Here is a 72,089-nt window from a genome sequence, read left to right as displayed (position 1 = left end):
TTAAAATAGTCTGTCAGGTTTTGGACTTGATATACCAACAGGTGGACTTGCATTTGATCCACACAACTCTTAGCTGGGAGGTAGGTTGTTTATTTTTTTGGCTGAGCAGTTGTAGCACAGGTCATCATACTGTTTATAATGGACCTTTTTTTGCAAAGAGTGCAATATTCTGGTAATGTCTCAAACTCCAAGATCCTCAGAAACCTTTCAGGGGAGGTACCTGTCTGTTTTGCCCTATTACCTCTTTTAATCTTTCTTAAATAAAACTGTCTTAGTTGACATAACCCGCCAGTACTTGGGTAGGAAAGATGGAAATTTCTGATACCACAAACAGACCTGGAAGAAGATGGACTTCCACAGCTTCAGCTGAGGAGCAAGGGTGGTCAACACTGGCCAAGAACAGAGTATCAGTGCTAGTTTATTCTGACAGGTCAAAAAACTTTGATTTTATGGCTGCTTTTCAAGAAATCTAGCTCTTTGTGCAGTGGACTTAGTAAACATGAAAGAGAGGAGAAAGCTGGACCAAAATAGTTGGCCGGGAGCAGGAAAGATTACAGTCATGTCAGCTTAAGTCAGTCTTTCTCCTGAGTCAGAGTTCTATGTGAGCCTAAGTCAAATCCCCTGATTGTGGCAGTGCTACCACATAAGATTTCTAGCTACAGCACCTTACTGGATCTGCTAAGCAAAGGCTAAAATAAAGAAAAAAGCCTGTAGTTAGAAATTAAACAGAAGCGTACTTTTACAAATCAAAGGTAAATCAGTTTAACATCTGAAATGTTCAGGTCTGCTTCAGTGAGAAATGCTCCCTGAACATGTGCTTAAAAACAGTCACTACCTCATATGTAACTTTTCTGCTTCCCTGTGCTTCATGCTGCTGGAAGTTCTTAAAAAAAAAAAAAAAAATGCTTCAGAAAGTTCATGGATATTGGCTTGTCACTCAATTATTCCAGACATATGCAGAGAATTGCATGTATAAAACCTGCTCAAGCTGGCGAGGTGAGAAGGAAACTGAAAAAGAGGTGTGAAAAGTGGGACATAAGGATTGTAGTGACTTTAGTAAGCACTCACTCACTATCAATTTTCTATGAAGTACAAAGGGATAATGAGCTGTTTTTTGGTGGCTAGGGGTCACCTAAACTTCAGTGAGTTTCCCATATTCACGTGATTCTGTATTCCATATGCAAAACTGAGAGATCTTGAAATATTTGTAAATAAGTGTTATTTACAAAGACAGTCTGGCTGTAGACATGATGAATCCAAGCAGATTTAGCCTTAGCTCAGTGCAGTGTTATTTTCCAAGCTCCTCTCTTCACATGCAAGAATCATGCATTTAGAGCAGGCTGCCTGAGGTCATAGACAGGATTTAACAAGTGCAAGCCTGCTTAAGGAGGCCGATTTGAACTGAGTGGATACAGAGCCTTATTTATGACACAAACATAATCTGAATGAAATTGGTTTATGTCTTGTTCATGTTTAAGAGTACTGTGCTACCCTTATGCAATATTTGCATTGGAAAATAAGAGATTTGCATGGGAGTGAATCACTAAAATTATTCACAAGGCATTACGAGGCTTTACAGAGGATCTTTCATAAGCGAATCAGGGATGGGTACTGTCACTGATTTCCAAATAAAATTTTGGTACTCTATGTGAAATATTCCTTTTAGTAAAAAGGCCGTGGTGTTGGACTAAATATATACAATATCTTGGCCTTTACATAATAACTTTTGCTCTAGAAATCTTGCAACCTATCTCTCTACATCACAGCGTCAGTGCAGGCGTTGAACGTGGGGAGACGATTTAAGCAGAATGAGAAAGCAGCATTCGGAGCACATAAGGTCATCTCCTGAATAGTAGGATTTTCTGCAAGCAGCTGGCACTGCTGAATCTGACCAGTGACTGGAAGGCACTGTGCCAGGAGCTGGGACTTGAAAAGATCTTCAGGCTGGAGAGCACAAAACTGAAATGGAGAGGAGACGATCGGCTTTTTTCCTAGTTTTAAAGATAGGTCAGGGAGGCAAGTAAGGCAGCTTGATGGAGCTGGCACTTCTGTATTTGTCTATGGGGGAAAGCTACACTGGGGTAAATTTAATTAGTTTTGATGCCAGTATAGTCACCATAACACTTGTCTGTATTTTGTACCTTCCTGGTATAAGATGGCATTTATCATTTTTAACTTGTCAGTAATATCTTCGAGATCAATGAGGAAAATCATTGTTACACTTTCATAGATGTACTTATCAGATAGTGTGCCGTGGTTAAAAATTAGAGCCAAATACATGTCAAGAAGGATTTGCCAGTATAGTCTGTCTGGTGAGTGAATGCCCTTATAAGATACAGACAGCCTGTATGAGTGAGAAAAGCACTTCACCTATGCAATCTACAGAACAAAAGTGCAAAACAGCCTGTAAACATCCGTGCCATAATAAGTGCGTTTTCCCTTAGGCTAGTATGGAAAAGATACAAGAGAAAGCACCTCAGAGATCACTTGTGTAACTGCTAGAGTTGCTTGTTGCTCTAGCCTCTGTCTCTTCAAAGTCACAATTTGTACTGCTACTGTAAAGAGCAGTCCTATGTACAGCCACCAGCAGCCACACCACTGCCGTGTTATGTCCATACCGTGGCTACTAATCATATTCTAATGCATAGTTAGCACAAAGAAGAGCACAGGTAACATATGATTTTGCAGAGATACCCTAGTGAAACAGGGTCTGTTGATATGAACTTTCATTCATCACTGAAAAGATTAACTAATTTCTTTTTTTTTCTTAACATCAGAGAAACCAATGTGCGTCAGCCCTCCTGTGGTAAAACCACAGTCCAGATAAGGTGCTTTAATTTTGCACTGAGGTGAAGTTTCCAAGGTCAGTCCCAGGCCAGAGGACAGGGCTGACCTTGCTGAGCAAACCTGTGGTAAAATTAAAGTATCCAGCACTTGGTTGTGTCACTAGTTTGTCATATCTGACATCCATTTGTGACTTTAATATGAAAATATCATGTACTTTTTAGCAGCAAAGACTTAGCCTTTATCATCTGCTTTTACTCTTCAGAAGCAATTCTGCCATCCCCACTCACCACAGAATACAGAGCGCACAATTTATCAAAAGGACCTAAATTCTACATGCAGTTGAAATTAACCCTGGACATCTGTATCTATGATAAGTCATGTGAAACAGGCAGCAATGTGTCCAGAGGGTTTCATTATCCTTGGTGATGCAATCTGTGTTTGGACTGATCATGTCTATACCAGGTTTTGGAATCACTGTGTCTTCACCACTATTACTAAACTGCTGCTTTGCATTCTTGGTTGATTCTACCACTTATTACTTTGCCTTTCTGTTGTTTTTGTGTTTTGCTTTGTTTTGTTTTTTTCAGTGCTGACTGTGAAAGATGCCACCAAAAGATAGTGGAGAATATCCCACATTTTCTTTCATTACATCGTAATGATAGAAGGCATCTACATTTGCAAAGGAATGATGGCTACCAGGCAGAAACCACCAGGAACTACTAGGCTGTTCCTAGTGCTGTTTGTATATCTTTAGGGACAGGGACACGTATGTGGATGAAACTGAGCAGAGACATCTGACTAAACTAAAGCATGAAATGGTAACATTCAATAGTGATGCAGAGCAGGGACAGCCAGCAGAGCTTGGGGGTATTAACTTTCAGGAGCCTTAAATGGAGAAATTGCCTTACAACTGTAAGAGTGGAACATGTCATAAAAATTTCTCTTGGCACAGTGAAATATAATCATCCATTTCCATTTGAAGTCTCACCATTCTCATTTGGTAACCATTTCTGAAGAGAAAAATTCACAGAAAAAGAAATGGTCTGGATTATTGTGAAGGAGTGCAACAACTAAGAAACTGTTTGCCTTGTAAGTTGGCAATGCACAGGCATTTATTGATGGATCTAAATGTTTGGAGGTAGCTCATTATGTTTAGGTAATTAATGTGATCAGTATGGCTATTCTCACTTCATATCATACCTAACAGAAGGCAGGATTCTTCTACAGTGTAGTGAAGACAGATGATCGCCACAGAAGACTTGCTAATATTAGAATGATGTGATAGATAGGTACAAGAAACCTACATTTTTAGAAACGCTAGGGTACTTAATGCTTCTTTTCTTTTTTTCCTTTAAGGGGAAATACATAAATTGATAGTGCTGTGATTATTCTTGTCCATCTGAAAGATTTAGTACACATATAGTCCCATCTCTCCCCCGTTAACGAAGCCTTTCACTGGATTCACTTTCAACTGAAGAAAGGGTCAATTAATCCCCATCTACTACAGTCTGTGTATTAACAACACTGAAAAACTTGATCCTGGGTTGGCACTGTTTGCCTCATATGAGAATTATTTTTTCTGTGTTATGCAGATTTTTTTTAGAGCAAAGTGAACAGGAGAACTCTGAGACATTTTGAGTAGTAGAGAAAGTAGCAATGGTGCACTTCTGCGGTCAGAAGCACAACAGCCAGAGATGCACTACAACTGAAATATTAAATGAGAGCAGATTTTTGAACAAAATGAATCGCCTGTTAGGGCAGGAGACAGACAAATTGTATACAGAAAAGGTTTTAATAAATCACACAGGGAATTTATTGAATTCTGTAAAGTTATTTATATAGTAATGTTACAAAAATAATTGCAGAAATTATAAGGTAGTTAGGGCAAGAAAGCAGGGATAAATATTCTATGGAACTATAGAAATAATCTATCTCTGTGGGTAAAAGAATGAGCTTATGTAGTCTCACACAAAATATATTTTATTTGTTGCTTTGCAACATGGAATGAGAAAGGACAAACTTGTACCTGCAAATTGGTGCAAAAAGCTGCTACACAGACTTATGGGCTGCCTGGGTCCACAGCCAGGCAGCTTCTGCAGATCCCCTAGGAGGAGACCCTTTGAGCAGTCTGTGCTGGTGCTCCATCACTCAACAGTGCAGAACTTTGGGTGTTCAGAGGGAGCCTCTGTGTTACAGTTTGCCTCTTGTCCTGACACTGAGCACCACTGAGAAGAGACTGACTCCATCTTCTTTGCAGTTTCCATTTGGGTATTTACAGACATTTATGAGATTCTTCTCACTAGAGAAGTGCTCCAGTCCCAGACCATCTTGGTTATTCTTCTTTGGACCATTTCCATTACATCCATGTCTCTCCCATACTGGGGATGCAGGGCTGGACACATTGCTCCAGCCTTACAGGGGAAGGATTGCCTCTCTTGACCTGCTGGCACTTCTTTGCCTAATGCAGCTCAGAATAACATTGGCCTTCTTAGAAGCAAGGGCATGCTACTTACTCATGTCCAAAGTGGTGTCCCCACCTGGTGCCCCATGTCCTCTTCTGCAAAGCTGCTTTTTAGCTGGGTGGCCCCAGCGTGTTCTGGTGCCTGGGCTTTTTTCTCCCTAAGTGTGCTTCCTCTTGTTGAACTCTGTAAGGTTTCTGTCAGCTCACTGTAGTAGATGCATTATTATAGAAAGGCTGACAGTCACAGAAAGTGGTGTTCTGCCTTTGAGAAAGAAATGTGTTTATATTTACCTTCTCCCCATCTCCTGCAAAAGCTGTTTCTGAAGGTCACAGCCATTTTCTTCTACTCTCTCTTCTTAACCGTGCTAAATTTAACTTTCTTTCCATTTCTCCTTTTTATCACTCTCCTGAGTTGTGTACACAAAACCAGTGAGAACGACATCCCTTGATTTCCTTTCCTTCTTGCGTAGATTGGGCAGGTGTTCATCCAGTGTAGGCACCTGCGGCCACATTTGCTGCAATATGGCATGGGTGGGAAAGATAAAAAGAAGCAGGTAGCCATTGCCCAAGAAATAGCCTCTGTGCCAAGAATGATAAAACACTGTTCTTTCCTTAATTGCTCAATATCCATTCCAAAATCGAGCATTATCTTTGCCTGAAGATTTCTTTTCTAATACCCTTAGGTCAGTTTAACGTCAACTGTTAAATAAACATGAATTCACAGTCACCAAAGGTAAAAATATGCTAAAAATCTCTGCAGTTATTTAAATGCTTGTGTAGTCAAGAGTTGGGTGATTTACCTTTTGAATTTCAGTCCAAAGCTGAAGCGTAATGAAAATGATCCAGGAAAATCTTTTTTTTTTTTTTTTTTTCTTTTTTTTTCTTTTTTGTACTTGCCATTAAAATAAACTTGTGCTCTATTCATGAGGCTGTGCAGGAGTTGCCACACTGGATAAGTATGAATCTGAAGTAAATGGTAGAATGGGAGACAGAGATGACAGTGATGAAGAGCAGTTTGACAGGCTTCATATGAGGGTTATTTTACATTTACAGGAAGTGAGACTGTGGTATTGCCCATTGAAATATGGTAGTTTTTGTATCTGAGACTACAGGTGCTAGTGATGTTAGACACTAGCCATTCGAGGAAGATGATATTTGTATGAAGGCAATATGTTTAACAGAATCAGAGATGGATGGGCATCTTGACATCCATCGATAGGATACATAAATAGAAGAGCTGCTTTTAATTTGTGGTGAAGGCTACACACAGCCAACTCAGAAATATGTTATTTGGGTCAAAGAACCAGAATTGACCAGAAAACCATACTGCTTATGATAACCCCTGAACTGTTCCTAAAGAAGGTAGGAACACCAAGGCAAATCCTGATAATCACATAGCTGTGCAAATGTCTTTCCGAAGACTGCATGTAAAATGGACATACACATGTATTTGGAAACCTTTGAGAAAAAAAAAAAAAAATCTATTGTGGTAGAAATGCTGTGTATTAAATATAGGGAAACGTCTTTATAAGACATATTCTTGCATTAAGTCTAAAATTAATTCTTGCCATACTCAGTAAAAGAGGCAGTGTGGCCATAACCAAGAGAGGACAAGAAGGCTGCAGTTTATCTAATATTAAGAGTACTGTGAGTCAGCAGCTAGCCATATAAATGGAAGAATCTGTATCCTATAACTGCACCAACAAATTCAATTCTTTTTGGGATCTACAGGGCTCAGACAGGTGGGGAGCTCTTAGCATAATACTATGTGCTTCAGAGGTGCTCAAGCATTTGGCACAGTTGCATAATTTGTAGCAAATCATACATATCTCATGGACTGCTGTTTCCTTCAAGTCCCTTGTTGGTAGGGACACACATGCAACAAGAACCTCTGATGTTGTGCATGATAAAGTCTTTGGGGGATTTGCTTAAAGGCCCGCATGACAGGTTTTCCCATCCACAGTGATAGGCAGTGAGAAAGTATTAGCTAGTCCACAGGCTTTGTTGTCGTAGCTTATGTAAGCAGAGGGGAACTGGTCAACACTGCAAATGCCTTTGATTAGCAAAGGAAACAAATAAACAACATCAACAATAGGAAAGGCATTTTCTAACACTGGATTTTATTTGCAATGTATTGTTATTTCTAGAGTTCTTCTACCTAATGATCCAGTAACTTTGTTCAAATTACAAACTTTATGAATATATTGATGATTATCAAAATCATGTTGGTGAGCCCAGGAGTGAATTTTAAAACCTGGGTTACAAAATAAATGAAATCCAACAGTTTATTCCAAGGATTTCCTGCCTCTTCATCACTAGAACAGAATTGTCAGATGCTAAAGAAATTCTTCACCCGTTGGCCAAAGCCATTTGAAGTGATCTGTGCACCCATCTCACTATTTATACTTACTCAGCATGCTGAAATCTTTTGCTAAATTGATTGATAGGCTAATACAATAAATATTTGAAACCAGGTTCAACATGAGCCTTCAGATAGATCTTCAACAAGTTAGACATTCCCTTATCATTTACTCGTAAATGGGAAAAAAACAACGAACCACCTTAAACTTTAAATTTTAAATAATTTTTAGAGCCTTAGAAACTTAAAAAATAAAAATAAAAAATTCAAGTGTAGTAAAAGTAATGTTTGGGTAAAGCAAAGAAAATAGAACAAATTAATTTAATTCATAGTTACTGGAATTTGAGAATGCTTTATTGACTGAATTAATATGATCCATTTGACAGACAGTAACCTTAAAGTTTGGTAATATCTACTTCTATAATTATTACTTATTGCAAAGCTGTTTATTTATGAATTTTAAGCTTTTTCATTTAACTTAACTAAAAATAATTAAGTACTCTTAGAATCATGGTCTAGATTGTTATTTTTGTTAAGAAAAGCAATAGCTTTTCTTTTTTTCTTTTTAAATCTTTAAGATTCTCAGGCTCAGATGCTTCTTTGCTTTTGCCTCATAATTGTATAACCAGCATTTTTGGTTCAGTAGTATGAATTGACCAGACATAGAATGCTGCAGTGCAAAGAACTGGATTGGGACTAATCACTCTGGTCCCCTTTTATTTTCTATGGGAAAAAAAAAAAAAAAAGGCACTGTAAGGCATGATTCATTCCATTATAATGTAAGCATCTAAAATAGTTCAGATTCAAGGAGCTCTAAAATGTCTGGTTTTCACTATGGACAGAGGCATGGTCACCCTAGGGAATGACGAGCTTAGATCTTGATATCTGTGTTACCAAGTAAGGTGAGATCATTTCCACTCCATGTATTTTCTGTAAGCAAGATATCTATAAAGAAAGAAATACTGTCTCTAAAAAGTTTCTAATACAATAATACCTGCTCATGCTCTTGTTCCATGCTACCTACAGTGCCCTAGATCCTCTAAAACATACAGGCTGAAATTTGGCACAAAGAAAATCAGGTAATATTGCATTGTGCTCCATTCTGAGTCATGAAAGCAACTGACTTAAAACTAGCACTCGTCAAGAAGTACATGACAGTGATCTGACTAAAGGTGTGTATACAGAATTGTTGATACAGTTGATACAATGTTGATTGGAACATGTATTACAATAAGTGTACAGAAGAGTATATTAGTATTATTGTATAGAAGCATGCACATGCGATAACATGATTGAAATGAAATTATGGATAGAAACTCTCATTAACAAAGCAACTGAAAGCCCATGAACACTTAGAAAAATTAACAAATTTCATAGATTAATAAAGCAGTATAGTGGTATGTAAACTACATCTATGCAAAAGTAGAGAGGAAAAATAATAAGAACATTTCTTTGCTTTATTTTTCATTTGTGAAGGACTATTTAGGGCAAAAGAAATCCCAGTGATGACACAGCTCCATTGCTATCTATGGGAAAAGAAAAAAGCATTCAGTGAATATTTATGTTTTGCATTTAGAAATGAAAACAAGAGTCTGTATTGCTGAAATACCATCTATTTTGATATATTTTTAGAGGATGGTAAAGAGCATCTATTAAATTCTTTAATTGGCAGGAGTGGATAACTTATTTAAAGCTTCTAAAAGGAAGCTTGCACTGGTGCTTTCTGGCAAAAAGCCTGGGCATTCTGTGGAAATCAAAGGGGCCCGGAAATATCCAATGCTGCACTGATATTTCAAAAGCGTAAACAGGGTAATTGTAGATGAGCTAACTTGACCTTGGTTCTGTGCAGAAGAATGGAACAGCTGATACGGGACTCTGTTCATAAGGAAATAAGAAATGGAAACATAATTACTGTCAGTCAACATGATTTTATGCAAAACAGGTTAAGTTAAACAAATTGCATAGTTTTTTTATGAGATCAGAATTTCCATTGTTTGGTCTATTTAATAAAGTTAAGTATGTTGATAAAATCATGGCTTTCACGCACCTGTGCAACACTGATACTGCATTACATTCTGATTAATTTATTAACATCAGAAGAAAATCAAGAAAATATTTATTAAACGAGATCAAACTGTATAACTTGGAAATTTAATATGTAATTGTTAACTAAAACCTACCAAGTTTCACCAGTGCAGTGTTAAGAGAACCTTTCTTGTCCAAGATCGTATCCAACGACTTTACCTATGGTATGGAGAAAAAGAAATATATATTAATAAACAAACAAAATACAAACTAACTCTAGAAATATTTCTGAATAAGGCAAACAACAAAAAGGAACAGAGAAATGTTGAGGATAGATGACGAGCAGGAAGTGATTCAGATGATTTCTGGCTAAGCAGAAACAATGTGGATGATAGTATTGCCAATTGAAGGCTGTATATTTTGGGAGAAGGATATATAGATGACACTTGCAGGCCTGAGGAGTGTAACTGCTCTAAGAAAATGGGAGGACAATAGTTGATAGTTTTGTGGGGTTTTTTTAGTAAAAAATGACACTAAGTTGGCTGATGTGATCCACTGCATTACTCTGGATGGGGTCAGAGGTGGCCTTCTCATGGGATGGCAGAAACAAATTAAGGTCTCCATAGAGATAGGCATAAACAATGAAAGGCATATACAATAGAAGCTACCACTTAGCAAACACATTTTTCTTCACTTTGTAATATACAGATGGAGTAATTTATTTAGTATATATTGTGATGTGAACACAGCAGATGAAGAAATGGTTAGCGGGAGAAAGGAAACCGAATCATAGAATCACAGAACATAGAATAGCTTGGGTTGAAAAGGAACACAATGATCATCAATTTTCAACCCCCCTGCCATGAGCAAGGTCACCAACCACCAAACCAGGCTGCCCAGAGCCACATCCAGCCTTACCTTGAATGCCTCCAGGGATGGGGAATCCACAGCCCCTCTGGGCAAACTGATCCAGTGAGAAAGGAGGGAGTATTCATATGCTGTGTCTAAAGAAATATGATTTTGACTACTTTATTTGTAAATAAGATTGAACAACTTTGCTAGCTTTTGTGATGTTGTGGTTTTGTTTTTTGTTTGTTTGCTTGCTTGTTGGCTTACTTGTCTGTTTTTTATTTTTGTAAGCATAAAGCAAGTCTCAGAGGGAATCAAGAAGCAACAGAGAGTGGTGAAAGTCTGGAGATGTTGTGTGAGAGAATCATCAAGCACAAGAGGTAGAATGGTCCCCTGGTCCCCTTCAGGGGAGTCATCATCACTAGGAGGGGAAACAGTCATCTGTCTGCGTGTAAAGACACTTAGCTGGACAGCTGGTCTTGTCACCTCCTGGGAGGATAACTCCTTAATTCCTTTGAATTACCATTAGATTTGCTGTTGGCTTCATCATCACAAGATGTAGCAGGTTGCAGACACTCACTAAGATCTTGCTTCTCTAGCTTAGCTATACTATCCCACAATGTCATGGGCAGGCTCTGTATCACCTTATTCTCCCTTCAAACCTAGTTTAAGGTCCCATCAATGAGCCCAGACAGATCCTGAACCAGAATTATTTTCCCCCTGTAACTGGTGGCATCAGCCTCTCAGCCATGTCTTTATCAGATAAGTTTTCCTTGTCCTCTCAGTATCCCTCCCTTCCACTGAAGGAACAGAGGAAAATACCACCTGTATTCCCTCCTGCTCCATTCACCTACTGCCCCAGTCCCCTGAAGCCCCTCAGGCTTCTCTCGGTAACTTAATTTCTGCAAGCCAGTGCCAGTGGATAAGAGAGGAGTAATGTCAGCTAACATGATAGAAAAGCAGAGTGAGGCATCAGGTCATGGTATGAGGCAATGATCCTCATGCTGACCTGCAATGGGAGCATATACCCCATATACCTGTGAATGCAAGGTATCTGGTCAGTCATTGCAATAAGGTTCTGCAGTTTTTCCTCTGTGAATTGACAAGTGATCCTATCTCTATCTGATCAGTAAAATAAGGTGTGGGTTTTGTTTTGTTTTATTTTGTTTTTTCCAATCAGATGTATCTAGTACATCAGCTCATGGAGCAGGGGAGCCTGCAGCAAAAATACTTGAGATGTGAACCAAATGGAGAGAAAGGTCAGGCGGGAGCAAGTGGATACCAGTGCTGGGAGACAGCATGAGTTAAAAATCACCTTAGCTAAAAACCACTGATATTTGTATGGAATATGAAGATCCATATAGATGAAAATGGATAAAAAAGGACAGAGTGTCTCTGATTTAAGTGCCAATGAGCAGTAGCAGGAATACCATCCCTGCCCCTCAGCATCTTCACCACCATACTAACGATACTTTGGGCCTCTGTTTTTAATCCCCCATCCAAATAGCCTGTAATTCTGCCCTTTCTAAAAACAAAACAAAACAAAACAAAACAAAACAAAACAAAAAACAATGATCTAACAGCTGGTGTCTTCCTTCTCTCTCTACCATCAACAACAGACAGTCTGTGAGGGAGGAAAGGAAAAAAATCAGATGTCTTCATTTGGCTCCCCTCTGACTTCCCTTGCTGGCTAAACATCTGCCCTACAGCTGACACACAGCACTCCAAGAGCAATGAGCAACTTTAAAGCACAGATGTCTTCCAGTTCTCAGATTCTCAGTGAAATTATTAAGATTTGTCCCCATAGTGTCTAAAACATTTCCTGAAGTTTTTAGTTTTGTTTCCGATAAATTCTAAAGTGGTCATATTGTATCCAGACAGGCAAGGAAATAAACACATATATTCATCTTAGCCACTGAAAATATCTGGGACATTAGTTCTCTAGAGTTCCTTTACAGAAAGTAGAGAGAGTTCTAACATCACTTCTGGAAACACAGAGTACAGCTGCAGCATTTGTGTTAAATACCCTTGGTCTTTGTAGCACTAAAAATTGTATTTTCCTGTGCTTATTTGTGATGAGGAGCAGATATTAATTTTCTGAAACTAACTTGAGAGAAAATATTGTCAGTTCAGTGGGCTTGTTTTCAAAAAGAAGGGAATCATAGAATCGTTAAGGTTGGAAAAGACCTCTCAGATCACCCAGTCCAACCACCAGTCCATTCCTATCGTGCCCACTGACCACGTCCCTCAGTGCCACATCCACACGGTTCTTGAACACCTCCAAGGATGGCAACCACACCACCTCCCTGAGCAGCCTGTGCCACTGCAGCAGCACCACCCCTTCTGAGAAGAAATTGTTCCTAATATCCAGACTGAACCTCCTCTGAAGCAACTGTTGAGTATTCCTGAGACTCACGGAAACAGTTCACAGTGAATGCTCTGTAATATTTTTTAAATTATTGAGGTCGGACTGGAGAAAATAACTTTGTTTAAAGTAATAGGTTAATTTGATATATGTGTGCAGAATGGTTACAAAGTTGAACCTGAGCATGGAAAGAGCAAATCAAAATTAACTATAGACAGACGTCAGAAGTGCGAAAATCAAGAAAGCCTTTTTACCCAGCTGAAAGTTAAAAAGTAGCTAAAATCATCAAGCTATCAAATTGGGTTATTTCATTATTATCATTCTAAAGGATTAGTAATGTAACGACGATTGAGTGTGAATGTTTTGAGCTTCCTGATATTCCTTTAAATACATCCAAGGCAGAATGGTGGCAGACAAATGTTGTTTTAAAATTCCATTATCCTGCAGCAATATCTAGATCTCTTGCCATAGGCATTTTTCAGCAAATGTTCAATTAACAACCTGACAGCCATTCACTGACTTTAAAACTATCTGATCTTTGCACAATCAATACCATATATCTGTGTAATTTATACCACTGTGATACAGTTACATGTTTTGCACATTTACTGTTCTTAGGTGTTTCTAAGCAAAGTGAAAAAAAAAAAAAGAAAAAAAAAAAAAAAGAAAAAAAAAAAAAGAAAAAAAAAAAAAAAAAAGGTCATATTGTTACAAAGGGGGACACCATCCCAGGGAAGAGTTGCAGAGACTGTGGGGCAGATACGTTTGCTGGGAAAGATAAAAGAAAGGCTGAGCAGGAGAGTCATCCAAGGATCTTTCGTCAGATTTGAGTCAGCTGGGACAAAAGCAGTTTTTGTTAGCAAACAACCCCAGAACACTTTGTACCAGAAAAGAAAGGCTCTTTCAGACCGCTAGAAGGTGTAAGAAAAAGATACATAGGGGGCTGCACATCCGAAGGTTCTGCCAGGTCTTTGCAATGCTCCAGCTGCAGGAAGAGATTCCTTTGATTTGCTAGCACTGAGCCTTTGCTACCTGATCCACATCCACTGCAGCTGCAGTTTATGCAACATCTGTGTTTGAAGTCATTCACCTTTTAACAATCTACTTTCATAGCCTGAAAAGGTTTTACAAGTCAACAAATCCTTAATCAAAAATGGCTGCAGTTTCCTTCAGAAAGAAGTGAATTTTTGAGCTCAGACGTGTCCTGATCTTCCAATATGCAGCCTACTTCTCCTTTTGAGATGATCTGAATGGACTAAAGTATGGCCCAGTGGACATTTCCTATTCCTTGTGGGTTTGGAGGGAAAAACGTCTTCTCTACATATCGGTGAGACAACAGGGAGAAAAACTGCTTGACTAACCTGATCGATCTCCTTCTATGATCTAGTGACTTGTCTGGTGGATGAGGGAAAAGCTGTTGATGTAGTCTACCTAGACTTCAGCAAAGCCTTTGACACTGTCTCCCACAGTGTCTCCCCACTTCTCTTGCAGAAGCTGGCAGCCCGTGGCTTGGACAGGTTCACCCTTGGCTGGGTAAGGAACTGGCTGGAGGGCCAGGCTCAGAGAGTGGTGGTGAATGGAGCTAAAACCAACTGGCGACCAGTCATGAGTGGTGTCCCCAGGGGTCGGTGCTGGGGCCTGTCCTCTTCAATACCTTTACTGATGACCTGGATGAGGGCATTGAGTGCACCCTCAGTAAGTTCTGGGAGTAAGCTGAGAGTGTGGATATGCCTGGGGGTAGCGAGGCCCTGCAGAGGGATCTGGAGAGGCTGGAGAGCTGGTCTGAAGCTAATGGGATGAGGTTCAACAAGACCAAATGCTGGGTGCTGCACTTTGACTTCAGTGACCCCAGACAATGCCGCAGGCTTGGGGCAGACTGACTGTGTAGAGGAAATGGACCTAGGGGTACTGATCAGTGATCAGCAGAACATGAGCCAGCAGTGTGCCCAGGTAGCCAAAAAGGCCAATGGCATCCTGGCTTGTATCAGAAAGTGTTGCCAGCAGGAACAGGGAGGTGACTGTCCCCCTGTACTCAGCACTGGTGAGGCCGCACCTTGAGTACTGTGTCCAGTTTTGAGACATTGAGGCCCTGGAGCTCATTCAAAGAAGGGCAACAAAGCTGGTGAGGGGTCTGGAGCACAGGCCTTATGAGGAGAGGCTGAGGAAGCTGGGATTGTTAAGTTTGGAGAAGGCTCAGGGGAGACCTCATTGCTCTCTATAACTTCCTGAAGGGAGATTGTTGTGAGCTGAGGGTCAGCCTCTTCTCTAGTATAACTGATGATAGGACTAGAGGGAATGGCTTCAAGCTGTGCCAGGGGAGGTTCAGGTTGGATGTTAGGAAATGCTACTTCTCTGGAAGAGAGGTCAGGCAGTGGAATGGGCTTCCCAGGGAGGTGGTGGAGTCACTGACCCTGGAGATGTTCAAGGAAGATTTGGATGTTGTGCTGAGGGACATGGTTTAGTGAGCACTATTGGTGATGGACGGATGGTTGGACTGGATGATCTTGTAGGTCTTTTCCAACCTTGGTGATTCTGTGATTCTGTGATTCATATTTGTGAAAATAACAAAGTGGGGAACAAGGCAAGAAAGAAACAGAAGTGAATGGGAATGGAGTATCTAGAAATATTCTCTTGTAGTATGATTAAATACAAGACATGAAATTAAAAACACGTCCATTTGCCATGATTACCTCATGCTCTACTGTTATTAATGCTGTCTAACATTCCTTTGCAAAATCAGCAGTTTAACTGAAAGCACACTCTTTGCTTGTATTTGATTTTGTGGTCTCCCACATCAGTAATGAAAATGTAATGTTCACATGAATATTTTATTATCATTAAGTGACCGTTTTGTTCTGTGTCTATGAGCACTCAGCAGACCACATGTGGCATCCTTTTTTTCCTATTTTTTTTTTTTCCTTTTTGTCTTTTTGTGGAAATTACTCGATCATAATTATCCTGGCAAGTCGCTATTATTTAGATACATGAACATGGTGGTGCTTGTTAAGAGCGATCCTGGCAATGCGCCCTCCACTTCTTCTGCCCCACCATCTAGTCCATAGCAGTGAGTGTAGCAGCCATACCACCAAGCCCACTGACTGTGGGAAGGCTTTATTCAGCTTCTAGTATAGATGCAGGAAGCTGGATAAATACCAAACGTCACCAGTTCTCTATTTCTTTTGTCTGTATGCTTTATCGTTCTGAAATGAATAGCTACATCTAAACTGCACAGCTGAAAAAATACGGAACAGTATGTTAAAGAAGACATTCCGCCTCTTCCTTCAGCATACGTACTGCCTTGCCTGTCTTCCCCATGTGGCCAAAAATGTGTGAAGCTGGCATTTTTGGGTTCTTCTTTAAACCCTGAACATACATGCAGTGTCCACCAGTGAGGCCATTGTCAGGCTGAAGCCTCTCTGCCAGCCAGACTGTGTACAAGGCTGCAGAACTGCCTTTCCCATTTAACTCCCCACATCGGCAACCTTCCTCAACTCATTGTATACGTACAATATATACATTAAGCAAAACAGAAGGAGGCCCACCATTAATTACTCATCTACACAACGTCTAACACAATGGGAGCCTGAGGCTCCAGCAAGTTTCCCAGACACTGTCTAAATAATGCAGATAGATGATAACCCTCTCTGAAAGCAATCAGTCCATTCTGAGAGCAAGCTTTCCTCATATTATTCACATAAAACTCCCACTGAATGAGCACACTAAAAAAAGTGCCAAGGTTTTCCTCTGTAATGCCTGTATTTCTGCAGCTTGTAAGTGCACAGGTTGAGTGAATGTTTTGCATGGGTAAGAATTGCACTGATGGCATATTCCAAACACTAAGGGACAATTAATAATTATGATAATTAACAGTTTTACATTCCTTGTTATGGTCTATCAAATAGGTAGTCAGAACAAGTAGAGACACACACACAAAAAAAGAGTGAAGGTTGTTTTTCCCCTTTCATCAGTAACAATCCCGGGGCTATTTATAAGGTGTATATATCAGAGAAATCCAATAAAACAGGACTGGAAGTAAACATGAGATCATGCAGGTATCACACTGCCCTGAGTCAGGATGACTGTACTTGTGTCACTCCTGATAAATATTTGCCTAGCTTCAAATGCCTCAGTGATGGGACCTCTATAAAAATCCCTTGACACTCTGCCCCAGGACTGCATAACCCCTGCTGTTAGAATTATCCCAGCATCAAGATAAAAAACTGAGGCTGCTGGGCTCCCTTCTGAAGTTCAAACAAACAAGCAAATAAGAAAATATGTTTTTTATAAAGAGAGGGAAGAAAAATAAAAGAGGAAAAAAGAATTACTACCTAAAGCAGAGCTGAAACAAAGAGAGACGGTCAATGGAGCAGTAGGGTAGAGGGAAACGCTGAATGCTGGGGATTGTTTGGCTGAGGAACAGCCTCCAAAGGCAGTAAGAGGCAAACAGATGGATGCTGGAGGGATCTGCTGGGGAAGGGGGCAAGCAAATGGGCTCTCACACAGGAGCCGCTTGGGAAGAAATAGCCTGAAAAAGCAGACCATAATAATAATAATAATAATAATGAAAAGATAAAGAAAAAACAATAAAAGAGAGAAATAAAACAAACCCCTGACTTCTGTTGGAATCCTGTTGTGCTTGGGCAAAAAGGCCTCGGTGAATTTTCTGTAAATATTGCATCAAAGAAATACTGAATTCTAACATCAGCCTCTTTTTGAAGAGAAAGGCCCTGGAAGACCCTAGACCTCGGCTATCCCTGCAGCTCAGAGCAGGACGGAACAAAATCTCTTCAAAAATGAAAATTTAAAAGGGCACCGTTTCCAAGGAGAGCTACGTATTTGTTTACGTGCTCCCTCGTGTAATAGCAGCACAGGCTCCAACCACCGCCGGATGGGGGCAGCACCGGAGCGCCACCGTAGGGAGCACGCTTGGGGAAGCGGGAGCGCGCCTCACCCCTTCTTCTCGCATGCGCGCTGCCGGGCAGCGGGGCCGCGCCCGAGGCCCCGTCCTGCTCCGGGATGCGCAGCCGCCCCAGGTGCGTTCCCGCAGCAGCGTGTCTTGTGTACCTGCGTGCACCACCTCCGTGTGCAGGTTGCATGGGCTTTACCTGCTGCTGTCCCCAGAACGCTCTCTCGCCACGGGTCCCGGAGTGTTGTGTTCTGAACACCCCACTGGGAGCATAAATTGTGAGCTAGATAGGAAAATACCCAACTCTGCGATTGCAGAAAACGATGAACTGGAAACTGAGCGTGTGCCAGATTTCCCTGTGTATCATCCCATGTTAAAACGTCCGAGCAAACATCACTTTTGTTGTGTTTGTGGCAGTCTGGGGAATGAGAAGATCATAACCCTTTGAGCTGCTCCCGCTCAGAGGCATAACACACACCTGCAGCTGACACTAGCCAAGAAGCAGTATCAACAAGCAGGTCCCTAAAACTATCGGAAGGATAGCCGCTCCTCCCTCCCCCCCCCACCCCCCGGTACCATGGACCCCGCTCCTAGGCAGGAGCTGTCACGGCCCATTAGCGCTCAAAGGAGCTGAGAAAGGTTAGGGAGGAAGACGCTGCCGAGAGTTCATGTCCTCATACAGTAAGGTTATGAAATGTATAACCAGAATGACACTGTATCGCAAGTATGCAAACAAATGTACAAGGGAATAAACTGACTTCACCTGTTTATGTGGAAGTTCAAGGACATCAAAATATAAATCACTCTATTTTGTTGGAACAGATAAGTGTACTCCTGATAGTACAAGAAAGTGTTGCTGACGCACATAATCTTTCTCTGTGCTTTTCCCATGGCTTGACTACCATCAGCTCTGTGATCCTGGCAGCAGGTACAAGGCAACGGCCAAGCCAAACATCAGGCACATCCCTTTCAACTCTTACTCCTTATCCTCAGATTGAAACAGCATTTCAAAATTAGATTTAGGCTAAGAACAAACAAAAGTGTATTTCTGAAGCACATGACAAATCCTGAAATCCAGCTGACTCATGCACTCAGCCTCTCCGATCGCTTCGGATAACCTGCCTGTGATTTGGGGCAATACCTGTGACATATTCATAGCACCTGGAGCTCCAATCCCCCCCAGCGTGAGAAAAAATTAAAGATGGAACCTGAGTGTGCTGGGCTTGTAGGTTCAAGCTTCCACATGCACCTGAAAACAGTTGCATGTCCCCAGAGGTGATATTTTTATCTGACCAGGTGCAGGTAATGCTGAACATTTTGGCAGTCTTCCCAAGCAAGACTCATTTGAGAGGTTCATGGCTTGCAGATCACGCCGTTGCTGATCACTGTTTGTTATCCATCCATATAGTTCAGTAACACGAGTCTAAGTACATTTGTAAATATATGAAAGGATCACATGCATTCTTTTGGCATGTAGGACCTCCGAATAGTTGAAGAGTGGCAGCACAAAATCAGTAAGGCTCTGTGCTGGCAAAACTCTGTTTGCTGTATCTAAACTGAACTTCAGCCTTTCCACATGCAAAGGCTGCTCTTCCCTTCCTGTATCTGTGCCAGCTTAGGGTGAAAGGAGGCAACACTTGATGGCTGATGTAACTGTAGGCAAAGGCCCCTATCATGGATAGTCTGTTCTGATGTCTGACCATTACCCAGCACAGCTTATTTTTCTTGGACGAAAAAGGAGATGGCTGGAACACGGTATGCTGGCAAAAGCAAAGTTTAGCAGTTGAAAGATGTGAATCTGAGCACTATTTTGTTGGTGTACTTCTTATATTGGCAAAGCATTCCCAGCAGAGACCTCAAGCTACAAGATAAATGTGGTGAAATAGAGATGGGGCAGGGAGATATGACAGGCAAAAAGGAATGGGAGAGGTAAAACGATCTTTTTCTTTTTTCTTTGATCATGATGGAATTATCCCTTGGAGATGATTTGAGCAAATATCCTCTGGCAAAATCTATTGCAATTACTTGAAGATGCTACAGTCCCTATTTGTCCACCCCTGTGTTCTGCCCATCTTAGTGGCACAGGAGAACATGTGGTAATCTTTGGCCATTCAGACTCTCAGCCTGCCTTGCTGAAAGCCCACAGAAATCAAAGCCGGTCTGCTAGCACTGCAATAGAGGAAGCATAAGACATGCCAGCTTGTAGAAACAGTGAACTGCAGCAGAGAGGTGGGGTGGAGTAGTGGCGTTAGTCCATCTATTTTAATTAAAGATGCCGTAATTACACTGAAAGGACTGGGTAATTTTTCCAGAAGGCATACAGTTGGAATGTAGATCAAGTGTGTAAACTAGGGGTACTCATTCTAGGGAGCCGGTCATGAAACAATAGGTGTGTGTTTTTTGACCTGAAGTTTATGCAAACCTCAGCATCAATTGTTGTGTTCTGTACAAAATGTTACATGCTAAAAAAAAATTAATTTAAAATAAAATAGTGAAAAATACTGGTTTGTTACGCATCAGCCACTACTAAAAATTAAATGCTACAGATACTCTTTATACCAATGTCAATATAGAAATCTTCAATTCGAGTGCCTTAATGCCCGTCGTACAAATGGCGCGCTTAGTTCTGCTGCGAATCACCGTATCAAAATGCTTATTGATTGTATAGTAACAAACGACACGTATGAAAATATCACTTAGGCGAATGAATATTCATCTTCTCTAATATGTCAGATCCAGGAATGTGTGCTCAAGGTCACTGAACGTATTTCATAAACTCCTGGGGAAATCGTTCCATATTTGCGAGGGGTTTCCAGACAGATGACTCTTGTCAGTGTGTGCGCCCGCATTGCTCGGAGGGGCAGCAGTTGCTCACCTAACTTCACTCCCCTTTAGTCTTCAATAGACCGAATGCAGCTGTAGGTAGAAAAGCGACAATTCCCGATTTTTCTCTTTTTTTTCATGCGGAACTTGAGATCTGTTATGCAATCGGAACGTATCACCCGCGTTTATTCCTTATTCCTCGCGTTTTCCCAACGCTGAGCCCAGCGAGGGCTGGCGAGGACAGCAGAGGGGCAAGCAGGGCCGGCACCGGGGAGCTGCCCCACGGGTACCCCTCCTCGTTCCGAGGGACAGCTCACAGCCTCGGCTTTCCACCGGTTGCTTTTTTTTCTCCCTTTCCCTTTCTTAAAGAAAAACAACAATAGAAGCAGGTGACTACCATCTCATACGTAAATGCCAACGCTCCCCATATGACGAAGGCAGAGGTCCTCCTCCCGGAGCCGCTTACCCTCAGCTTGCCGGTACTGCGGTCGCAGCGGTCTTCCCCAACCGCCCCCTCTTCCTCCCTCCCCGTTCTGCTGTTGATTTCTAACCGGGTTACGATGACCCGGGCAGCGAGCGGGAGGGAACGCGGGGAGCACCTCCCAAGCAGCACTTTCTTCTTTTATTCTTATTTCCCTTTATTTTCATCTTTTTTCTCGCTTCCCGGCAGCCGCGACCCCCATTCACGTCCCTTCTCCCTCCGGCCATGTGTAGCAAGTAGGCAGCCCCCGCAGGGCCCCACCACACCGGGAGGAGAAAGGAGCCCATTGATCCCGGCACACCAACGGGAGGCCCCAGGGGGCCGCGTGGAGTCGGGGAGGTGGTGGTGGTGGGGTTAGAACTGATTTGTGCATCTGCCCGGCGCACGCAGATCGCAGATAGCGGTGGGGGTGTGATGCGCACCCGCCAGGTGGAAGGGCTGCGAGTGTGGGCGCTGCGTGCGTGCGTGGGGAGGGCTGACGCACGCACACACGCCCGCGTGTGATGGGGGACCGCGCGCACACGCCCGGAAGCTCCCCTGCTGGAAGGGAGGGGGGGAACCTGGTGGCGGCAGAGGGCTGCGCCGAGAGAGGCTCAGCCTCCCTCCAACCTCAGCATCTGCCCGCCGCAGCCGCCCCTACCGGCCCGACCCTCGCAGGCCCTACAAGCCGCCGCCGCCCCAAAAACGGCCCCAACCACCGCCTCACGCGCGAGCTCGCCGGGCGCGTTTGTTCTCGCGCCGCAGGCACGCTCCGAGGAGGCGGGGCGGGGCGGGGCGGTGCCTGAGGGGAGCCGGGGGGCCGTGGGCGGGGGTAGGCGAGGCGCCGAGCGGCCAATGGCGGCTCGCCGCCTCGCGCTTTAGGGCCCGCCCCGCCGTCCGATTGGCGAGTCGAGCCGTCCTTCGGACGGGGCGGCGGCCAATGCGGGGCGAGAGCGGCGGCGGCGTTGTCCCGCCCCGTCTCGGTGTGCGAGCGCCTCGGTAACTCGGCGGTCACGTGTTGTTTTGCTCTTTAGTTGGGGCACTCGGTGCGCGATGCGTTACTCACTGCCACGCTCCCGCCGGCACAGGCAGCAGCCGCCGCGGCAGCAGCAGCACCGGCCGGGCGCCGCCGCCGGGAGCCGAGGCGGGCAGGACGTCGGGCGGCCGCCGGCAGCACCCGCAGCAGCCGCCGCTTAGAGCCGGCCCCGGCGCGGCTGAGGAGCCCGGGCGGCCGCGCTCTCCCCGCGGCGGAGCCGCTCGGCCCCGGCCCCGCTCGGCGTCGGCAGCGCACGGCCGGAGGATGGCGAGCCCCGCCGCGCCGGGGCTGCCGCCCGGCCCCAACCTGAACAACAACAACAACCGCGGCGTGAGGAAGTGCGGCTACCTGCGCAAGCAGAAGCACGGCCATAAGCGCTTCTTCGTACTGCGCGGCCCGGGCGGCGGCGGGGAGGAGGCGGGGGGCGCCCGGCTGGAGTACTACGAGAGCGAGAAGAAATGGAGGAACAAGTCCGGGGCGCCCAAGCGGGTGATCGCGCTGGACTCGTGCCTCAACATCAACAAGCGGGCGGACGCCAAGCACAAGTACCTCATCGCCCTCTACACCAAGGACGAGTACTTCGCCGTGGCGGCCGAGAACGAGCAGGAGCAAGAGGGCTGGTACCGCGCCCTCACCGACCTGCTGAGCGAGGGCAAGGCGGCCGCCGGCTCCCCGCACCGCCCCCTGCCCTCGCCCTTCGCCGCGCTGGCCGCCGGCGAGGAGCCCGACTACGGGCTGGTGACGCCGGCCACCGCCGCCTACCGGGAGGTCTGGCAGGTGACGCTGAAGCCCAAGGGCTTGGGGCAGAGCAAGAACCTCACCGGCGTGCACCGCCTCTGCCTGTCGGCCCGCACCATCGGCTTCGTGCGCCTCAACTGCGAGCTGCCCTCGGTCACGCTGCAGCTGATGAACATCCGCCGCTGCGGTCACTCGGACAGCTTCTTCTTCATAGAGGTGGGCCGTTCGGCCGCCACCGGGCCCGGCGAGCTGTGGATGCAGGCGGACGACTCGGTGGTGGCACAGAACATCCACGAGACGATCCTGGAGGCTATGAAGGCTCTAAAGGAGCTGTCCGAGTTCCGGCCCCGCAGCAAGAGCCAGTCGTCGTCCTCCTCTTCCTCCGGGGGGGCGGCCGGAGGCGGCGGCCCCTCGGCTACGCACCCCATCACCGTGCCGGGCCGCCGGCACCACCACCTGGTCAACTTGCCGCCCAGCCAGACCGGCCTGCTCCGCCGCTCCCGCACCGACAGCCTGGCCGCCGGCAGCAGGGCCGCGCCGTGCCGGGTGCGGACGGCCAGCGAGGGCGACGGCTGCCGGGTGGGCTCGGCCGCCGGCAGCCCCATGAGCCCCGGCCCCGTGAGGACCCCGCTCAGCCGCTCGCACACGCTGAGCGGCGGTGGAGGGCGGCCGGCGGGGAAGCTGCTGCCGGTGCTGGCCGGGGGCGGGCTGCAAAGCAGCCGCTCCATGTCCATGCCCGCCTCCCACTCGCCCCCCTCCGCCACTAGTCCCGTCAGTCTCTCCTCCAGCAGCGGTTTGGGCTCCGAGCCGGCCCACCCGCATCACCCGCAGCGCCCGTCCAGCGGCAGCGCCTCGGTGTCCGGCTCGCCCAGCGACGCGGGCTTCATGTCCTTCGACGAGTACGGTTCTAGCCCGGGCGGCGACCCGCGGCCCTTCTCCTCCTCCTCCACCGCCAGCAACCGCAGCAACACGCCCGAATCGGTGGCCGAGACCCCCCCGGTGCGGGACTCCGGAGGCGGCACCGATCTGTATGGCTACATGGCGATGGAGCGGCCCCCGAGCGGTCGTCTCTGCTACCGGCCTTGCCCCGAGGCTGACCGGGGCCACCGCAAGCGGACCTACTCGCTGACCACCCCGTGCCGACAACGGCCCGCCCCGCCGCAGGTCTCCTCCGCCTCCCTGGACGAATACACTCTAATGCGGGCCACCTTTGCCGGCAGCGCCGGCCGCCTCTTCCCCTCCTGCCCGGCCGGGGCTTCCCCCAAAGTCACCTACACCCCCTACCCCGAGGACTACGGGGACATCGAGATCGGCTCTCACCGCAGCTCCGGCAGCAGCAGCACCAACCTGGGGCCGCCGGCAGGGGGGGGAGGCGGAGGCGGGGGCGGAGATGATGATGGCTACATGCCTATGACCCCCGGCGTGGCCGCAGCCCTGGGTCGGGGGGGGCGTGGTGGCGATGACTACATGCCCATGAGCCCCACCAGCGTGTCGGCCCCCAAGCAGATCCTGCAGCCCCGGGCCGAGGTGGGAGGCGGCTCCCCCTGCAACGGGAGCAGCTACAAGACCAGCTCGCCAGGGGAAAGCTCCCCCGACGACAGCGGCTACATGAGGATGTGGTGCGGCTCCAAGCTGTCCGTGGAGAGTTCGGACGGGAGGTTGAGCAACGGCGACTACATCAACATGTCCCCTCGGGACCCCCAGCACGGGTCCCAGGCTCCCTCCCTCACCCCCCCGGACTTCTTCTTCGCCCCCGTAGGGCACGGGGCTGGCGAGCCCCTCAAACCCGGCTGCTACTCTTACAGCTCCTTGCCCCGCTCCTACAAGAGCCAGGGCCCGGCTAAGGACAGCGATCAGTACGTGTTCATGAACTCTCCGGGCAGGATGATCCCGGAGGAGGCGGTGTGCGGAGCGGCTCCGTCCCCGGCCGGCACCTTCGCCCCCTCTAGCCACACGGTGCCTTCGCCCCTGCGGCACAGCCGGACCGAGGGCTTCCTCAGCCAGCGGTGCCAGCGGGCCATCCGGCCCAGCCGTCTCTCTCTGGAGACCTTGCGGACGATGCTGCCCAGCATGAACGAACACCCCTTGCCTCCCGAGCCCAAGAGCCCCGGGGAATACATCAACATTGACTTTGGGGACACTGCTGTCTATTCTCCCCCCTCACTGCCCACCGACAGCCCGGCCTCCTCCCTGGGCTCGGGCACGGGGCAGAGGCGCTCCCCTCTCTCCGACTACATGAACATCGACTTCAGCTCACAGTCACCCTCCCAGTCAGGCACGGTCTCGGTGGGCTCTTTGGAAGCGCTCTCGCCTGGCTCCTCCTCCAGCACCAGCCAGCCCGATGGGCGCTACATGAAGGCAGCTGGAGGGGTGGCATGTCTGTCCAGCCCGTCTGACAGCGGGGATTACACTGAGATGACCTTCGGCATGGCCACTACCCCACCCCAACCCATCGTTCAGAAGCCAGAAAGTGCCCGGGTCACCAGCCCCACGGCCGGGGTGAAGAGGCTCACCCTCTCTGGGGTGGAGGCCTTTATCCTTTCTAGCCCACCCCCAGACCCCAACCGCGGGGCCAAGGTCATTCGGGCTGACCCCCAGGGGCGCAGGAGGCACAGCTCGGAAACTTTCTCCTCCACCACCACTGTGACCCCCGTGTCCCCCTCCTTTGCACACAACCCCAAAAGGCACAACTCAGCCTCAGTGGAGAACGTGTCCCTCAGGAAAAGCGAAGGCCTGGAGGAGGAGCAGGGCAGCAGCCCCATGTGCCGGGAGACTTCAGCTGGCTTCCAGAATGGCCTCAACTACATCGCCATCGACTTGGTGGACGGCAGTCTGGCAGGCTGTGACAAAGCCAGGTCGAAAGCTAGGCATGTCCTGAACGGAGGTGTCAACGGAGTGGAGATGAGCGCCTACGCCAGCATAGACTTTCTGTCTCACAACTTGAAAGAAGCAAGCGCTGTGAAAGGTGAGTAGCCACACTGAATGGTGCTTGGCTGGAGTGGGTTTGTTCCTCACGGGTGGGACTGGGTTTTGTTGCAGGGAGCGCTCTCCCATCGCTCTTTCTTCAAAATCTCCTTTCCTAAACACATGCTGTAATCGCCAGTCTTGAAAGAGCTTGCTGCCTCTTTGTATGAGGGAAAAGTTTACTTTGGGGATATTCCTTTGTGTTTAAATTCTTCTGGGCTGCTATGAGTGTTTACTTCGGGATACCCCAAAGAAGCCGATGTTTACGTTGTTGCCATGGTTGGGTTATACTTCAGAGTTTTCTCATGTAAGATTTCAGAAAGTGTTTGGAAAACGTGGCCAAAATAATTCATGTTAATACAGCTTCTAAATATTATTTAACAACGTGAAACGATTGAGTTGGGGTGAGGACATGAGATTACAGGAAAAAAAAATCCCTGGCACTCAAGCTAAGAAGGTCAACCGTAACAAAATTAGAAGGGTTATTTCAATATCTCAATTTTGAAATCTCTTATCTCTTGCAAAAGTTTAACAGTAAATCATGGCGAGCGTGGAATGTGAAATTAAAAAACAAACAAACAAAAAAACCTCCCCCCGTATGTCCAGCAGTTGCTGTGCACCCGGGCTGCCCCATGTGGCACTGCGCATCTTGCTTGGAGCGCAACCCCATGGCAGCTGGGCTCGTATCCGGGGGGTGACGGGAGGGTGTTGGGGCACCAACACTCTGTGTTCAATGACAAAAGCAAGCCAATGAAATCTGAAACAAGGACTGAGGGAGAATGTATGTTTTAATTCTGTAGCTGTTCCTTTGTTGAGGTGCTGGTTTTCCTGTTCTTTTTTTTTTAAAAGGGGAAGAACAAAGAATACCCTTCCCCCCAGCCCTTCTCCCTCCCCCCCCCCCCCAAATAGCAACCCGCCTCTTCCTAACAAGCGGGAATTTGTACACAAGTGAATGCTGGCTGGGGAGGGCCCAGAACAGCCAATCTGTCAAGGATTAAAAGTTAATGATGAGGCACCGTAGGGATCCTCTTTGCTGTTGCATTTATGCAAGACACGGTACTTTAAACCTGTATGCATATAGAGCTGTAATAGATGTTTATGGGGCTGGCTGGGTGAAACAACATAGCGCACAGAAGCGGTTGCTTGGAGGTAAATACGTGTTGCTTCTGCATCCATGCTGTTGATAGAGGTTGTCAATTATGTGCAAAAAGTGGCTGTCTGTAAGAGCCACGCTCGCAATGTTTTTCCTTCTATTTTCTTCCTAGCCAGTCGATTTTGAAGAAGAAAATATTTTCTCTTTTGATAGGGAGTAAAGGAAGATGGAAAAGATGAGAGCTCCAGCGTTGGCAGAGCAAGCTTTGAACCTAATTAACGCGAGAGGATTGTTGAATGAGATGGCAAAGTTTTAAAGGATGCACGCTTATTCTGAGTGACTTGAAGGGCCGAGGGCAGAGTGTTATTTGGTGGTTGCTTTTGTTTTCGCTGGGGTCATTTTTGGGATTCGTATGTCGTGACCTGAAGCGGTGCAGATGCTGTGTGTATGGGTTGTGTTGCCCTATACAAGGCCAGCTTTGAATTTACAGCCTAGGCCACTAGCAAGCTATTGTGTGTGTTTCTTTGCAAACTGATTTTTCACAGAAATAACAGGTTTTCTAGAGCCACCTATGGCCCTAAGTGCAAACCAAGCTGTTGTTGGGAAAGAAGTATTTCCACAACAGTCTCCAAACTGCTGACCCCAAGGCAGAGGGGGAAAGCAGGGGGAGGGCAGTGGGAGGCAGTGACAGAGAAAACTTGGCATGTATGGCAGCGCTCCCATCAGCCAGGCTGGGAGCAGGAGTGGGGCAGCTGAGCTGGGGACTGACTGCTGTCCTCCTGCAAAGTAAACAAAGGGGTAACGCCAGAAACGTGGCCACGTTAATTTGGTACATAACGTACTGAGGAGAGGATTTAATTCTGTTGTATATTTATCAAAGCGTGGTTTATAGACAGATTTTAATGTTTAATCTGTATGTGTATTTATTTTCCCTATTTCCTTTAAGCTCATAAACGTAGACCTCATCCAGAAGTGCTCTGGGTAAACTCACTGAGGTTTAATCTCCACGTAGGAGGCAAAGCTCTCCTTCCACCCTCCTGTTTCCCTGGAAAATGTGTCTGCCTGCTGCGCAGTTGCTCTACTCGGGGATTGCTGTAGCCAATATGAAGCGAGGGCGGTAAGAAAAAAGCTGCACAAGCATCAGTCGAAGTGCTCTGGGTTGTATGTCAAACTCAGGGCTTCACGTGAGCTGTGTTTGTGGCAGGCAATCAGGAAAAGCTGTAGCAAGGGATAGCAGAAATACATCAGGAAGGAACCTGTCAGAATGTGTGGGATGCACTTGTGCAAATTTCCAGGTTTCTCTTTTGGTTTTCATTAGGATTCCACACTGTTAAAATGATCACTTAGCATTGTGTATTTGAATTCCGAAAGCTGTGGCTTGGGAGATCGTTAAGACTTATATATTCTTCAGAGAAATATAGAGACAATTTAAAGGAAATTATATGTGAGCAAAAGCAAGTTATTTTAACTCGCTGTTATTTTAACACAGCGGTATTTCAGGTAGATTTGAGAGAGTCTGTTTTAGTAAAATAATGGTTTGCATGAGAGATCTCTTACATCACGTGTAATCAGCATTGTTTACTGAGCTGTTTGCACTATTTTCAAATCTTGTTTTTGTGTATATATCAAAGTGGCAGGCTTTGCTTCTTCCAACAGAAGAGGGCTTTTTCTGTGGAGTTCATAGGACAATGGAAGATCCATGTGCGCTTAATAATTGGAGCAGGAGAACAAGTCAGATACAGGATATACAAACAAGCTCCTTGTAATTGCTTTAATAGTAAATTAGTGTAAAATACATGGAAAAAAATCAATTTGAATTCTTCCTTAAGCTCTGTAGCAATCAATGTATTTTCACGTGGATAAATGCTTTGCAGGAAATTATCTGTGTCATTTAAAGGTGGTTGGTTTTCACATGTAGCTTTTTTCTGCTGCCGGTACCTGTCCTCTGCTGTAGCAGTGCTGTATTTGTGGGATCTTCTTCCATGTTGTCATCTCAAGACAAGAGCGAGCTTGTGCCACCACAATGGCTGTGACAACAGAGAAGTCAAAAGGTTGCTTGAAATCATCAGCTCTTTTGGTTTTACTGTACTCTGAAAGCGCGCACATACTGAAGAATCTGAGAAATCCTTGCTTCCATCTAATCTGTAAATAAAAGAATGGTTTTACTGGTCAATTAAAGCTCTTATTGGATGCGGATAATTAGCTAGCTTTTTGTTCTGACATTCTGACCACTTTTTGGTTTTTTTTTTTTTTTTTTGCTTAAAGAAATGTATGCCGTGTGTATGGTTTTATTATTTATAGAGGCATTTGCAGATTTTTCTCATGTAGTGTCAGTTATTTATTCCAGTGTATTTATGACAGGTAACGCTCAACAGTGAGGTGACTTTTTATGGTGAATCTTAACTCTGTTGAAGTAAAGTGGGGGTTTTGTCTCAGTTTCACTGGGGTAAAGGTTTTACCTTTTGTATGTAATCCTGGAATTCGTAAGTAAAATTCCCATTAAGGTTAGTGTCTGTGTAATTGGGAGTTCTGCTTAATTGAAAACACCAGGCTTGGGTGTGTTATCATTTGGTTTGTCTTCTCTTAACGTCATGCTCTGTAACTTTTCAGTGCTTATAGTAGTTGGTCTAATTTTCCAAAGCTGAACAGATATTATGTATAGTGGTGCAAAAAAAACCAAGAAAAAAAACAAGAAAAACAAAACCACCACCAACAACTGAGGATTGTGTTCTTCCTGTGTTAGTTTTGTTGTCTTTATTTAAAGTAATCATCTGTAACGCATCTACTGAAGATCGTAATAATGTGATTTTTGATAGTAATAAACCTCCCCCTTGTTAATTAGTTCTTACTTTTGTGAGGGTTTTGTGAATGTGCCTAAAACGAATAAAAAGCCTATCTTAAGAACTCTCTCCCTGTGTCTTTCTGATGGCATTACAGATTATTTCAAACACAACCCTTGTTTCCTTTTTCATTCGGATTGCTTTGCACAATGAATTATTAAAATTCTTTCCATTCTAGTATGCCAACAGCCCTAAAGTTTTGATTCTGAGAGCAGCGTGAGAATGCTTAATCGTCTCATTCCAAAACTTATATTCATTTTTTAAGTGACTTCTTAAAAGGATTGAAAGAACTGTACGTTGTATTAGAAGTCATTTTAAAGTCATCTTTGAGTAAGCTAGTTGTAAGCGTAGTATATTCCCTTGCTGATCAGCTCCTTAAGAACATCATAATTAACACCTGAAAGAACTGAACTGCTTTTAACAACTCGCATAGTTGGATTTTACCTCTTAGAATTAAACATATGAGGTTGTCTTTGATTGCCTCTATGAAAGCACTTTTTGTCTCTCAGATTGCATTTTACAGGTAACCACACCAAAATGGCTAAGCCTGAACCCAGCAGCGCCATTTGTGGAACAAAATGTAAACTGAAACTATCTGAGATTAAATGGAGCCTTTGATATTTTAAATTCTGTTGATTATATGGATGCCAGCTTTTTACAAGCAAATAGAATATTAAAACTTGTAACTTGTATGAGACTTCTATTTTGCTTTATATTCTAAATTACGGTTAGCTATACTGTTCTTGTTAGGAATGTCATGGTTGCTTTGAGTCATTTAAGATAAATTGTTATAGACAGAGTTGAATGGTGGGTTTGTTCTAAAATGCACCGGTACAGTCATTGCTCAAGGCAGAGGAAATGCTTATGTTGATGATTGCTTCTGATTACTTGATTTCTTTCAAGATAGCTACAGAGACTAACGTTCCCTTGTAACTAAAATGTGTAAAGGAGTGTTTGAACAGAAAGAGCATTAGGACTTGTTTTATAATGGTGGTCTTTGATTTGGTTGTTGTTGTTGTTGTGTGTTGGTTGTTTTTTTCTCTAATAAGGAGGGAATAACATGGGATTCTTTACACTTGATTTACTGTCATTTTTAAATAGCAGTAATTATACCGGAATGCTGAAGGGGTTTGAAAGTTGAAACACAGCAAGCATCTACACACACACAAAAATGCTATCATTAGTGTATATAACGTAACTTTCCTGCCTATTCATCAGTTCAATGGCAACATAGATGCATTCAGGCATTCTTCTCTCTCTATCAGATTTTCAGTAAAGCGCTTAGAAATCACAGTAAATATGTTTATTTTCAAAGTAATAAATATAAATAGCCATGGCTTGTTTTTTTTTGTTTTTTGTTTTTTTGTTTTTTTGTTTGTTTTTGTTATTTTTTTGTTGTTTTTTTTTTTTGTTGTTTTAAACTTGTTGAGGGTGTAGTATGCTGTTACAGCGGTTGTCTGCTTGTTTTCTTTGTGTCTACGTGCTATGTATTAGTTGTGTTGTACTGTAGCAGTTTGTGGGAGTTTTAACACGACGTTAGCAAAGTGTGTGTATAGTAACAGTAAAACGTGCACATTGTGACTAATTTGATCAATAAGGTTGTGTAGCGTTGAGAGTTTCACAGTTCTTTTTGTTATTTCGTTGAATGTTTGCTTAAAAGTGAGCTGCATGCATGTGGGAATGAGTAGCATCCATTCATTTTTAGAGATAGTGCACTGACCCCAAAGTTCAGATGCATTTTGCTTGTGTGCGTGTTGTCTGGAATGCAGCTGTTTTTAAAGTTTCCATGTGTATGCATGGAAGGGGTCAAGAGTGGCAGTCCTGAAAAGCCAAGTTCAGCTGAGTAGTTCCTTGCTGCCAATTGCTGAAAAGACTGCTTTTCCTCCTGGAGCTTGTCCAAAGGACAACTTCTTTTTGTTTTCACCCTGGTGTTTGTCTCTGCAGCCTGACTGTGTGTGTATCCTGGTAATCCTCTAGAATCAGCAGAAGTAAACAGCTCCTCTAGAGGAGCTCATCCTCCCACCTAATGTTGACACCTACTAGAAAGCAGGGTGAATTTTCCCTCCACTTGGCTGCACCTCTGTGAGCTGTAGAAGCCTGGGTTATTGGTTTAGATCACATCTATTGTTTCCACACTCCTTTACATTGGATGAATCCCATAATTTCAGGGTTGTATTTATATTTGAGGGTTAGGCATTGTTAGCTGGACTGAAAACTCAGATGAAAACTAGAAGAAGCACCATAGAGGTTACTTGCACCTTTACAGAGGGTAACTTAAAACAGTGCACTTCAGTGTTAGAGCGCTAAGACAGACAGTAACACCTGAAGCTCCATAAAGTAAAACAGTGGAGTGTCATCTCTGTTAGGCACTATGGGCAGCTCTCCTGAGGAACAGGCGTTGTTGCTGGGACTCCTCTGGTAAGTGGTGTGCCTTGGAAGTGTGCTGCTGTCTGGCAGCTGCAGTGAAGCACAGACCTCCAACACCAGTCAAAGCAAAACTAGCACTCTTCAGCATAAATATTTGCTCTAAAATGTGAGGGATTCAGTTGAAAGTCTATTTAAAAAAAAAAACAAAAAAAAACAAAGACAGTATTTCAAGTTCTGCTATCTACGCAGTTTTCATTATTTACAGATTGTGTTTTTCTTTTCAAATAATTATTTATCAGCAGTGACAGCCCCAAGTTATGCATAGGTATAGGAAAATAATAACAAAAAGCAATGTTTTGCTCACAGTGGAGGGCAATGTGTTTTGTGAAGAAACACACTAGAAGTTGCGAGTGGAGAAGTAATGCATCTTTTTGGCACTGAGTTTTGTTTTCTGTCAAACCTGGATTTGCTTGTCTTGGTTAAACTCAAAATTAAATAGATAAAAATTCTAGAGTGCATTATAATCTGAACTGTTTCTGTCATTGGTTTGCTGACAGAAAAAGCCAAGCACCAGACCTAAGCCCCTCCTCCTAATCATAACATGTACGTTGCAGAAGAGGGACGTAGTAGCCTGATTCCATAGATTAGTAGTGATTCAGTGTTTTGTTTACATTTTGTCAATCTCTTCAGCATCCTAGAGGAGAACACTTCCTTCCTGGCAGATGGCAGCCCCAGGGCCATGCACCTGCCACGACAGGCTCTGCGCTCGTAATCTACCCCAGCATCGCTGTTGACAAAAGGCTAATGACGGGAGACTGTCTGCCTGACAGCCTCAACAAAACAGGAGCACATTTGTCCTTCAGCCAGGCTCTGAAAGATCTTAGGAAGGACATTTGGGTGTATATGCCGGAATTATCATGGCATTTAATTTAGCCTTCTTCTAAAGCTCTTGTGGTGTGAGATGCTTCTGAGATAATTACGTTGTAGGTGGTAGGGTAGAGTGTCTCAAAAAAGGGATTTTCTGTTTCTCTGCTGGAGTGACACCCGACTTCCTATTTTGCAGCTCAGTGCAGATGGTAGGAGCACGTGTGTGATTTAGCATCAGGGCTGTGGGGTGCTGGCGAGGGGCACAGCCCTGCGCTGCTCAGAGGGTCCACGGCTGCTGTTAGCTGTTTATGAATGGCGTGTGCCGCTGTTGCATAATGCATTCATTTTTTCCATTGTCTGCCTTCTAGTGTTAAATGTTGTTATTATGTCACTAGGCCAGGATCTCTCCATTTGTCTTTCTTTCACTTGTGTGTTTACGTTCGGTTGCCGTTCTGATTTGAAATTCACATGGGTGACGTCCCTCGCGGATGCTACCCAAGGCGAGGGTGTCTTTGAAGTAGGCCAGGATGTTCTTTGCTAAATTTAAAAACTACCCAAATATTACCCAGAGTTTGTAGAGTATTAAGCGGGATTACATGACGCACGGATTAGACATTGTTGAGCAGCTTGTTTTTGTTTGAAGGGGTCAGAAATGGAGGCACTGGGGCTTGAGTGCAATGCCAGGCCAGGGAACTTACCAATACCACAAACAGCAGAAGTTTATTAGAAACAACAGAACACGGTGGAAAGTCTTCTAAGCTTTTTTAAGTGATGCTTTGAAAAACGTGTTTGAAACGTGCTCTGGTGATGAGTGCAAGGTATGAAACTCGCTGTTCAGTTTGGCTCAGTTTCACAGGCAGTTTCAAGTAGATGAAGAATAATGCTGTAAGCAAGACTTGAGGTGAGGACTCGGCTTCTCTGAAGTCAAAGACAAATCACTAAGTCTTTCCAGTAGCAGTGGGAAAATCCTGTCAGTGAAATTAGATCTAAGCAGTGTTAGATTTACCTATTGTCTTGTGTCTTCCCTGGCAGCATGTTATTTAAAAATGATGTTAAAGAGGGTTCTCTATGTCCAGTTTAGCCCCTCATTAAATTGGTAAACACTGTCAAGCTAATGTATGGAATGAGGAATTGGAAGATTTTTTTGTTGGATCTGGGCTTTAGCTCCCTGCAAGTTACAAACTTGATCAAACAAGACATTCCTGTGAACATCTTTTGGGATAAATTTAGTCTTGGCTTTTGCGTGGGAGGTGAGATACGGGGCACAGCAGGAAAAGTCCCTGAGGAAGGGAAAGTAGTAGTGAGGCTGGCTTAGTTCGCCTTCAGGGATGGAGTAACTGACACTATACAAAGTTATTCCTACCAACTACAAGTGCTACATTTTAGCATTGTATGTAAGAAGTAGGAGTAGAATTGATACAAACCTCCATGGTTCGTACCAGGAAAGGATTTATTTGCAAGGATTTTCTGCGATTTGGATCTGAAAGGTGGAAGTGAAATTCATCTGTATGGTAGTTTCTCCTAACTGTGTTATCATATCATTTGGAAATGTTTATGAGAGGCTGGACTTGCATCCTCTACAGTAAAGTTTTAATTCCTGAGCAATCATTTCTGCCAAAATCAATGAAGCATTAATTGTAATAATATCGTCTCTTTAATATAACAAGAAGAAAAGTTATGCTTCTGTTGTAATAACCAAGAGCTATTCATTAAAAACTCATGATGATGATAAATATTCAAATTGTTTGTGAACTGCAAAAATTGCTTTATTATGAGCATTATTTACAGCTAATTTGTCTTGATCTAATAAAACTCAGAACGTTTTTATTTAGAATTAGAATCAAACTTGTAAAGCAGTGTAGGGGTATGTAATTCACTCCATAGTGGTCACAGAATTAATGTTCATGACTTTAACAGTATTTACAGGAAATGAGTACGTGAAGAGGCATAAGGGATAAGTGTATGATCCTGAAGCACATAACGCTTCAGGGAGTTGGCTGTAAACATAAAATGGGAGTGCTAATGACCTTATAAACCCAATATTCCAGCAGTTCCACTCACAACTATCAGAGAGATATTCTTGCTTGCACAAATAACTGCTAGGATGGTGTTGCTTTCTTTTGAGGTTCTACAAAAATATAATTCATCATACTTCTCTGTTTTAATCTGTAAATGTCAAACAAACATCTTGTCAAGATAAACCTTTAACAGTAACTGGTGTAATCTAAATAACTAGTAGATTGTATGGGTTTTAAATAAATATTTTGGTATTAATCAGTTGTTGAATGTTAGCCAATAGGATGATTTCCAGATGTAAATGCACCAGTGTGTTTCAGCACTGTAAATGATTTCTAGACCAGGTCCTCTATAGGTGTTTCCTCCCCCCCCAATTAATGTAAACATCCAAGTGACAGTGAACTTAATGCAGTGTAAGAGCTGGTAACATTAGAATAGTGTATCTGTTGTTTTTTGTTGTTTGTTTATTATCAGGGCTACAAGGATGATGATGGAGCTGGAATATCTTCTTAATGAAGAGTGGCTGAGAGACCTAGGGCTGTTCAGCCTGGAGAAGAGAAGGCTGAGGAGAGGGGAGATCTTATCAATGTTTTAAAATATCTAAAGAGCAGGTGGCAAGTGGGTAGGTCCAGGCTGTTTTTGGTGGTGCCCAGCAACAGGTCTGGCAGCAGTGGGCACAAACAGAAACACAGGAAGTTCCATCTGAACGTGGGAGAGGTCTTCCCTTTAAGAGTGACAGAGCACTGGAGCAGGTTGCACAGAGAGGCTGTGGAGTCCTCTTTGGAGATACTCAGAACCTGCCCGGATGCTGTCCTGTGCAAGCTGCTCTAGAGAACCTGCTTTAGCAGGGGGTTGGGCTAAATCATCTCCAGAGGTCCCTCCCAACTCCTGTGTTTCTATATTTTTGGCTATGATAAACAATAGCCTTAGACATAGAGCTTGATTGAGCACAACTTAACTAGCGTGCTTTATGGCAGAAGGAGCTGGTCTATGTTCTGTGAGTGAAGTTACCCCCATGTCTGATGCATCTGTCAAGAACTTGGCAAGCTTTGACTTGCCTTCCTGGCTCCATGGATCCTTTGTCACCATAGTAAGAGAAAGTAATGCAACACTTTATACTCTTCACACTCCTCAGCGAGTATTTTTCTTTGTACTCACAGATTGTCTCTTGTAGTTTTATAAGATGATAACACCGCAGCCATACAATTTTAAAAACATTTCTAGAGATATCTGCATGACTTTTTGTGTTGTTTGACTCAGGATTGTGTTTTGCTTATTTTTAATTCGCCAAAGGAGGTGCTTATGTTGATTTTATTTATTTATTTCTTTAACTCACATTTCCACATAACTGCAGTGCAGTTTGCTGTTTCCTTAATTTTATTTTACTTAAATTAGCACTCCCATTTTATGTTTACAGCCAACTCTCTGAAGCATTATGTGCTTCAGGATTATACGTTTATCCCTTATGCCTCTTCATGTACTCATTTCCTGTAAGTATTGTTGAAGTCATGAATGTTAATTCTGTGACCACTATGGAGTGAATTATGTGCCCCTACACTGCTTTACAAGTTTGATGCCAATTCTAATTAATTAAATTAAACAGCAGCTTGCTGTTTCTTTAAATCAGGTAAGATATTAAGGTATGTTCCTAGGACTTAGACTCCCAGAAGATGGGAGTCATGGGTCTTCGTAATTTCTCTTAGACAGAGAAATGCCATTCTTTCTACAGTTTTCTCCCAGCATAAGTTAAAAGGAAAGCACTGAGCTTTTCAGAGGTTTGATGTGTAGGATGAAAGTTTAGACTCTCCGTCCCAAGTGGAATGATGTGTACACATCGTGTCCTTAGGTATCTTACCTCTGATGATGTGAGTATTAAGAAATGTTTCCTTTTTCAGCATTTCCTGTTCATTTGGTTTCAGTCCCATTCCCTTTACCAAGCACTGATTTTCAAATGGTCTTTTGGAGGCGTTTTCCCAGGCACTGTGCTGACAGCTACCTGAGCAGCCAACTCTTATTCATTGTTTTCTGTATGCAAGCCTCCAGTAAGCTCTGCTGAGGGTGGTAGAGCAGAGCAGTAGGCAAATAAGTCCTTTATAAAAACCTATTACATTCTTCTTTGTAATCCTTTATTACTGTTTTTTAATTATGTAAAGCCATTGTTTTGCTCAATGGTGAAGTGGCTTCATCATCCTCATATTAGCATAGCAGTCTGTGTGCACCTGAGTAAAGCTTTCATTTTTTTTCCTGTACTCTAAGAAACAATTCACATTTTTATATGTGTCAAAGAAGGTGTTAACTCATTAATTACGTAAGATACGAGCAAAGCGAATTCTTACTAGGAAGCAGGAAATGCAGTGTGTTTGATACATGGAAAACTGTTCCTTGTCAGTTTAAAAACCAAAAGCTAGCACAGTGCTGAAAATAATTATGTTTGATTTTCAGTTAATCCAGGAACAAGGAATGCTTGTCCAAATTCTGTGATTTGGTTAAGGAAAAAGCACTGGGAATAAATGGTACCCAGAATGGTACTTGAGATAACTGTGTGGGGCTATGACATTGAGTGTGGGAATGGACCTCTGATACAGAGTAAGCTGCCAGCTTTGAAGTAGTCCATGGACTGTAATTTGTTAGGCTGTATGGAAGAACCACTCATTTAAGGCTGTTCATGCTGGGTTTATTTTATACTTGTTTTATGGAAGTACTTTTCTCACCTGAGTGAATGTGTCCAAGTCTTGTATCTACTGTATGGGGAAGTGTTCCTGTGGTTTTTTATCTTAAACATCGATTGAATCTGGCTTTTTGGTTTAGGGACTTTTCTGATGACTACTGTGGAGGCTAAGAATGAAACTGGGAAACAGTGGTGGAGTTGTGCCTCAGGTTGGTTGGTTGGCTTTTCTGTATGTAAACAGACATCTTGTGTTTGCTACAGAAAAGCTCCAGTTGGATTGTTTAGCATAGGATGGGTGGGACTATTTGCAAGGCAAGGGAGCATATTCCAGAGGAGGCAATTTAGCTGTTCTTTTCCTAATGTGTTTTGTGGGATTTAGTGTTTCTGGACTCCTGATGGATGCAAAAGTGTTGCTAATAGGCAGAAATATCTTTGTCTGAGGCAACAAGGTGATCACATTACCTCAGATTCTTCACTGTGGGGGTGGTGAGATGCTGGCACAGCTACCCAGAGAAGCTGTGGAGCCCCATCCCTGGAGGCACTCAAGGCCAGGTTGGATGGGGCCCTGGGCACCTGAGCTGGTGGGGGAGCAGACTTGCCCACAGCACGGAGTGGGGCTGAGTGAGCTGTAAAAGGTCTCTTCTAACCCAAACAGTTCTGTGATTCTGTGGTAAAATTTTAGGGGTCTTAATACATGTGTTCAGACTGAAGCTGTTCAGTGTTGAAGGTTTCCAGTGCAAATGTCTCCAGTAGGTACCAAGTGTCAGTACTCCTGTTTTATGCTTCTCCATATATGGTGCTTTCTTAATCTAAACAATGTTTTTTGACTACACGTAGATCTAAGGAGTAGACATCTCATTAGCGACTTGTTAGGAGCATAATTAAAAAGTCCTCTTAAAGTAAGGTTCAAACTCCCATTAGTAATCAGGAAAGATTCAGACTGGAAAGATAGATATATGAACCTTTAAGGTGTATTGAAGGGGATGGTCAAGGACAGTCTTCGTTATTGATACAAACCTTTTGCCTTCCCTGACTATAGAGGGAGCCTACACACTTAGCATAAAAGAGACACGTAACTTCTGGAGGGCTGTGGTTTCGTGTCATCAAATTTGCTATTTAAAACAAAAGGACTTGAAAACAAGACTGATGCTCATAGCTGTATACACTGGTGTAGCTAAGCAGTCCTGCCTGGCCTGGCCTTACTCTCTGTGATAGTTTATGATGCATTGTGTGTGTTCAGTAAATGTGAAATTAAAAAGGATTTGTGTTTTCTCTAGCTATGCAGCTGCTGCACTGTTGACTGAACACTTTTCAATGCATTTCCTGGTCTCAATCACAATACATTAAATATGCAATGATATCACCTCCTTAGAACTTGGAAACAAACTTGTGCTTTAAAGCTACAGGCATATCAGGGAAAATACTTGTTTTGCAAACTGTTTCTTCTGCAATCTCCTTTCTGCAGAGGGTATTTCTAAAGCAGCATCTTAGCTTTTATGAAGTCTCATCTCCTGCATGATATTCTCCAGGAGGTTCCGGATCATGTATTTAACATCCTGAAGTGCTCACAACACATACTTGAGATGTCCTAAAGGGGTTTAGAAAGGTAGGTTGTTGGCAATGGGAGAAAATGTATGCAGCTTTCTGTGCTGGAATCACCCACTGAAGTCTAGAGAAATTCTCTGATGAGCGCTGTTAGGTCTAGAGCCAGACTTTCAAGTGTCATTCATGAAGTGACAAAGATGGGTTTCAGTTTTCTTGCTGTATAGAAACAGTCCTGACAATTTCAAAAAGACTGGTCTCAGTTATGTGGTCATATGGTCAGATTCACTGCTCTAAGCAGAATGTATTGTTCAAAATGCTCCACGAGATACTGGCAAACCTTAAAAAGAAAAAAATAAGCATTGATGGTTGCTTATAAGTGTATTTACACAGCAGCATATCAGTGAAACATTAAACAAAAGGAGGCAAAGATGCATGTGTGAGAGCACCTGTGAGATAAGGAAAAAACAGAGCTCCTGAGACAGCCAAGTACAGCTTTATGCTAATATGTTCAGAGAGCTCTCATAATTACAGGAGAAAGAGCCTCATGCTCTGCAGTCAGCAGTACTGGACATGATTGATACCTATTTTTTGTCTCTCTTTCAGTCTCTGAAGTTTGGATAAGAGTGCTGGGAAAGCACACTGTGCTTTGAGAACATAATATTTCTTATATTTAAACAAATGTTCTTTTCTTGGGAAAAGTAACATTTTGTACTGCAGGTCTCACTATGGAGAAACAACTCAAGTACATGCTGTTTCTGAAGCTGAGATTCATTGTCTGTATCATTCGTACTTGTTCCTTGGGGTAGGTGAAACTTGGCATTCTGCATTTCTTTAGCTATCTTTCTTGAAAGTGAAACTTTAGCATCTGTTGTTTGGTCCTACAGAACAAATGAATCTAGGCTTGCTTCACTTTATTTCTGCAGGAAAGTTAGGGAGGATTCAAGGTGCATGCAGAGGAGCTGGGAACAGTCTCATTTACTCTGTACAATCTGTGCTTTTTGAGTGAGAAAGCAAAATATGAGTAGGACTGAGGAGGCTGTTCTATGTAGCTGTTGCTTTCACAAGTTATTTTATGGCTGACTTCCAGTTTTTAAACTGGTCTTCTCAGGAGATAAATTTTAAACAAAAAGTACTTTTCTAAACAGTTTACTGAGCTTTTTGTCTTTTCTATCAAACAAAGTAGCAGTTATCCTCCAAGTGTGATATGTGGATGATGGTTATGATGCCCGTGTGATAAATATACATTCTTTCCTTTTATATCCTAACATATACTTGCTTCTGTGTGCATTACAATCCATATCAGCTTCAGAAATAAGTGCCAATTCATCTAGAGATTATCTTCAGAGCAACACATTTTAAAAGAAGCTACAAGTACCCTTGTTTGTTTTAAAAGTGAGCTTTATAAATGCAAAATAGAAATGCTTTTAAGCTTTCTAGCATTTCTCAGGACTGTTAATGCAAGGGAGAATAAACCTAGTCTGTAAATAAGGAATCTGAAGGGTGAGGGTGTTGAAATCGGTGGGGACTAAGCACCTCACTATGTTTGTGAGTCTCAGCGTGAGACAGTAACCAATATGCCAAGTGTGTGTGTTGGCTGCAAGCCTGCAGTCTAAGGATGTTAGGGAGAGCTCAGCTTGTTGTCTCTAATGAGATCCCTAGAACTACTTTGATAAACGATATCTTGAAAGATGGTCATGGCCTATGTGTACCTGAGAAAATGGTAAGGTACTTTGATCATTCTCTGTGGAGGTATTAGGAAGTATTTGCTTAGCTTGGGTTCTTTCAGTTCTGGGCAGAATCTGTGTCCCAAATCCCATGTCATTTGTCCAAAAAAAAAAAAAAAGAAAAAGAAAAAGAAAAGAAAAAAAGTTCTTGACCCACAATAAAATAAGCATGTATTTCATACAGTCATCTTCAGAAATATTTCAGAGGCTCAGCAAATGTTAAAGCTTGCTCACAGAAGGATGTAGTTCCCTTGTGTCTGTGTTGTTGTGTGACCCTGACAACTTACTGGACCGGACTATCACTTGTGGCTGGGTGCCACGAGCAAACTGTTGAGGTCTGTTATGAGTGAAATTTACCTTGTGTTAGATTTCACTTTTTTAGAATGCTTTGTTTTCAGTGAGTAGAAAAAGATACCATACTTGTGTGTGTGTACAGTGCCTTAGCATGAGGGAAATGCAGAAGCCATAAAGTTTACATGAAGTAGCCTTTAAATAAGGAGGCTTTGGCTTTATTAGTGGACATAACTTTAATATTCACGCTTTTGTATATGGATGCTTTAATTACAGTTCTGATGGAGCAAAAGTGAAAAATGGTTAATGGCTTAACCCAATTTGTGCTGCTGTATTAACAACTCTGGGCTAGTAGAGACATAGTTTCAAAAAAGCAGGAGTGACATTATTTGCAACAAGATTAATAGCTGAGTTAAAATATGTAGTTGTTAAGTGGTACTCGTAATGATACTTTGGAAGATATGAAATTGAGAAAGCAAACTGTTCTTACTTTATAGCATCCACCAAAACACATTGGCTAATGTTTCTTTCAGTGTGAAAGATTCTTCTGTGATCTCATGGGGAAAAAAGTCCAATTCTTTCAACATATGAACAGAACAAATGTCATTTAAAAAACAAATCTAGAAAAAAAGTCATATAAACTTTCTGAGAAATAATTGGTTAGCAAACAAATTAGAGACACTATCTGTGTGTCAAATACTGAAAGCCCCCTAGGAAACTATGTTGAAAAGAAATACTTGTTTTGCTTCAGGCTTATTTATCTTTTTATTTATTTATTGTCCTAAAGAGCGGACTTGAAGTAAACGGGCAAAATAAAGTAGTAGTGAGCTTTGTTGAGAAGCACTGGACATCTGTGGATGTTCCTTTTCTCACTGGGGATTTCTTTGAGACTGTTAAGTCTGCAGCTTCTTGCCAGGCTTTATTTTCCTCGTTTGATTATTATGAACTAATTCACAATGATAACACTGAAGGTTTCTGAAAGATTTCTAGAAAACGTTGTCAATAATTGAAAACTATCTCTTAAAATGTTTTCCTATTCCTGTCAGATTCTCAAAGTTGTAAATGAGATTATGACAACAAGGGAAAAAGGTAGGGGCAAGGCTATCATACTATGCATGCACTGTTGTTCCTGTTAGCATTTTCCTGCTTTCTTTTTCTTCATTTCTTCCCTTCCAAACTATCTTTTAGTGAGGAGCATCATCTCCCTCAACACGTGAAGATCTGAGAGCTGTAGCAGCTAGTTTTAGTGTATAACCATCCAGAAAATTTAAAGTCCAGGTGATGTGCTGAAATGTGTTTGTCTCCTTGGTAAACAGGCCTGAAGTCAGTTTGCAAAGCAGGCAGATAGTTGACTTTGAAAACTGAAAGCATGCCACCCTCTGAAAGATAAATGTGTTCCCTCTAGGATGGAGAAAGTCTCCTTACTGACTTGGTACATTAGAAATCTCTTGATGCTAGATGCCTAAGCCCTTTCCTCAGCAATGAGGAGAAGGTCTAGAAAAAGTATTTCTGTTCCCCTAGCTATAACATTTAAGTGGCTAGAGCACTGTTCCGCCATTGACCTACATCCTGTACTTTTCTGGCAGAAAAAAAATCACATTTCTCTTTCCCCACTCCCATAGTCCTTAGCACATCTTAGCCTTATACTCTTCAGTAGAGTGCTCTCATTCTTTCTTACTGAAGCTGTTTTCATAGAATAATTAGATATCTGTTGTAGTGGAAAGAGAGAGTGAACACAATTTTCCACAATTTTTGCGAGTCCTTATCCCTGTTCCCATGAATATTTAAATATTTAATATGAATAATTCTTTGATTTAATCACTGGAAAAGATTGCTTTTCTCCCAAGCGAGAGAGAAAAGACATACTTTTCTGTCTTTGAGAGCACTTTACCACTGTGTATTTAGTCATGGAGGTAACTCAGTGGCTTAGAAGCCGTCAGACTGTGGTGTTGACTGTTGGTGTCTGAAATGTCAGTCAGGTTCTTGCTAGTGGCTCTACCCTGAAGTCTAGTTCATCTTTCTTTTCTCACTGTTGCCTGCATGAGTAAGGTCCACCAACAGCATTTTGATGTGTGAGAATATCAGACTCTAGTTAGGAAGGATCTTTCCTGTAAGACATTGTTGCCCTTGCTAATGAGTACTGATAAGCATCTAAGAGGATTTGGTCTTTGCTCATAAGATGAATACAAAACCATTCACCTCACAGACTTGGAAATTTTTTGGTAACTCTCATTCATCCGATCTTAGTGTGAAATAAACTAGAATATCATCTAGTGTGCTCTGTAAGAGGTAGACGTGCATATATACCTATTGCATCTCTTAAGATGAATAGGATGATTGTAGGTAGTCTAGTGTGTTAGTCACAATCCATTCCTCCCTTGTCTTTCAACACTTTTAAAGTGCTGAGCATGTTGTTTTGCAAAAATCATCTTTAAGAAGAAGCTTCCAGCCTCACTTTATATTAAAAATGATGCTACAAGAATTTACTCATTGCCATCAGTTTTTTTTTTTTTGTTTTTTTTTTTTGTTTTTTTCCTGAGAAATGCTGCGCTCTCTCTTAGATGTGACCACAGGAACTATAAAAAAATCAAGCCAACAACCTAATTGAACATATGTTTCCAGTGTTCTGGTTTTACATCTGTATTGATAAAGGAGTAGTGTGAAGGTTTGCAAGGTGGGATGGATGCAATTACAGTTGCTGGTAATGGTCATTGGTGGATGAGAAGCTGGACATGATCCAGCAGTGTGAGCTTGCAGCCTGGAAAGCCAACTGTGCTCTGGGCGGCATTAAAAAAGGGGTGGCCGGCAGGGAGAGGGAGGTGATTGTCCCCTCTGCTCAGCTCTTGTGAGGCCCCATCTTCAGTACTACGTCCAGGCCTGGGGCCCCCAGTACAGGAAGGATGTGGAGTTTTTAGAGTGGGTCCAGAGGAGGGCCACTAAGATGACTAGAGGGCTGGAGCACCTCTCCTGTGAAGAAAGGTCAAGGGAACTGGGCTTGTTTAGCTTGGAGAAGAGAAGGCTCTGGGGAGACCTCATTGTGGCCTTCCAATACTTGAAGGGAGCATATAAACAGGAGAGGGAATGGCTGTTTATGAGCATGGGTAGTGACAGGTCAGGGGGGAATGGTTTTAAACTGAGACAGGAGAGGTTTAGGTTAGATGTTAGGAGGAAGTGTTTTTCACGCAGAGAATGGTGACGTACTGGAACAGGTTGCCCAAGGCCAGGCTGGATGTGGCTCTGGGCAGCTTGGTCTGGTGGTTGGTGACCCTGCGCATAGCAGGGGTGTTGAAACTAAATGGCCACTATGGTCATTTTCAACCCAGGCAACTCCACAATTCTATGATCAAACAAGAACATTACTCCTTTTTCCATTCCCATTTCCATACCCAGCTTGCAAGTGAGAGGATAACTGAACAAATTTCAGACAGTACTATGTTGAAGTTTTTTTTTTTTTGTCTAATTAATTTTATTCTTAATCATGGGATTAAATCACAAATATACAAACTTGTTTAATACTACACAATGTCTGTAGCTCTGAAATTAAGAGGTATGGTTGCAAATGTATTAAATTTATCCTGGAAAAATGAGCATGTCTACTCCCTTAATTTTAAATGTGAATTGCCTATTTTTATTATAATTTATGTGGGAAATGTATTTCTGGACCAGCACTTTAGCTATGAATTCATTATAATGACATTTGTAAGTTTAATCCTTTATTTTCCACGTAATTACATTTTAATGTTTTAGTTATTCATATTACAAAATCTATAAGAACCGTGACAAAATGACATGAACTACAAATTATATCAAATTCTGAAATCAACTAAGTGTAGCCCTCACTGTCATCTGCACTTCAACTTTACACTCAGCTGCTAGTGAAATTACAAGTGAAGTAATTGCTATTCATGTAACTAGATGGTATCAAACACAAACAACTTTTGTTTTGTTAGTAGCTTTGGATAAAAGTTGACGATAAAAATTGTATGGATTTCTGCATAGGTCAGATGAACATTTCAGCCTCTTGTGTCTATGCTAGGGAAACAAAAACAGTACTTGCAACTGCTGGCATGCAGCATCTTTTTCCAATCTAGTGTTTTGTTTCCTACTTTAAAAGATGTCCTCCACATTAATCATAATAGAACTCAATATGTTATGTTTTTTAGCTGTATCACTCAAGAAAGTACCATAAAGCTTGTGTTATTAGAGAAAACTATGGCCGCAACATCCTCACTTTGCAACTTTAAAATAAATTGGTAAATTTAATTATCGGCCATAGATAGTCTGCATTGTCCCAATGCTTGTTTTTCTAAATTCATAAAACAACTATAAACATATCCAAATAACATTGTGTGCTGTTCCTTTGTGGACTTAAGTACCAAAAGGGCTTAGATAAATATGATCAACCATACTTGTTTAAACGAAGTAATTATTACATAGTTTTTTGATTTCATGGTTTCACTTGTGTTGTGTTGTTGTGTTTTTTTTTTTCCAATCAACTGTGGAAGCCCTTCACTTTGGATTGCTGTTATTCGTGGACTTCATAAACTGTTAGAGCGTACTGCTTTATGTTTTCCTGTGAAGTGTTATTGTGGCAAATGTTTAAGCTCTGACTGAAAGCTTTACTTGTGATGATGATCAAGCTCTGCTTTATTTGGTTGGAGCAGTCTCACTGAATTCCCTGGAAGTACCAGTGGAGGCAGAAAGGCTGTTCTGTTGTCTTAGCAAGGCTGCTTTTGGGCTTTTTATTATATATATTACTCATTAATTGCTTAATGAGAGTCAGAGCTAGGTAAGGAGTGGCTCATCCTGTGTGCTTTTCAGGTGGGATCTGGGTCCTTGGGCTGTGCCATCTAATGGCCTGGCCCAAAGCCTACAAACACTCCTGCTGTTAACCTTGGGATTCGGTTATATCAATAGGATTGCTCTTCTAGGAAAAAAATAGCAGGATCAGAGCCTTAATCGATTTGGCAGGCTGTGTGTGTGTGGGGGGGGGGGGCGTGGGGGGGGGAATAGAACAGAAGGATAAAGCCAGGAAGCTGTTTACCTCAAGTCATGGTTTGGGTCTGTGGTAGTGCCATGGGCTCTCCGCCCCACACTCTACCCACTCGGGTGGTTGTGCTACCACTTGAATAAATTGACAGGCGATGAATAGCCTGCACTATGTTGAGCCATCAGCCATGTGAATAGCTCCGTCCTTGTGCTTGCCAGCAGAAGAGAATCATTTTCAGGAATTTAGAAGAATTTTATTCATTGCTTACTGGATTTGAAGATAAATAGGCAAAAGAGATATTTAATTGATTAGTTAGTATATTCTCTTCACAGTTTGCTATGCAAATCTTAGAGCATTTTGTTGTTTCCTAGCAATTTGTGTGTGTTTTGTTATCTGATTTATTCTCTAGAAAGCACTGATGGAATCATATGGTGCAAAGTAGGTCTGGAAATTTCAGCAGCAATCAGGGAGGTTTTTTGTTTTGTGTTTGTTGTTTTTAATAAAGCCCAGAACCAAGAGGGAACTTCAACACTGAAACAGTGCTGCACTTTGTGTTGTGATTTGTGTGTGCCCAGGGGAATGAGGTTATCAAATAATATATTTGTATCCAGTTGTTATTTAGTCCCTGGATACAGGCAATGTGAACAGGTTTAACTTGCAGTGATAGATTTAAGTGCAGTGTTAATCTGGGACTTGAAAAAAGTAGGAGATATTAGTGAGTGAATTTAACAAAATACAAACAATGGTGATATCGATGTAATTAAAAACAACAAACAAACAAAAGGATGGAAGCATAGAAGTCAGAACTTTCTGCTTGTTAGTAGGCTTCCTCTGAAGCTGACACTTGTTATTGTGTGTGTTGCAGGGTTGCACTAGTTACTGTTTCATTAGAGGGGAGGTTTGGCTTAGATATTGGGGGAAAATTCTTTACTCAGACAGTGGTGAGGCACTGAATCAGGTTGCCCAGAGAAGCTGTGGGTGCTCCATTCCTTGGAGGCATTGGGTTTGGGGAACAGGGTGGATGGGGCCGTGGGCAGAGTGGTTGGAATTGCATGGTCCTTGATATCCTTTCCAACACAAGCCATTTGTGATTACTGAAGATGACTCTGGGGTTGATTCTAAGGTTATAGACTAGTATTAAAGGGTCTTTGGGTGATGTGTTGATTGCATTCTGGGCTGTAAAGCTTAGGCCAGAGTCCCTGTTGTTCTCTTACAAAACCCCATGAACCAGGTTTGGGGAACCTTTAAAGCACAGTCTACCTCACCCGCTCCAGTTTATGTCTGGAAAGTACTTGTGCTGTAAGAGCAGGGTCAGACATACTCAGTAACTAACAGTCCTCCTCAGTGACCACCATAGTTGGACATACATCTTTAAACATATTTGCTTATTATCTTTTCATGTACAAAAATCTCATCCTCTGCTTTCCCATTTAAACAAATTATTTACTTCAGTTGGCTTTAGCTGTTACTCTAATGCAGTGGTTGGGTTGGTTTTCAGTTGGAGGAGGAAAGAAATGACACAGAAGCAAGGTGTATCTCAAAATTGCAGAATCATTAATGTTGGAAAGACCAGTAAGATCAACTAGTGGAACTATCAGCCCATGCCTATGACCTCTCTCAGTGTGGCATCTACCTTGTCCTTGAACACTTCCAAGGACAGTGACACCACCACCTCCCTGAGCAGCCTGTTCTAATGCATCACCACTCTTTCTGAAAGAAATTCTTCCTAATATCCAACTTGGACCTCCCCACAAGCACTCACTCTTGAAGCACTTGTATGCCTCCTGTGCATCCTGCTTCCCTAAATAAAAGTCAGAACAAAGTGGTGTGTTAGGCAGCTGTTCCTCAAAAGACAGATCTCTGCTCACTTCTGAGAGCTACCCATCCTGCCACTTGTTCTCCCACCCAGCTTTGCTAGATGATGGTGATGATTACTACTCCAGGTGATTTTTCATTGTCATTTTTTGTTGTTGTGTGTGTTTTTCTTTTTTAATTTCCAACTCCACGTTTAAAGTTTACGAAGCCCATTAGAGTTTCATGTTATGGGATCCTCAGTACCCATAGTGGTTGGATTTACAGTTTGCAAACAGCAAACATGAGAAATCTTGCTGTTCTTCCAAGTTTTCTATGTCCTCCTCTTTCTATGTCTGTTCCTATTTCATACTGTGCATTCAAGCAGTATCTTCAGTTCTGCTGGCAGTTTTGAAGCTCCTTTGGTTGTATCATAAACCAACTCAGGTTATCAATTTGAGAAGGCCAGAAAAAAAAAAAAAAAAAAAAAAAAGGCTCTTTTTATGATGTTAGAATGGCTAGATTTACTTGGTGTTAGATGGGAATAGTGGCACCAGATAAATGATAATGGATATGGACAGTGAGATACTTTCTTTTTGTTCTTGGCAAGCTATTAATTTATCTCAGTGTGCATCACTAAACTAAATCCTAAGTAACATCCTAAGTAACTGATCATAGAGCAGCTCCAATTGACTTAGACAGGACTTATTTCATAAGTAAACCTTAGCTCTGTGTGATTCAATAGCAATTTAGCAGTTTTCATATATATGCCAAGGTACGTCAACCTGTGTTTTTTGTATAGACTTGAAGAAGAGTCTTTGTATTAGTTTATCGGAAACTCATGTGAGATAAAACTTGCACAGACAAGCACTATGCCTACTTTAACTTCCATGTTTTATATAGAATTCACAGCGATCCTAAAGCAAATACTTGTATCTGTACAGTTGAAACTAAAGTATTATGGCTTTTCTAAGTAGCAATGTTAGTACCCAAAGTATTCCAAATCATTTATTTCTAGGAAAACTTTTGTAATACATATACAAACGAAAGGTTTTACTTAACTTGTAAACTTGGGATAGCAACATACAAATGTCAGAATTGCTGAAAATGACTAGATAAACTAGACACTATTAATAGCAAGTTTGAGGAATGCAATGTTGCAGCTTGGAATTGCATGGGGCTATGCCACAGGTAGCACCTTTCAAAACGAAGTGTCGGTATTTTGCTATGTAAAATGTATGGGTTTTGGTTTTTGAACACAACTATTTTTGCATTGCAGCTTTCCAAATGCTATACCAAACTGGCAAACTCTATGTAATAAACAAGATATTGAAAAAAAATTGATTATTAATGACCATGTTAACAAAGCAGCTTTATGCTGTTATTATGACAGCATCTCTCTGGTAGTGGCACATCCTATCTATTCCTTTTTTTGCAGTTAAAAAAAAAAAAAAGTCATCTGGGTTCTTTAAGATAGGATTGGCCAATTCATAAATCATCTTCTGTGGTACTATGTAATTCACCTTTAAGTGTTTAAAGCAGCTTTGTAAACAGTAATCTGAATAAGATTCCTTCCATTTGCCAGCTTGCTCGCTTTTTTAGTTCTGGAATAATGGTTGTTTAGTAAACCAAACAACTGGATTAGAAGATAGACCTCTCTTTGCTTATGTTTTTGGAAGACTCTTTCCTTTAAGTCAATATGGTCTCAAGAAACTCCTTTAATATCTGCAAATTGATAGCTTTCAATAACAACCATACAGCTAAAAAACTACTTTAGTTAGTATCTGCTTTCTACAACACCTTTTTCTTACCAACCATACAAAACAGTGAGGATCACAACTTGAACTGGGGGGATTTCATACTTGGTTTTCTAACTGGTTGTGCTGGGGCTTGCTGGCTTGAAGAGTCACAACAGAGAAGTTCAATTCTTAGAACTCAGTGAGGGATTGGAAAGAGCTCTATTCGTTGCCTCTGTATTGCCTTATTATATATTCAAATAGAAAAGCAGTTATTACATAGCTTTTTTTTTCCACGCAAGCCCATTCTGAATAGTCATCTCTGTAAGGTATTTTTATGCTGTTTTAATCATTTATATGATTTTTGTTGCAGCTGTTACTGACTCTCTGTCATTTTCCTTTTCAGAGTGAAGGAGTTAGTTTTATCACCATGACCTCAAAGAGTACAACATTCAAAGAAGCTGCTCGGCATATTTGGTTTTCTGTTGTTTTGTTTTGTTTGTTTTTTAATTGAAGCTGCTTAAGGTTTACTTTTTGTTGTTGTCATTGTTGGTCTGGACAGTTACTTAACTTTCAAACTGTTGTGGACTAAACCTTATAGCAAATCAGCGAGGAAGGGAAAGCAACCTGCCCAACTCATGTCCTGTCAATGGCATCTACATTATCATTTTGCTGCTGTTTTGACAGAAGTTGAAGATGTTCTTTAGACAGTAGGAACTTTTCTGCCGGCCTCTTTAATTAATGGCCAATGCCTTCATTTCCTTTTTCTGCAAAGACAAACTGTATTTATCCTTCGACATATTGGGGGATTCTGTGGCACCTGCTGAAGCAGTCAGATCTGGTATTTACTGGCATAATTTCAAGCCTATCACAGTACTACCTACCTCAGTTCAAAGTAAAGCCGGATTTGCGGTGTTGGTGTACAACAGGACCTCCTTTATCTTTATGCTGAGTCTCTCAAGAGCGGTCGCCAGCCTTACTGAACTCGTAACGCATGCAGCTGCTACCTGCTCCTCCATCACAAGCTGCGGTGTCTGATTCTGGGATGGAGCCTGGAGAGGGCACTGGGAAATCTAACATGGGAATGAACTCTGTGGATTGGACTGGGACAGAGAATTCAGAGGGGTTAAAAACGTAAAAATAAAAACATGTAACCGTAACGACGTAAGTTAAAAACATCAAACTGTATTGGGGTTATCTCTCTTTACCTTTGACACACTTGTTTAATTCTCTCTATGTAGGTATTGATGTAGGTACTTCAGATTGCAAAAGCCTTTTCTCCTATCCACAAGCTCACTTTTGTCAGCTAACCCTGTTCTTAGCTGCGTTTCTTGTAACCAAAAATCTAGGTAGGCATGCTAGGAATGCAGGGATGATAGTGGGTACTGGCCAGGTTCAAACACTAATATTAACACAGTATTATTTTGACATCTAGAAAGTCCTGAAATCTGCCTTCTACTGAAAGAGCATTGTTGCAGCTACAGGCATTATTACAGGGAAAGAAGAAGCACTGCAGTTGCTTATCCAGAGGTTTTTCAAGACTACATGTGCATCACATTTTCAGTAGTCTGAAAATACAAGCGATGCGGCGGCTGTGGTCACAAACATCATATACAACTGATGTACCAGACTAGCAGAATGTCATGCCACCTTGTTTCTCCTTTGATAAATTTGTTGAAGAGTTTGTATACATTTTAATGGTACCTCCCCAGTGCCTGCTCTGATAGACATGTAAGTATTACTAAGTTATTTGAGTTATGTGAGACATTATTTTTTTTAATCATTGTGCTAGGTGGGACCTGTATGTCATTATTAATAATGCATTATCTTTTGGGATTATTATTATTTTTTTTTTTTCTGAGGAAGATAAGAGTCAATGTCTTACAAATGTAACAAATGACAACATGATCTTCCTGCTTACATGGTGACTCTTTAGAACTGAGGATTGTATTACAAGACAAAGATGAATGTAAACAAATTCCTTCCCTACCCCATGACATTATTTACATTGTAATTCTGGGGGATTTAAAATCACAACAATGCATAGGCTAATACAACATTAGAACTAAAATCAATTTAAATATCTAATCTGAGTGTTTTTTTTTGTTTTGTTTTGTTTTTTAAATAATAATAATAATAATAATGCTAAAAATGGTTCTAAAATGTTCTAAAAATGCTGCTTGTTCAATTCTGGAACTGAAAATATAAATAATATTGTTGACATTTTCTGTCTGAACCTCCCCATAGCACTGAGCGTGGTACCTGCTGAATACAATATTCTGATCTTCTGTTTTGAAGTAGCCCCCTGTACCAATTAGGAAATCATGCCACTAAAGTAAATGGCTAAAATGCATACATCAGCTTCAAAACAAAAACTTGACAATGTAGTCAGTTCTTCTCTATCCTGTAGATTTCACAAAGGCATATGCAATACTTACATTCTTAATTTAGTTTACAGAATGGAACCAAAATGTATAAATGTTATGTTTGCTAAACTTCACAATGTATATTGGGTCTTTGTACATTTTGCCTGACTTACCTTAAATTTAAAATATTTTTTGCTATATAACCTTAACAGTTATTAAGCAGTGTTTTCTTTTTGGGTACGTATTGTTTCTGGATATCAAGATGTTAAATATATTTCTTGCTATTGTGATATGACAAGAGACTTAACTTATCTTGCTGTGTCTTCCAATGTACACGCTGTATATAAGGATAAATGTGATGCTGCTGGAGACCAGAATAAATGGAACTAGAGTAGTGTATTGTATTTAGTCTGTATTGATCATGGATGCTCTCCTTAATAGCCATATGCAATAAAATACATTATTTATGAAAGGAGTAAAGTATTTCTGTACCTTTTTTTCTCTAGAGGTGGGGGGCTTGGGCGTTGTTTATATAAAAATCATTTTCTCTCTTTTAAGTGAAGCATGCTTTTACTCTAAGCAAATCTATGCCCATACTTACTTTCTCTTGTTTTAACACATAGAATGTCCCTGAAAATCCATGAAACTATTTTAAATCTTTTCTTATTAATAAAGAAATTTGTATTATAAAGGGGAAGGAAACAACCAAGAATGGAATATGGCCTCAATTTTTAATTTCAGTTTATAATCTCTCATCCTGATAGCAGGTGAATGACTGTGCAGGTCCCACATTTAATGTCAATCGGAGTGAAATTCAGTCAGTATGTTGTGTTCTCCTGGTAACATCTACCACTAAGTGGGCTGATATTTTCATAGTTACCTTGTATTTGGGGCATAGTTGGAGAAGTATATTGATACAACCTTTTTTAAAAGGACAAAACCCCATCTCACTGCAGCAAACTCAGATTCTTTCTCTGAAAGTGGCTGTAATCATCAGTCTCTACAGTAGGATCATCTTGTTGCCTCTGAAGTGTCCATATAAGCCACAGAATCATAGAATGGTCTGTGTTGGAGGAGTCCTTTAATGACAATATAGTCCAACCTACCTGCCAGTCCTCCTTTATGAGGCAGAGCAGGAGTGCTTTCCATCTTACAAATAATCCTTTGATTTTATGCATTCATATCTATATGCTTTTCTGCAACCCTATGCCACAGTGGCTAACCCTCACTTTGTGAAATCCCACACAGATTTCATTTCCTTTCTGTTCAGGAACTCTTCATCTTGGAGCAGAAGAATATAAATACTATCTCTATTCCATCTCTTCTACTTGACTAGAAAATGGTTTTCATTATATGCCCACCCTGTGAGGTACTGCAGCACCTCTCACCCCATCTGACTAAAGGTGTAATAAGCAAATTTTCTGAAAGAAAGCATTAGTGGAAAAATACTGCTGAACACCATGTTATTACCCATCCAGCCAACAATACTTTTCAAACAGAGCTTCGCAATCAAATACCAGCTCATTTTATAATTTTACCAACAGCTTATTTCTTATATTTACTTGTGACAATGTTGTGCAAAACAGTGGCAAAAGATAATATGTATCCATTCTTCCCCACCCACTTTGGAGGCTGCTTTACGTTACATCTGAGAAGCAGCATCAATGTGTTTCTCCATGGTCACTTCTCCTTATTTCAAAGAATGGTAGTAGAGGTATGCTGTCTGACCTTGGGCTACTTAAATCGTAGATAATGTGTATGTTGCCAAAGAGAGACCATTCAACTGCTTTTTGTCTGTCATGACTGTCTCTACTGTATGCATAGCTAGAGGAGACAGAATGGCACCTTGTGGATCTTACGGTACCAACACCCTTGAAGGAAAATAGAAATTGCTTTAGTCTTTGTAATAGCTCTGGAGAAACGCAACTATCTGTAAGTATGTTCTCCTTCTCTAATGTCAGCGGGATGTGTGAGTGGTATCTTGTGTTAACACAGAGTATGGACGTATTTGATAAGACATCTGGAAATGAACTCTTTTGAATTCAATTTCTGATAGAACATAAAGCAAACCTTTGGCAACTCAACTTACCCACAGCATAGCTTTGTGTGTGTAGGAGAGCAACATCTGCACTGTCCTGGATGCCAAGTAATTGTCCTAGGTTCCCATCCAGTGACTGTTCTTTCTCAAGGACCTCCTTGGGAACTTTGGTTTGGTTTTTGTGAAATACAGTCCAGGGAGGGATCAATACATGTCCAGATATCATCCCAGAATGGAATCTGATTACACTGAGCATATTCTGGAGCCTGGAGCTTAGCAACATTCTAAAATTCTCCATTTTAGGGTGGCCTTAGAGACCACTATGAAGGCAGCATCTCATAATAGCCTTTAAATAACAAGCACTGGTCAAGCAAATTTCCTTCTTCAACATCTGTCCCTCCTATCCAACTTTTTTGTCATGTCAATGATAATGGAAAGAAGAAAGAGTTCAGGTCTCAGCTGTAGGAATTCTGTATCCATCTGTGAATATTCCAGGTGAGGAAATGCAACTCAACTCAGCTTCAGCTCCTTGAAGATACATAACTGAATAGCACAAAATGAAGAGACTTGGTCAGAGGTGCAGGCCTTCATACTCTTTTGGAGGCAAATCACCCACCAAATCTTTCATTGTGTTACCACTGCTTCAGTCATTCCCAGACAGCTTCTCCACCATGAGGAGCTTCAACTAGCTCATCAGCATCACCTTTGCAACTGTTTTTTCCTGGATGACACAAGTCTCTGAAAGGATATGCAAACAGATTGTAATTAATGAATGAGTGATTGGCATTTTAGGGACCTTAAATATTTAACTTACAATTAGGTACCATATAGGTATTTCTTATTTAAGGGTATGGTTTGTGACCTTAGTGGAAATCTGATTTCTGAAAACAGTACTTCCTTGTAGTATCCCAGTGACCTGCCAAAATAACTGGGACAGAAAACATCACAAGCCACTTCTGAAAATACATATTCCTTATTTATTACTATTAGTCTAATCTACATATCAAACTAAACATGTTCTATACTGTTTAAAGTAGAGCTGGGGTTACTGGCCTGTGGGATGACTATGACACATGATATTGCTTCATATAAGCCACGGCTTGATAATTTATTTCATTTTATTAGGCAACACCATGTTACATGCTGAATGTGTAGCTTCCGAAAGTTTTTGAAAAGTATAATTGATCCCCAGTACTTATTCATAGGTAATCTTCAAATCTTCTCTTTCCCCTCACCCTAAGTGATTAATATGCATGTAATGTATCACTAAGTGCTAAAGCAAGTCTATGTGAGGAACCCTATTGCCAAAATACTAGCTCTTACACAAGGTAGAGGATATAAACATCAGGCTGTGTTTGCACACAGCGAGTGGAGGTGGCAGAGGATGGAATTAGACACACCTTGAAACATCTATTAACATGAACATTGCTGGATCTAGGTAAAGGTAAAGGCTTCCCCTACTTAGAATCCTGCTTGCTGCAGATGGACTGGTAAAATTAAACTCCCTTACATTTGACAAGAATTAACATTAAAATGTTATTCTGTCTCAACCTTTGAAATGTGTGCTACCACTCCTAGCAGTAGTTTTCCTGCTCACTAAGTAGGGATGAAAACATAGGTGTATCCAGCAATACAGTTTATACTTCCCCATTCATTCATTATCTTGAGTAACCTTTACTGCAGAAATGAGTGTCCAGGCCTACAGCTCTACTACAGACAATTCCAAAGTTTGAAATTTTACCTAAACAAGAAAGTCAAGACTTAGAACATTCAACATACATCTTTTCAAAGTCAGTGAACTGAAGTGTAATCTTAATTCCAGATATTCAATCAAACAGTGAAACTTTTGTATGAAGGGCTGAATTCACATCTGAAATTGTATTTTTGTGTGTGAAAAGTCTGACCCTAAAGCGGCAGAGTTAATTTTAAGTCATGTCCTAATACTCTTTCTTTAACAAATTTCCTATCACTCAAGCAAAATGGCATTTTGTACAGGGCTGTACATCATCAGGTGACTCTGGAAAGGTCCTGGTGTTCTTCAAGACTGAATATAACACATGATGATCCCATTTGACAGAACAGTTACTCCTGGGAAAAAAAAAAAAAAAAAGAGCATACATATAATATCTATAGCATCAGTGTTTTATTGGGAATTGTCCTGATTTTAAAGTAAATGTTGAAGAGGAACGACTGATAAGACTGGATACACTAAATTTAAACTCAGATCATTTGCTCAAGTATTCTTATTCAGCTGCAGATGAAAATCTTCATTCAACATCATGATTTTATTATAAAAAAAATAATAAAGAAAGAAAATATGGCAGCACTGTGATTGACTTCCCTAAGAGCTGTGGAAAGTACAATATTGTATTAGGAGACATCAGTGCTTGTGAGGAGCTGAACCTTCCCATCTGTTACAGAAGACTGACAATTCCCATTTGCCAAGGATGCACTGTAGCAGAATTGGGCTCCTCCATGCTCCTCATTAGAAGTAAAGCTGGCCAGTGTGATCCAGCAGCCTTTTCATATTAAAGCTTTCTGACAAGTGTTGTCATCCTGCAAACGGACTGGAAAGCATGAGATGGTGGATTATGTCATTACTTCAGCTGTGTGATAGACCTAGATGTACCTGTTGCAGTTCAAATTCATATGGATATACTTCTTAAACAAACTGTGGAAGGAATAAGGGATACAGGAAGTGCACTGCCATACCTACCATTGTACTTAATCTCAATCCCTGATAGCTGTGCGGTGTTTATACCTTCCCTGTGGAACAGTGATTACCTCAAATTATCTTGCATTTGCCATGGGATCAGAATTTAAACACAGGCTGGGAAATTTGCACTGAGCACACCCGTAGTAGGATCACCCAGATCACCTGCAACATACCCAATGACCACTCACTGCCATTTTAGTGCTGCCAATTTGCAGGCTAAATGTTGCAAGCTATTGCACAAAGATAAACCCTGAGGCCATGGTCTCAGTGACCGTTGATTAGAAATTTATCACTACTGCTTTCATGGTGATTTACTGTAAGGAAAGCTCTGGCTCAGAGTTGAGAGATTGTTTATGTGTGTGGTTTGTCTTTATTATTTTTTTGGTCTTTTTAGAAACCTTATGTCTTGTGAAGGCTTTTCTATGTTTCTGTTGCCCTTGAGCAGTGCCTCAATTAACATAATTGCTGTCAGTTATTTATCATGTCCATCAAGCTATTCTATATAAATATCTTCATTCTTAAGTGGGATACAATAAGAACTCTTTTTTCCCCCCTAGAATGCCGAATCCCACAATGACTGCCCATTTCCTCAAGGCTAAACTGCTTTTAAATGACATTTTTTTTTGTTCCAGCTCAAGGCGTCAATGCAAACAGAGAGGAATTTTCAGGGCTAGTCTGTGCCTGTAGCCAGTGAATCAATAAAGCATTCAAATATTAATTTCATATGCAGATAAATGAATATTTCTCTTAGGGTTTCAGAAGAATATAGGTTAAACTTTCTTCATCTTAATTATCTAAAGTACAAATATTGAAGTGTTTTTACTTTGAACATAGTTTTTTCTTAGTAATAGATCTGGCAGAAGAGGAATAATGGTTTTCTTCTATGCCTTAGATACAGTGTGATTAATGTCCAGTGCTGGATGCTATATTATTTTTATCAAATAATGATTCTACTATTTCACAGGAAGTACTTGGACAATACAAACATTTCATTACTTTATTGACTCCGTCTGTATTTCTCTGAAGGTAACAAGCCCCAGGATTTCTTTGAAAGGAATAAAAATAATAATAATAATTAGGTTTCTAATTGAGCAGCTGTAGTCCAGTGCCTTCAGAACCAGAAAAACTGCACTGCAAAGAGATTCAGCGTATCCAGTTTTCAGTTTGGAAACCTTCTCTTTTGTTGGTTACCGAGTAAGTTAGTTATGAGGAGTACCCGGAGGATGTGTTGCAAGGTTGTCTCTGCAATCTTTGCTCTTCATTTACAGAAACACAAATAAGGCAAAACATCCAGGGGGAGTGGTTAGAACCTCAGTTACGTTTGGAGTTGACTTTAAACTGTCCAGCCACTGAATGGCCTATTCTACTGCAAATCAGAAGCTCCAGTAATTATGCTGTTTTACACTGTGATGATTCTCAGTGTGATGCATAAAGTAGACGTGTATCTTCTTATCACCTGAGGGGTGTTTGTTGTTCTGTGGGTAGAGTCCTCCCATGCTGTTCAGCTAAACTCCCTGCTTCCTATCTTCTGCAAAGGCAACACCAGTTCTTATCAATGGGTATTGTGCTCTGGTCCTAGTTATACTTAATGCTACACAAGAAACCTCAAGTTGTGTGTGCACTCAAATATACCCTGACAGATGTCAGCGTGCACATTGGCAAGAATTTGGAGAGTATATTTCTTTGTTTGCTTTCATTTTGCTGATGAGTGGGTGACTATTTCACTTGTCCTTTAAGCAGGGAAGCTTCAAAAGGAGAAGACCTCATGTCCTGTGAATGCAAACTAAAGTTTCAGATGGGCTTCTTACTTTTGTCAGCACTGGGACTGCTGGTTGTGTGCCTCTATTAGCACATGCATTTAAATCACTGCATTAATCCCTGTGACTGAGATTTAGCAAGGGAGAGCACTCTGCAAAGCTTGTTTTGAACTACTGTTTTAATGCATTAATCTGCAAGGCGGCTTTAGAACATGATGGACTTGTAGAAAGGGGAGACTTTCCATGTTTCAACCAGCTAAGAGCCCCTCAGCCTGGCAGGTACTGAAGCAGCATACAAGCAGGTGTTGGCCTCCCCAACACTGAGCAAATGGGATGCATCACCTGCCCACAGATGAGCAGTAGCAGTGGGGAATGTCACAAAGCATCAGGCTCAGCCTTGCTTGAGTCCTTCTACCATCCTGGCAGTATTCCAGCACATTCCCTGAGGAAGTGGCCTCCTGCCACCCCAGGCCTGGAGCAGAGTTCTGTGTGTGCCCCTGCAGCCCACAGTTCACTGCCGCTCGTGTGTGTTGTGGTGATGGCTCAGCCTGAGTCCACCCAGTGTGCAGTCCTATAGAAGCCTCACCAGCTGCCCACCGTGCTTCCTGCCATCCCCTGCTTGATGTCAATGTGTTTCTCCCTGGCAAAGAGCCAGTATTTTGTTTACCCCCAGAAAAGAAGATTCATTAATCTGTTTTTCCTGCTCTGGTTTGTTTGTGTGTTATTTACCCTGTGTAGGCAATTCTGCTTTTCCTACTTTTATTTCTTTTTGGTCGGGGAGGTTTGTTTTCAGCATCAATGTATCAGTGAGCTAAGTAATTGCAAAATGAACCACACATTGCTTGTGGCTTAAGGATTTCTTTTAGTCTTTTCCTTCCTTCCTTCCTTCCTTCCTTCCTTCCTTCCTTCCTTCCTTCCTTCCTTCCTTCCTTCCTTCCTTCCTTCCTTCCTTCCTTCCTTCCTTCCTTCCTTCCTTCCTTCCTTCCTTCCTTCCTTCCTTCCTTCCTTCCTTCCTTCCTTCCTTCCTTCCTTCCTTCCTTCCTTCCTTCCTTCCTTCCTTCCTTCCTTCCTTCCTTCCTTCCTTCCTTCCTTCCTTCCTTCCTTCCTTCCTTCCTTCCTTCCTTCCTTCCTTCCTTCGTTTCCAAGCCAAGTTCTGCTAACAGCTATTTTTTGCAGCCCCACTGAAGTCAATAGTACAGCTTAGTTTCAACCAGGCATGCTATCAAGCACCATTATCACTCCTTCAAGCTGCCTCTTAAGCCTTGTTTTTACAAGGGGGTCTTTATGTGATAAATCCACCTCTGATGGTTCTGTGAGATGTTAACAAATGAAATCCAGTATTTCTGATGAGACACTGGCACAAGTTGCCCTAGAGGTGGTGGATGCACCATCCCTCACTCAAGGTCAGTCTGGATGTGGCTCTGAGCAACCTCACTGGGCTGTAGATGTCCTTGTTCATTGCAGGGGCCTCTAGGGTCCCTTCCAACTCAAACATTTCTGCAATTCTTTGATTTCTAATCTGCCAGGATAAGATAACCTGAGAAATTCAAGAGAAACAATGCTGAAGATCTCAGTCTGCATTAACATTACACTGCTGCCAAAAATGGTGGTGCTATTTTTGCAGAGAAATAAAATTCAGATTTTTGACGGTGTAGATAAGGCCTGACAGGCTGATCAAATGAAGTACAGAGAAAGTAATAATTTTGCAACTTTCACTGCACTATCCTACAGAGGGTGTAACTTTTTTATGCATTTAAATGATGAGCTGACAATGAAGCTAGCAGAATTCTTTCCCTTTTTGTTACATGCACCAAAGCTGTTTTTCAAACTCTCTGTGGACAGTTTATGTATTCCAAAGGGGCAGAGAAACGAGATGCTAAAAGGGTGACTCTGCTTGCACTTCACATTAAGCTGTTCTTAAAGAGGGCAACAATGGTAGCAGTGCCACAGGGAGAGCCAGGCAGGTGGAAAGAAAACAGCAAAGACAGATGCCTGACACACTGCAGGGGCTCACAGTGACTCTCACATGGCCATTTGAGAACAGGAGTTCATACAAAGCCAGGAGTGTAGAACATGCTTTTCCATTCTTCAGTCCCAGAGCTAGATTAAGTTTGTGCAACAGACTGTGCTTTTGGAACAAAATTGTTTTAATCATTTAAACAAAGAAGTTCAAGATCAGAATTAGAGAAGGGTCTAAGGAATAAATTTTGCAAGAAAGATACTTTCAGTTTGGTGCCACTTTGTCAGAGAATGGCAGTGATCCTTTTACTCTTCCTATAAAACTGTAGCACTGCAACTTGAAAGCTTTATGCTAAAGAAATATCAGGACAGAAAAAAATGTGATTGATTGATTGTTTCTCTCACAGAGAGGAAGGTCTTGCCCAGTTAGCACCTGTATTTGCTTTCTTTTAAGGTAAACCAACAGGCAATGCTTTCTAATGAACTTTCCTTATACATTTTTTCTTTCCTTTTTTGCTCCATCACTGAATCAGGACTTGCAGTGCTGCAGCATTTTCTACCAGCCCCATGACCAAACCGAGGACGATCTTAAAAGCAAGATTCTACATTCCTTGATCAGAAAAAGCAATGCGTTCCAAAAAAGTACAAAATCTCTTTGTCTTCCTGACTACCTATGTTTGAAGTTTAAAACCTGTTTCCTTGGTAACTAGGCTTGCAAGGCTGGTCTGCTCACATGGTATGTGCAGGGGCCACCGCATATTGTCCAAAGGTTATTGAGCCATTTAGCTAGAGCATGTGATGTGTGAGATTTTGGTACAGATTTCAAAGGGACCGATAGACAAGTGATAAACTTTCTCTACTGCTTGCCTTGCCCTACATAAAATCCTCTCCTGTGGCTTGGTAGGTTTAATGACATGAACAGCGACAGCCACTCTTCCTCTGGGCTCCTCTCTCTGCTGCAGCCCTGCCCAGATGCTCCAGGAATACTGTCAGCTCTGACACCATTTTACTGTGCTCCTTCTTTCTTCAAACGCTGCTGCTATGAAAGACACTCAAACTTGTCTGTTTGGGGCATAGCTTGGTGCTGTCGTCACAGGGCTGTGACGGGCAGCTCTTTGGATATCCCTGACTGGCAGCTTGGGTTCCCGCACCCAGACAATGTGCATTCACAGAGCCTTGGTTGCCTGCCACCAGGCCCATCTGTTGGGCTGATTCTTTGCCTGTGTCAAAGTCAGTCAGACAGGGCTGTAGGTGCCAAGAGAATGAGAACTGAGAAGGGCAGCCTGCAGCATACTGCCAGCAGAGTCCTTCCAGCAAGGGCCTCCTCCTTTGGGGCTGCCATTGCTGCCAGCTGCCTGCCTGCTGCAGGTCACACATGCCGACATCTGCACACCACAGAGAGGATACACGGAGTGGAGGAGAAGAGGGGAGGGATTTGAGGTAGCCTTGGCAACTTGCTAAGCAAGCTGTGCTGTGGCAGGGACTCGGCTCACAGCACAGCTAAGAGGCATGTGGAGCTTGTGGTGCCACTTGGTAGGAAGGAAATGCATTGTCAGTATACCGAGGTGAACCTAGGACAGCCCATTATGCTTGAGAAGATAGCCACTGACCAAGCTGGCATAACTTCAAGAGGTCACTGGAGGTATCTCTTCCTCTTCTTCCATATAGGAGATCTATACGAGATTATCAGTCCTGACTGGGGGCACTTCTGAAAGCAGAGTGGAGATTCAGAGGCAAGATCCCTTAAGACAGATCATCTCTTCCTCATCCACAGTCGGGTTGTGCAGCGAAGAAGATTAACTCATCTGTGTGTAACCATTATAATCCAAATCTGGAGAGTGTCAGGCACTTGCATGTTTGCAATCCTGTCTGTAAATGTGTGTTTCACTTCAAGTCTGGCTGACCAGGGCTATGTATCTGTGAGACTAACTTGTGCATGTGCCTTCCTCACTTGAACAGCCTTTCACTTCTGCTGAGCAGGGGTTAATGCTTCCACCCTTGGCACTACAGGAAGAAGTAACCTGTTTTCTTTCATCATTACTACATTTGAATATAAGGAGTGATAGGCTGGATATTAGGAAGAATATCTTCTCAGAAAGAGTGGTGAGACAATGGAATGGTTTGCCCAGGGAAGTGGTGGAGTCACTGTTCCTGGAGATGTTTAAGAAAATGGTAGATGTAATTCTTAGGTATGTGGTGTAGTGGGCAATACTGGTGGTAGGTGGGTGGTTGGACTAGATGGTCTTAGAGATCTTTTCCAACCTTAATGATTCTATGATTCTATGATATACCTTCTGAGTTGGTTAGGGGGAACTTGCCATTTTGGTGGCTATGGATCAGCAGTATACTGCAACCTAAGTAGTTTTTCATGAATTCTTTACTTTTTTGCTCAAACTTCAGCATAAATAGAAGAATAGGATCCGTCCAAACTCAAGAATGTTTTGAATAATTATATATAAATTAAATAGAACAATCATTACAAAGCATGTAAATAGCTGATCTGAATTATTTTACGATTCCAGGCATTTTTTTGGGTCATGGTTATAAACATAGACATGGCTTTTCCACTACCCAACAAAATGCAGTGCGACACCAGGAGCCTGTGACTAGTGCAGAGATGAAGAACAGCACACTGGCTCAGCACCTCAATCTGGACATAAAACATGGTGGTTAACATGGAAACTGGTTGCTCAGAGAGGTGGTAGACTCTCCGTCCTTGTAAATAGGGCAGAAGGGAAAGACTTGCAAAACACCAGAGAAAAGGAAAAGGTGAAAACTCCTTTTCCAGATCCTGTTATTTTCTCTTTCTGATGTCTTTTGGTCAGCATCAAATCCAAAGTAGAGAACCCCAGTTTCCAGTAGTACAGTGTGACAGTGCTGAGGAAGCGATGCACCACAAATGGTGTCTGGTGCACTGCCCTGCTTTCCCTGGCAGCTGTAAGTAATGCAGAGGAATCTGGAGCTCAGCATTTTGTCTCTGAGCCAAGAGTCAGGGACCACTGCCTGAGGAGACAAGGAGCAGATGTAGGGTGCCTACTTGTCAGTGAATAACCAGCCTTATGTTGTACAGTAACCACTCAACTTGCACAATTCCAGTAAATAATATATATTTTTAAGAAAGTTAGAAGACAAGTAAAAATCCCAAACAATAGCAATGATGCTCCCATCTCCCCTTTTTCTAGAAGTGTCAGCAAGCTGAAGCTCTAAACACATATGGTATCAAGCAGTATCAAATCATTAGCTGCTAATGCTTGCAGAGCCATTGTAACACCAATGCACTGCTTTGCAGTGTGTTAGACACATGACCCTCTTCTAGCCCTTTTCCACTTTGGTCTTACAGCTTTGAGTCTGTAAGGTATATCCAGGACTGCCCTCTGCCTCACCAGTATAATGGGGATGGTTGGAAGCTGTTACTGCCCTACTCTCTACTTTGTTTTTCCTTCAGTCTGGTCACTGGTTCACTCTCCAGGAGGGTGTCATGGGGTCTGGGATGAGTCTTGATGGGGACAAGGGCATAGGGACAGAGAGACTGATATGAGTGAGGTGGACATCATTCCAGAAGAAGGAGAAATGCAGGAAACTGAGCTGGAAAACTACAGTTCAATAGGCTATGGACTGAGAGAAGAAAGAGGTATGGGGAGGAAAGGAAAGGAGAGAAGAAAAAGAGAAAGTGCTGGAAGCACGGATCTCATGGTGCTGCTTTCCTGTGCTCCCTGCCATGGGGTGAAGTCTGCCAGGAAAGTCATATTGTCTGTGAAACAGAGGTGTTAATGAGGAGAAACCAAACCCCTGTTCTCACTGACAACCACCTGCAACACGGCATTTGGTGGTAGCAGTATCATGAAAAATTAAAATGGCAATTTGTATGCCAACCAAGTAGGTAGTCAGCAGATTAGTGCATCCTGAGCAGAGGAAGAAGCAAAAGAACAATCAACATCATAGAAGAAATATTTAATATTTAGTCTGGCTAGTGCTCGAGAATATCAGAGTTCTAAGAGCTGCATTAACGACGACAACAAAGAAGTCAAATACTCCCCTGGTGTTAATGTGCTGCAGTCCAGTGAGCAGTTCCGGTCAATGAAAGCAGCCTTTTAAAATAGCACAGTCCAATTCCTCTCTTTTCTTTTCTGTACTCTATGGGGATTCATGCCAGCAACTGAACTGCTGCTTTTGGGTCCCAGAAAAATACTGGGTTTTGTTGTTGACTTTTTTTTTTTTCTTTTTTTCTTTCCCTGTTATTAAAGAATATCCAGAATGTAGCACAGAAAAATAAATATGCTTTATTTAAACTGCTTGTAAATCAAGTTTATTATTTTGGAACATATTTTTCACCAGGTCTTTTTCAACAGTGGTTCTGCTGTACCTACTGGTACAGCATAATCCCATAGATTATGGGAGTGTAGATTATGGGTGAACTAGATGATCCGGCCTCACCCCCATTTCCCATTCTGGCTTACCAACATTTATGCCCGTGTTTGGAAAATGCAGCCTTCTGAGTTCTGGATTTGGAAATTCAGCACCGACATAGTTTAAGTCATATATAACCCCTTGTGATAGGTACGCTGCCTACTCTCTGCACATTCTGTATATTTTCTTTGGGCAAGTGCTACGCAGTGACTTTAATAAATATCCTGTATGCATAACATCCTCTTACCCTCTTTGTACTGAGGCACTGTGGAGGGTGGGCTTCCAAAACAGGTCAGTGAATTTGGAGGCCACGGCAAGAAGGAATAACTGATGCCACAAAGTAATCTACAGACAAGTTAAGTGAGAAGACAGTACTGTCACTGACATCAGCCATCCTGTAGTCTCCTTGCCCTGGGGCTGTTTTCCTCTATACTCTGTGCCATTACATCCTTTGTGCCACCATGCAAAGGATCAAGTCCAGGAGAAAACTTACGCTCAGGAAAAGGCATTGGCTGGCTTTAGCATTGTCCAGTGCATGAACACACACTTTCTGATGCCAGAACAAGAGAGAGGACAGCATCCAGTCAGAAAAAAAAAATCACTGCAGAGAGAGAATGGGACTGCTTCTTTTGGCTTCAGTACTGGACTCAAGTGTTTGTGGAACCAAAGCCTCCCAGCGCCAGGTCTGGATCTCTTGAATTAACATCGTTAAACCATGAATAAAATCTTATTTTGGCAGATAATTTTCTCTGGTCTACGGTAAACAGCATCCATTGCTTATTCAGTCAGGTTCCTGGAATACAGGCAATAAATATGCCTCTTTTATATTGTTTTTGTGGAAGTTTGGATAATAATGCTGCATAGAAGCTGGTCTTTACCAGTCTAAATCAGGCTGCATTCAATTTTCTCACGCTCTAAAGAAAGATACTACAGACTGACATATATGCTTCAGCACAACTCTGGGGACCTTCCCTGTGAACTGACAGAGCCATGCAGGGGCACCTGCATGGGGCCGTGTCCCTTCCTACTTGGCCAGCAATTTTCTGCTCAGTTTTGGAATGGTTCTTACCATGTTTTTCCACTCGACGAGTACAAGTAGGATTGGTGTAAGGGTCTGCAGCACCAGGCAATTTGTCAGGTTGCACAACGTGTCTGCGAGTGAAGCAACCATGAGTGAGGCAAGGTCCAGGATGGCCGCAGCACAGTGAAAATATGTGCAGCTCCACATAGAGAGAAAAAAAAAAAAAAAAAAAAAAAAAAAAGCCTTCCAAATGTTACACAATCACTCAGTCAGAAATCCCAAATAATTAAAGAAATAAGCCAGATGCCCTACATAGAGGGAAGGACTGTGTGTTTTAGGGGCTGGGTTTAAGATCTTTAAAAAAGTAACAGAAAATGGAGTCTCTGTTCCAAAGAACCCACATAGGGTGGGTGCCACAGGGCTCCAGACAGACAGACAGAGGGCTCAATACTGAGTGGAAGGGCCCAGGCACCCCCAGTGCACAGTGGGTCCATGTGAAAGCTTTGGTCAGTAAAATAAGTTCATGGATATCTCAGGTTGCAGGAAAACTCTTCTACTGATACATAAACCAGCACCAGGAGGATGAAAACACAAATTCTCTTCTGAACCACACCAACCAGAGATAAGGCTGTAAGACACTGAAAATATAGGTGTACCACACGAACTTAGGCAGTAAAATGCTTTAACATCCTCACAGCTATTGCCAGCTCTCTAGAAACCTCTTTCCATTCTTGCATAGAGCCACACATTCGCCCCTTCCTTTTGTTTCACTATATTTCTGTTTGGAAATATCTCCTTTGGTTGTCAGTGTTGCTTTCATTTGCAGCTCTACTTTGTTTTGCAGAATTGTTCAGGAATTCTTCTTGATCCAAAGTTTGAAAGCATTTCAGCAAAGCCTGCAGGAAGGCAGATCTCTGTTCTTGTGATTCGCTTTCCCTATCATTTTCCTTGTTCTTTTCCTCGAATCTCCCAATGACCACTAATTTGTGCATTTCGAATCCAAGGGAAAGCCTGCTTTTATATTTTCAGAAAAAGACGGCGTTATTTTCTACCCCTTGCAAGATGCCCACATGTGCAATTTGCTTCCTGCCTAGAGCTCTGAAATCACCACAACAATGCCTTCTGCTATCAAGGTCTCAGGGGCTCCTCCACAGCAAAACACTTGAACAAACACTTCAAGTCGAGCCCCTGCATATCCATATTGAACATGGAGAAGGCCTTGGAGTAGAGCTTGAAATGCCCAGATTTTTTTTGTATGAGGATTCTAAAGATTTGCGTTTCAGAATGGAACTGATGACTTTTTTTTACACAGAAAGTTGCTCTTAACTTGAAGTGGCTGTTCAGCTGATAGCAAAAATTTCACATCGTTCAATACTCCACGAGAGGAAAAAACAATGCACTCCTCAAAGCCAAGCTTCCAACTGGAAACCATTTGTGTTTGTTTGGTGTTTTGTTTTGTTTTTTTTCTCATTCTTACAAAACATGTAAAATCATGAAAATTACGAGACCATTATCCCTAGGTCTAAACTAAAAAATTGACATGAAAACAAAAGGATAAGAAATCTGTTGTTTGTTTTTCCTGCCTTGAAGAAGAGGAGTTCAGATATGGCCAATCCTGAGGCAGAGCCCGATTCCCCATAGTCAGAGTGGTCAAGTTAGGTGCTCCTAAACTTCTGGGTTTTTCCAGACTGATCTCTTCTCAGGAAGGATAATTTGTAATGCTGTTTTCTGTAGTTGTAAATAAGCTTTAAAGTACTGGAAAATTGCCCTGGCAATCTGTTCCTTTTACCTTAGCACAGCCAGAAACATCTTGGGGATTGTATTTGGTGCCTGGAGATGTCTCCAGGATCACTGTGTGGGCACAGTACCACAAAACCAGTGAAGATGCCCCAGGGCTGAACTGCTGAGTGAAGAACTGCCAATATTTGCATCAGACAGATGCATTTAGGGATAGTAACCTGTTCTTGACCTGGGGAATTCTGCAGGAAGTCTTCACCTGAGTAGTCTGAAAGATCAGACCTGGTGTCATTCACATTAAGTTGTTGCTGCGCTGTTTTCTTGGATGGAGTGTGGGATTTATGTAAACATCTTCCCCTTACTGAGCATCAGTCAATTCAAACAACTTCTACAAGTGGTTTCCATGCTAATGAGGACTGTGTTTACATCTTGAGCAGCTGTTACTGTTTTTTGGTCCTATGTGAAAGAAAAATAATTAAAAAAAAATTTTAAAAAAACCAAACTTCTTTAACTTCACATTTATTACCCTGTTTCCATTCCTCTTGGACATAGAGGATGCTTTGTTCCTCTGGAAGCAAAAGAAAAGCAACAACAGAAAAAAAACCAACAAGCAACATAGGCAATTTGGCCAGAAGAAGGAATATTCCCACCCCACGGAATCCCCAAGTTTTGTGAAGTGCTATTGTGATTCCCCTGTCAGCCCCTTTCCAGAGATGAAAAATGAAAGAGAAGATACAGGATGAAGGAAGGGAAAGGGCTTTTTTTTTTTTCTTACTGCAAATGCATGGAGGCATCTTTTACTGATATCACTGCAGCTCATTTTCTGCCTCTCTGTGATATGGGGAAGGATCTGGCAGCCCGGAACAGCAGGGCTCTGCCCTGATCATTGCTCTGTTGACAGCAAATGCTCAGCAGCTGTCACACCTGTGTCAGACACCTCCAGTGAGATGCCCTCAGGAATGCCTTCAAAACCTAGGGCTGGGAGATCCTCTAGGTTGTTTGAAGCCAGCTTCTGGCCACTCTCATCACTGCTCTGTTTTCTGAGAGTAGCTCCTAGTCCATGTTTCTGTCTTAAGAATGAAATGTTAAGACCTGCTCTTCAGTGTTTATTCTTTGCAGATACAAGCATTAAAAAAAACAAAACAACAACAACAAAAAAAAACACCCTGTGCAATTCTGTTTGCAACCTGAGTACTTTAAACAGATGGAAGCACAAGGAAGAACGTAGCTCTTTAAATCTTATTCATCCTGCAATTCACACATCCCTGACAAGATTATTATTTTTTTTAATTCGGGACCTATGCATCAACAAATCTTATCTTGCCAAGCTGTTCCAAGTAAAGTCTGATGAAAGCCACCTTCGATTTACTTTTTTGCTTGCAATAAATGTCTTTGTGAACTCTAATGTGGGTGGCTGACCTTTAGAATAAGAAGCTATACTGGTGCAATGCAGTGAGAAGCACTGAACAGGAGCCCTGACAGTGGAATGAGAAGTAACTGGTGGGGCAGAGATACACCTGTCACATTAATGCTGTCAGGGGAACTTGGCGCTCATGTTTGTTGTTGATGATGTTTTCCCTGCAATTTCACTTCAGCAAATTAGCTAGGGAGATTTGCATCCACAAGTCCAGCTCCAGAGGCATCCTGCATGTTGTTTAGAGGAACTCTGGTTCCTTTTCCCCTGAATGCAAGATCAAGAGAGGGCTTATGCATTAAAAATGATAAACTAAATCAAACAGCAGTGGCTTATTCTTTAAAGTAAACAGAGCAAAGGCTCAGTGTCAGCCACAGCAGCAGTCAGGTGCATGCTGACAAAGGGAAGGGAATGAAAAAAAATGTTTTCCTAACACAGAAAGATATTGGAGTTTGTTTATGTTTTCCAGATAGGAAAATGATCTCTTTTTTAAAAAAAGCAGATTGATCTTTTCCATTTTAACATCACCACCAACCCAGCAGAAGGCAGACTTGTTTGCAATGAAACCACTGAACTTTATCCAGCTTATGGCTCTGTTTGGAAAAGTGCTGAGCAACTCAGATTCAAAGAGGTCGCCAGAAAACTAGGTGATGCTCCTGGAATCGAGTGCAAAGTCAGGATGAGGCAATGGTTAAGGCAATGACTCTCAGATTTACCATTAAAAAGCTGCAGGCAAGGAACTCTAGACCCATGAGCAACTCTGTTCAACAGGTAGTGCTATTTTGCACAGTCACACCAAAGGACACAGCAGTTCAGTGCTCCTGCCACTGTTCACCTTGCTTCTTGTGGGGGGAGGTGGAGAGGGGAATACTTCATTTTTGTTTCCCAAGCTGCCTGGATTCTATCATCTATCCACAGTTTCTTAACCCCATGCTAAATTAGTATGTACTTGATTATTGTTTGGTCCATCAGGGGTTAACTTCAATGAAACAATGTACCAAAATAGAGTACAACAATGAAAAATAAAGTCTCTTCTATGAAAATGGGAAAAAAATCAGAAAGAACTGCATTTTCATATAGTGACAGGTATGCATCAGAGAGGATTTTTAGTACCTTATCAGTGATAACATGGTATCATCAGTAAGAAGTCAGTGACTTAAGGCTTTTTATTCCTTTTTCTCATGCAAAGCTGTTACTATTATTAAAAGCCTGATCTATCTTTATTTTTTATTATGTTGCCAATGCAAAGGAGACAAAACTGCCTGAACAGCAGCACTGCAGTGGCTTTTGGCAACAGCAAACTGCTACCTACTCTTGCTTTGGAGCCACATCCAAGAGATACTGGTGTGTTAAATGAAGATTAGGAGGAGTGGAAGACAATGCAGGCTGCATGCTGGAAAGTTCTGGAAGGAGGTCCCTGAAGAATGGCTCAGTGTGACAATGTTGACTTCCAAATAGATTTAAAGATTATCTCAGTCAATGGACATGTTCTTAGCTGCTTTGTAACCCACACTCTGAAGTCTGGACTGGACTGCAGCCCCTTGTTTCTACCAGCTGGAGTACAGCACTGCCAGTGCTGGGTTTATGTTTTCATCACATCCATGAAAACAACGTCATGCAGAGAGGATTTGCTGAGTAACAACAACCCCATTTCTGTCCTCTTAACAAGGAATATGTCTGCATGTGGATATTTTTTATTGGTTGCAGCACTTATATTTTTATTAGTGCTGCAGCTTTTTAACAGTAATGGCAAGATTTTATAACTCATCTGAGCCAGATCAGTAACTGCTGCCCCTGAAGAGCAGACCTTACTTTACTTTTTTCCTTCTCTACTTCCATCTTCTGTCCCCACTCATTCTCCTTACTTTTCATGTCTTTTCCCACTCATACAAAGCCATACCCCCAGAACTTCATCCCAGTAATGTTTTTTCCTACCAGAAAAGTCAGCCTGAGAGGTTCTTCCCTTTCTTATTTCTTTACCCGTTCCTACTCTCTGCTGTGTTTCTCCTACTTCTCCTGCTGCTTTCCCAGTTGTACTTATACAACTACTTGTATAGTTATGTTGCCAACCACATCATTGAAATCATCCAAATCCCACTTTAGAAGTGGTTTCTTATTTGTTGTTAAATCCCTCTATATCCTTCCGGCGGCTGTGACTGATAGAGCACAGCCCAACCCAGCCCCACAGCCCCTCAAGTCAGCACAGCTGAGGGCACTGAACTGTGGTGGTACGTCAGCTGAGTTTGCAAAGAAGGGAGCAAGCGTGCAAGTACAGGGTACCAATGAGGTCTTTTGCCTAAGGAAGCTGTGGTGCCCCATCCCTGGAGGTGCTTAAGGCCAGGTTTGATGGGGCCACAGGCAGCCTGAGCTGGTGGGGGCAGCCCTGCCCATAGTGGGTGGGTTGGAGCTTAATGATCTTTAAATTCCTTTCCAAACAAAGCCATTCTGTAATTCTATGATTCTCTTTCACATGGTTTTGCCATTAGAGGAGATGAATGTCTTAAGTTTGTTTCTAGTAAAGACTGCAGAGAATGCAAACTGATAATTTTCAGCAACAGATGAACTAGAAATTTGAACCACTATAAGTGAGAGTCTCTACAGTGACAAAAGGTTAAGAGCTTCAAGGTGGTAGCTGTGTTTTCAACTTTGATCATAGAAATTGAGAGTTGGTGCCAGTTAGGAACCATAAAGCTTTTCCTGGGATCAGCAAAGAAGCAGTTTTACTGTAGGAACTTGTGGGTCTTAAGTGTTAGACCTGACTGATCTCTGCTCTATCTATTACCTGCAGGTATAATGAAGAACATTTTCTAGGTTTGGAATGAAAAAGTGTTCATCATCATAGTCATGGCTGCTTGGTATCAGTCCCTGTAAAATACAATAATCCAGGCATCAGAAACCTTCAAACCTACAAGCTTTTAATAGTCCTTTGTCTGGTGTTATGTGCACCCTCAATCAACAGCACATAAAGAGCTC

The 72,089-nt window shown here is 42.3% G+C and overlaps 1 protein-coding gene across 2 annotated transcripts; it reads left to right on the top strand.

Annotated features, from left to right (window-relative positions):
• Positions 1-22,043: 22,043 nt before the first annotated feature.
• IRS2 (insulin receptor substrate 2) lies at positions 22,044-52,538 on the top strand. 2 transcript variants are annotated; one of them, XM_072342815.1, is made up of 2 exons: positions 22,044-25,774; positions 50,108-52,538. In XM_072342815.1, the coding sequence occupies exons 1-2, from the start codon at positions 22,336-22,338 to the stop codon at positions 50,110-50,112; spliced, it is 3,444 nt and encodes a 1,147-aa protein (XP_072198916.1). In that variant the 5' UTR covers positions 22,044-22,335; the 3' UTR covers positions 50,113-52,538. The 2 variants fall into 2 exon arrangements, with proteins under 2 accessions (XP_072198916.1, XP_072198925.1); XM_072342824.1 differs by lacking the exon at positions 50,108-52,538 and adding an exon at positions 27,080-29,769 and having other exon boundaries at positions 22,064-25,774.
• Positions 52,539-72,089: the final 19,551 nt, after the last annotated feature.

The sequence above is a fragment of the Excalfactoria chinensis genome, chromosome 1 (assembly GCF_039878825.1).
Source record: "Excalfactoria chinensis isolate bCotChi1 chromosome 1, bCotChi1.hap2, whole genome shotgun sequence".
In the NCBI taxonomy this organism is placed as follows: domain Eukaryota; kingdom Metazoa; phylum Chordata; class Aves; order Galliformes; family Phasianidae; genus Excalfactoria; species Excalfactoria chinensis.
This window is presented reverse-complemented; position numbering and strand designations above follow the sequence as displayed.

Excerpts from the sequence above, each read along its gene's own strand:
- IRS2 (XM_072342824.1), top strand. The coding sequence starts at position 22,336 with ATGGCGAGCCCCGCCGCGCCGGGGCTGCCGCCCGGCCCCAACCTGAAC. Across the intron at positions 25,775-27,079 it reads AGAAGCAAGCGCTGTGAAAG|GGAGTAAAGGAAGATGGAAA; the intron begins GTGAGTAGCCAC and ends CTCTTTTGATAG.